We start from the raw sequence: 72,089 nt of genomic DNA, 5'->3' as shown, positions 1-72,089 counted from the left end.
TGACACACTGGGTTTAAGCCTTTGACCTCAAAATTATTTCCTAGTGTATTGTACCTATTGGAAGTAGGTGACATAGCGACAGATGAAAAAGCACCTATTTTCTTAGACCTTTGCCAGCTAGAGGTAATTGCAGGGCATACATATGGTAGCTCTTCTGTACTTGGTATAGCTGGACCAAAGTGTTTACTGTATGCAGTATCTTAGAAAGTATGTGGCCCTTGAGGCAACTGAACTGGTGTTTCTGCCAAAATAAGTTATGTTACAGCTAAATACTGTTACAACTAAAAGAAGATCTTTGTGGTACAGGAAGCGGTGGGAAAAGGTTTAAAGGGAACTTTGCCTTCCCAAAGGCCTCATGTTTCTTCTCCTTCCATCCTTATGATCTAAAAATGTTGTCTCTATTACCTCAACAATCTTTTTTAAGACATTACAGATTATTTCTGTGTGCATGCACTTTTTGTGTCTTTTTCCCTATTTTCTCTCTTTTATGTATACGTGAAAAGTGAATAAAAAGCTACTTGATAAGATAGAAGATATTTCATTAATAAAAGCCTTTCAAATCATTGCTTCATTAACCACCAGTACCACTTGTCAGGAAAAAAAAAAAAATTCTTCGCATTCAAAACCTGCCAAGTAAATTGTTTTAGATAGCAAAAAAGGGGGAAGAAAGCTGTATTAAAAATTGGAAAAGTACCAAAATATTGCCTGCATTGCCTCATGATTATATTGCTTACATTCATCAGATGAAAACAAATACTTACTATAAATGTAAAACAACATAATCTGAGACAGAACTATAGGTCGTCTGGCACACAATTGAACCATTAACATTAAATAGATTACAGTGGTAGCTAATACAACCTGGTTTTCTGTCATATTTTGTGTCTGTGTGACTAACAGTGCACTAAAGAACTGTACACAGATATTTAATTCAGGAACTTTTTGATTTGTCATAAATGTTCTCCAGCTATAAAGTGAATTGCTGAATATTGAAAACTTTTGGTGTTTCATTTGAATATGAGAAAGAATGACATGTTTTGTACAATCCGATAATCATGTCTTTCTCCCTATGTTCCTTTTTTTGGAACCTAAAAAGCCTCTCTCATACTGAGGAATATTCACCTAAGTTTCCTACTCCTGCATTTGTCAGACAAAGTTTTATCATTGTCATCGTTTAGATATGCGGGACATCTTGAACGCACGCACAGGGAGACAAGAACCCACCTTTTGACCCGCAAGCCCTGATCCTGCACTAAACTCTGCTCGGACAGTTTCTGAGCCCACATGAAGCCCCGTTGACTCTGTGTAGGCACAACAGTCTCATGCATAGCTTCTAACGACCGAATTTAGGCAAATTTTATAACCTGTTAAAAGAGAAGGATGGAAACACATGGGAACAGCTAGTAAGTTCAGTAGGAAGAAACTCAGCACTGTGGTCTTCACGAAAGCAAGGAAACTCTTCCTCGTCTCCTCTTCCTCTCGATTAAACATATTTTTAACACAGATAAAGAAAAAAAAAAAACCTCAAATGAACACATGTCCTCCCCCTCCCAATCTGACTATAAAGCTTTTCATTCAGATGTCAGCAATTTGTAGTATTTTACATCTTTGTGAACAAGTGCCCCTTTAGCAGGGTCTTGTTATTCCTCTGCAAAAATCAGCCTTCTCTTCCTCGCATCTGCAAGGGAGCTGTATAAGGGGTGGGAAGAAGACTCCTAAAAATTCATTAAGTGTTCTTAGGAGGAAGAAAGATCCCATAGACTTGATGGTTCTCTGAGCCAAGAGATGTTTGATATGAGATTTCAAATTGGCATGTCTGTAGTCAATGGAATACAAGCTTCAGTGGTCATAAACGTCCTTCTTATTTTGGAGAGACTATTTCTGAAGAATATGAGGCCCAACTTGGATAGAATTCAGCCTTGGACTTGGACTAGGCCTCCATCCTAGGGCATAGGATCAAATTTTAAATGGACTAGAAGTGTAATGATGATAGGTCTCCTTGTGGCAATTGGTAATTTCTATTTCTGAAGTGCAGAACCATGGGAAAAATGTTGTGAGGAAAAGGTTTGGGGGCTCCAAAAGTGAAGATTATGTTGGTGTTCAATAGGGTGAAGGAAAGTTTTTGAACCCAAACTGGTAAGTTTGGTTCAAACACACCTGTGTTATGAATAATGATTAAATTATAGTAATTCAAAACAGCACTATTTGGTTCCTCTTACTAGTTAGTTTTTCTTAATAAAGGACATAAGGCTCAACGTATAAGGATGTTGTTAAATGTCATTCCCTCTGACCCTTTGTACCAAACATGAAGATAAAAAGATGCTGCAAAGTTGTGCTTCAGCAGAGTTATTGAAGTTTAACACGTACATTCTAGAAACTACATTTCTGCAAAAAAAAAGGGAGTTGATTTTCCACTAACTGAGATAATTTTCTAGGTCTCAGTGGAGATACTCCTTATTCTTACAGCTGTGAAAATGGAAAGTCCATAGTGTTTGCAATAAACTTTGCTCCTTGCCTTAAGATAGAGCAGCCAGAATTACATTTGCAGCAGGAATAACCACGGCTTTCATCCTATTGATTTTCTATCCCATCACAGACCTGGAGTATTGTCTGCTTCTGTCCAGCTGGAGGTGTTCTGTGAATTCCTGAGATTTAAATATTTATTGTTCTTTCAGTAATTTCTCCGAGTTCCTCTGAGTTTTTCAAGGTGCCTAAATTTTAGATAGTCTACACTTATGGAAAGAAAAATTTTTAAAGCTGCCAAAAGCCAAAGTATGTTTTAGAGAAGGTTTCACATATTGATTATTGGCAAATCTCAGTGGACTAAGACACTACATTATTGTCAGCATTTTTATTGCTGTCATCCCTTTGCATTGCTTTTTCCCTTAACATTTTTGCTTTTAATAGTAACAAGTGTTTCTAATATATTTTAGACCAAACTGTTCCATCTGCTAGAAGGCATTGAGGACTTTTCATATGAACCATATCTAGCTTAAAAGAGATAAAAATGAAAATGCTTGCTGCCTTTCTGGTTTTATCTCACATCGTCAGTCCATGAGTGAAAAGAGAGAAATGCTATTTCTGTTTGTCTTGAGGAGCAAAGAGGACAATCTTGTTCCTTTCTTGATCTAGCTATCCCTTTGCAGACTATGGATATCTTATATATAATGTAAAAATTTTATAGAAATCAAAATGCGCAAAAGGTAAAATGAAACAAATGTATCTGGATACAGAGAAACGGGAACTCATGAATATCTGGGGAACTGGGCCCAGTATGCACATGTATAATTTGTGAATGATGAAGATTCTGTCCAAAATTTTATGAAAAGTTCAATTTGTGTCCTCCGAGGCAAAATCCTCATTGTTTCTTTTTCCCTCTGTCTGCAGCTTCTTTTTCTGGTAAATATTTACCCTCTTAAAACAACCTTGCACATGGTGCAAAGTCAAGAGGAGAGACTTAGGCTGTCAGCACCAATCTGTCCATGGCCTCGGTGGAGCTGGCGGAGAAGATAAGGCGTTTCTCCCTTCCCTATCCAGGGCTGCGACAACCCCAGCCCGTTCCCGCGGCCCAGCCGCCCCAGCGGTGCCAGGACTGCTCCCTTCGGATGCCCTCCAGACCCCAGCAACTCCTCTGCCGAGCCTTCTCTGCTGCTCATAGACGAGGGAAGGCTGAGTAATATTATTTATTTCTCAAATGAAAAGTCAGACAGTCAAACACCCAAATCAACCCTTGCTGGATTTTGATAAATTATCCTGGGAACCTTGGCAAGAGATGCAAAAGAGATAATTAAATTAAAAATCTACCCGTTCTGCATGTAGTGATTCATTCTAGCGGCTAGAAAAAATTTTCTTGCCGAATTTGTGTTTGAAAAACTGCTTCAGCATGGGATATAGCTTTATTTGAAGTAGAAAATAATATCTAGAGATTTTCTGCTTTTCTGATGACACAGTTTGCAATACACCATGATAATAAGCAAACCTTTTTAAAGATACTAATAGCACATTTCTGTTCCCAAACAGACCAAGACACCCGAGGTCGTTGGCAGTAAGAGGATCATCTGTGGTGTTTCTATCAGAAAATGACTAGTGTAACACTGGACCTCGAGAGAAAGAAAGGGAAAATTAAGAGAAAGGCTTGACTTACATCTTAAACAAAGAACTTGCTCAACTTGCTGTTCTCTCTGATTTTAATATTTCTTAGTAGGCTCTGACTGGCCTGAATTCATTGTATTCAAGTCAGGCAAACTGGATTCCTAGCTATAGGAATACCAAGTAACACCTTTATTTCTTCTGCTTTGAAAATCCTTAGACTCACTGATGTGCAAAGAGAGTGGGCTTCAAAACGTTGGGATCTCCTCCAGCAAGGCTATCTACCTGTTCCAATCTTAAAGAGTTCTTCTTGGGCCAGAGCCGAGAGCGCTCCAGGCATGAGCAGCGGGGCAGAGAAAACCCATCCGAACTTGCAAGGACTTGAGGAGAACCTGCAGCTGCTCGAGTTACCCGCCCTCCCTGGGAACCGCCGTGGGACAGTGAGACACGGCAAGCACTTGGGGTTGGGGGATGTCCACTGCGAGCCCTGGCCCCATGCCGCAGGGGGGCGAAACCGGCTGTGGTCCCGCCTCGGCCACGCCAGCTTGGAGGGCTGGAGGTGCTCCATGGTTCCCTGAAATCAGGTCAAGCCACGCTTAGCACATGGGATCCGACCGGTCTACCTACTTCTGCTTCCAGTGGAGCCGTGCGATTGACGCAAGGAGCTAGTTACTGGGTGAAAAAGTAGTTTCTTGGTATGCACGTTATTAACACCAGGGCTCTTTTCTCAAAAAAGTGTTTTTCCCCCTTTTCCTTGTGCTGTTGTTTAAGCAGGAAGCCACATGGAGTGAGACTCGGAGCTATAGAAACTCCAGGAATGCTGCTGCTCTTCGCAGGCCTGTTTGCTTATCTCAGCTTGTTTAAGAGGGCTCTTCAAACAAGCTCTGCAAAGGCGAAACCTAGCATTGCCATGGCGCTTTCCTTTTAAAATAGTGCAGGGTTTTTAGCGAAGTTCTGAGCAAGGGTTTAAAACATTTCATAAATTCTACATGCCCGGAGAGCAGTCACAGAACAAACAGTATGGATCATATTGTGAGCGTCCTAACTAGGCTCCTTCTAATTTACAGCTTGGGTCAGCAGACAAATTCTGCAGTGAATCTAATTAGCAAATTTTTCCTTTCTACCTTTGTCACACACAAACCTTTCTTTGCACAAATGATATTATTTTCTTCTTTCCTTTTGCTTGTGTAATTCCCAGTGGCTATCTTTATAGTGCAGTTTTGCTATTTCTTACAGGTTCCTCGGTAACATAATTATGCCAGTCTGCTTTCCAAATATACTTTTTGGCACTGAAATACAAAGGTTGGAACTGCACAAAGAAAGGGAGAATAATCTTCACAGAATTATTTCAGTCTCTTCAGAGACCGTGCGTAATTTTTTTACAACTTTCCATAGACTTTCCTTTTCCCTATGCTTGCACATATTTGGTAGTCGGTCGAGTAATAAGGCATCTTGACTATCACAGAGCAAGGGAAGAAACTGCTGAGCCCATAACTATTATGACCACACAGTGCAGCCTGTGTAGATATTTTACATGAGACAAGTGGTTATTGTCAAACAGTCTCGTATCATCTTGCTTGAACATTTTCAAGCTGCCTCTAGGACTGTGTATGCAGCGCTAGCAGTGATGGAGTAGGAAGGATATTACTACAGTAGCATAGTTCCCTGCAGACGTCAGTAGGTTTTATCACGCTCTGAAAGAATGTCTGACTGTTTATTGCAATTTTGGAGAAGTTCTCATGCTTTGAGGAGCTCAGACCAACGTGCTGACACTTTAATTTTGTATTTTAATGCTTTTGGCCAGGAGTGCTGGTGAATATTTTGCATATTTTGTTATCAAACAAACATGCAAAGAATTCCAGAAACTGCTCTGCAGTCCATTATCTTCTATCATCAGATCTGAAATGTTGGAACAACATGATTAGGCAGTGTGACAATTGCTACAGAAGATAAAACCAAAAGAGCTAAATTTTAGTAAAAATTTTTGATGTTTCCAAATGCCTCGGACCGGCAGAGGCTCATTTTGAAATGTCTGAAACGTGCAGCCTTGCCTCCCAGCTAACCCGCCCCTTTCCAAAATACTGAGCAGACTTTGGGACTGGGTGGTGACACAGTAAAGCGAATGAACTCCAGTTCTCTTAAGATAAACGACAGAAATCTTCTGAGGCCTGCTGCATCAAGACACTGCATGGATATTCAGCGGTATCTACTTTAAAATATTTGTTCATCGGTATGGGAGGCCAGCTTCCATGCATTAGCTCGAAACTCTCCCTCCAGCAAGCTTATAAAGTGGCACTATAATTTCATAATAAGATGTAGTGAGGCATAGGACGAGCACGGTATTCCTGATGATATGTATAAGACTGCTCTGAACTGAAGGCGCGAGGAGGTAGCCTCGCGGTACAGGATGGGAAATTGCACAGCCAGGTTAAAATATTGACTCAGAATTTTATGCAGCAAAGTGCTTCAGCTTAAGTCCAGCCTTTTTTCAGCAAAGCACTTATTGCTGTGGGTAGCTTTAAGCACCAGCATAAGTCAGCTGATTTTAATAGCACTTTGCCGAAGAGAAGTAGCTTGTTGAATCTAAGAAACAGGAAAATAGTTCAGCATGAGCCATCCAGTTTTCCTGGCGGAGGCCGGGGACATCAGCTCTTACATTATCTCCCCCCTCTCGAGACCCTGAAGCAGAGCTGAGATTTTGCTTACTGCCAGCAGAGCACCTTTCTCTAAACCCTCAGCTCCGTTTGCGAGGCGAGAGGCAGGTCTGTCGCTGTGCCAGGCTGCGGAGCAGATGCTTCGGCAGCAGTAGCTTCGCTCCGGGACGTGCAACCCTGTGCGACGGCATTTCTGCAATTCCCTTCCGCTTCCCCTTTGCATCAAGGCTGCATCTACCCCGGCATAACTCTTCTCATCAGCTCTCACAGCAAGGCAGAGGCAAAAGTCAGATATCTGACTCCCCGTACTTCCATGCACCTGCTTTCATGAAAACTGTCCAGGACAACAAGAACTGCTATATAATTGCAAGTATAACAAGCTAAAATGTTCCCCTTCCAGAACTGCAAGGTAGTTTATGAGTGAAGTAAGGAGCCTTAAAGTCCAAAAAGTCTGTCCCACATATGACCCAGGACTGCAGTAATTCCTGCTGATGGCAGTTTACTTGCAGGAAAAAAAAATCCATATTCTTAAGTCTACAGTTCAACAACTATGATTTTACCACCTTTAGCAGTCATCAGAAATCACAGTAGAGAAACTGATGAAAAGCAGGTGACTCCCATCAGATTGTCGGCTAATGCACGGGACTGCCTAGTGTCATACCTTGTTATTTCTGAGTCGGGAAGAAGACCTGCACGGTGGTTTGTTATCCCGCGACGAGGCTTAGTACGGCACCGCAGCTCCTTCCACCGGCTCTGCAGCAGGAAGCTGAAGGACTCTCTTGTTTATGAGGCTCTCACGGAGCAGTTAATCTTTTCTTTGAGTACATTATTGATATTTCCCTAAAGGGGGGATTCATCATTTCTGATTATAAGAACCTGCTAGGAAGTAAATGAAACCAATTAGCAGTAAAAGACTAGTCTCAAGAACGTCGGATCAGGACGATCCGTTACAGATGTGAACTGAAGGCCGCTAATGGCAAAAGACTTTGGTCCCTAACTTCTCAATTGAAATACTATTGCTGAGTCTCTGGCTGTATTATAACACTATTTACAGACACTGTGTGAAATTACAGGCATACTAAGTCCAGAAAAAGTGCTAGTGAAATTGAGAGGAAAATTTGCACTTCATTGAATTCAGTGTCAACTTCTATTAAATTCAAAGGGACACAGGAGCCTTCGTGGGGTTATTGAGCATGTGTAAAACCATCCAAGTATGGCCCAAGTTATAGGTTTATCTTTCAATTCACAGAAAGTGGCCAGGCAAAACTATGTTTATTTTTTATTATAGAAATAGAAGAACAAAGAAGAATGAGAACAAAGGCTTGATGAGAGAGCAGAGAGGTTTAAAATATGATCAAAATCTCACAATATTCGTGGTGCTACACAGTTTGGGACCCCAGTCGGGTATGGGGAACCCAGTCTGATATGACTTTGCCTGATTTTTACAGATCTTGGCTACTCATTCACTCTAGTGTGGCCTCAAAGGCATTCAACACCACCGCATTTCATGTCCGATATGCTTCGTGCTGACAATCCTGGACTAATGGGCACGTCTCCTCCTTAGCTGTCTTTGTTAAAATGCAAAATTTCAGCTGATCTCGATGCAGGGTCACCAAGATCACTGGAGCTAAAATTCATGAATAAGAAGATTGAAAAGAGAAAAAAACACAGTGACAGCGCTTCTCTTGTTCTGATGAAGCTTCTTGCTTAAATAGCATGGGAAGAAAAGAGAGGAAGGTTATCTAAACATTTCAGTGATAAACAATACTTAAAGTCTCTGTCGTCATCACCTCCATCAGTAATAGGAGAGGCAATTCTATATGCTACAAAAGCTATGCTGGCATCTCAGTCTTTTCCAAGTCTTCCTGTGGTGAAGGTTATAGTCAACAAAACTGCTACTCTTAGACACGTGTGACATGCTATTACTTGTACATTCATAGTAGTTATAAATACATGCTTACTTATTTGGGGGGTTTTTTTGTGTATCAAAGCACATTTGGGGAGTTTTTTTGTGTGAAACCTGCACATACACCTATTGACTTCTGTTGAAAGAGAGGGGGCTGGCTCATCTGATAAATTAGGGTTCACCTTAAAGCCTACAAACTTCAACTGAAAGACTTCCATTGATTTTAGTAGCCTTTGAATTAGGCTTCTAGTGCAAAATACTGAACCCATTTGCAATAAATAAATCCGAAGATGCTTGAGAAGAAAATCATAAAATTTTCTTGAAATCTGGGGGTTTAATTGCTGCTCAGAGCTAAAAGGGCAAGCACAAGAGCTTGGGCAAGCTCCACTACCCTGAAGCTTTAACAGTTCTAAATGGCTTTGAATGGTAGGAAGGGCAAAATAGCATTTTTTTAAGGAATGGATTGCAGCTGGATTTCTGTGTTTGGGAACACACTGGTTGGCAACCACTATGGAAAAATACCTTGCCTTTTCTTTTTTTTCTTTTTTTAATTTATGTAGTGATAGAGCAAAAGAATTTATAGAAATCCTGCAAATCTCTTAAGGTATCATAACACTGAATAACAGTACAGGCAACACAGAGAGGAAAAGCAAGAAATATATAGGAAGGGGGAAGAAAACAGCTGAATAACTGAAAACTACCTGATGTAGTTTGCTGGAGGGATACACAAGGAGAAGAAAGAGGTTACACAGTTATCAGTGAGAAATGTTAATTAATTGTCAAAGAAAAAAAAGACCTAAGTGTTTTGGTTAAGTGAATTTTGATTGAAATTGGAGATTAAAAAGTATCGCGGTGAGGTGAACTCTGGATTCTGCTGCAGGAAAATTTTAAATGGGTTCACATTATGTCACCTGATGGATTTTAATAGTCAAAATATTGACTGGGATGAGTGTTGCACAAAAACGGAGAGACTATCTGACTAGAGGCAATGTAACTTCTCTTTGAAGAATTTCTTGATTAATCAGTTTGTTCTTTTACTATTTGGGATTTCAGTTTAGGCATAAATCCCAGTACGTTCAGGCCAAAGTGCAGTAGTTGTTTAATGATTGTTGCTCATGTCATCACGCTCTTTGAAATACTGGATGAGACTGAGTTCTAAAAAAGGAAGTAGCAATAAGTTTTTCCTCCTAACACAGACATTGTCAGCAGTTCTGACCACGTTTCTGGTTATGTTTGGGAAATCTGAGATCTACAGTCAATGACCGGTGATTCTCCATATAGTATTGAATTATAGCATGTCTCAGAAGCAGCTAAGAGACCCAGCTGGGGAACTATAAAGTGAAGTCAAGCAGATAAGTCCCGATTCCCAAACAATGAATGAGAAATCCCATAATTCAAACAGAAATACCCTTGGAGCAATGCACGTATTTATTGCAAACCACAATTCATTCCTTTACATTTTATTTTACAAATTCTCCATTACTTGCTTCAGCTACAGTGAAATGGCCTACTGTAATTTAAAGATATTTCAAGCAGATCTTTTACTTCACTTTTCCATGTCAAGGAATATTCAGGCAATTGAACAATTGGATTACTGAAAAGCTGTTAAGTGCCTTGTGAGGCAAGAAAGTGTGAACTATTTAAGAACTGATGTGAAAGACGGCAGTTTGTATGATATCAGGTAGGTCTAAAAGGAAAAAAGGAAGAATAAGTCAATATGATTAGATAGGACTGTATTCAGTAAGCACGCTTTTTGTTTTGAAATTGTAGGAGAAGAAAGTTGTTCCATGGGAGATATTTTTAAAATATACTCCAGAAAAAGATATCTCTACTATGTAACCTGCATTTTGCCCTTGCAGTTTTCATAGTTCATAGGAGTAATCTGATAGTAAATATTTGGATGCACAGAAAATGAGATTTTTTTTTGCACGGGAGAGGCTAAAATGAATTATCCATATTAAAAATTGCAAAGATAATTTAAACAAGAAAATAGGAATTCATTCAATCATTTTTAAAGCAGAAACGAGGTCAAAGAAAAAAATACTGCATCAGTGATAGCTGTTTGCCAACTGTTCGCAGGCTTCTCAGGAATGAGAAGTTGCTGAGTTCATTTGAGTGGACCCATCACAAAGCTGTTGCTTTACATGGCTGGCAGCTTCGGCTGCAGGACTAAGTGAATATTTGCAATTAAGTGCCACATGAAACTTTCATAAAATTTAGAATCACAGAGTCTGTGTTTTGCTGTGTTTTATCAACTGAGATTTCCCAAGCCCTCAGTGCTGAACGAAATCTGCTCTCACTGAGGTTAAAAAGATAGGTAGTTATTAACAGATGAATTCTCGCTGCAGAGACAGGCAAACTAAGACACAGGGAACTTGTATGTTCTTCTTTTGAACGAACGTTGAAAAGACCCAGCCTGTACTAGATTGCCTTTCTCTGGGAAGCAGGTGGGAAGAAGCACAGCCGTCCATCTGAGGTCGCCTGCCTTTATTTGTAAGCTTTGCAAAATTTAAGTAGAAGAAAATGCAACTTCACAGTAAGTTGTAAAATTCTGATTAGTTTTTTTTTCTAAAGCGCAGGGCTTTAGAGTTAGTCTTTGATGCCAGCTCTGGATCCACAAGCTCTCTCCTCTGTGAGGAAGATGACCTGCTACAATTTGGGCAGTTCTGGCGTAAAACACAATTCTCATGTTGGAATGAGGTCTGTAGAATCCAGAGATGGCACACCAACTTCAATGTGACTAAATGAGAAAAGTCTTATAACAGAAAATTATATCTTTTTTTTTTATTTCATGTTACATATCAAAAACACATCAGCAACTGCCTTTTTTTCTAGAGTTTCCAGAATGGAGACACAACCAGCATTTGAAAAAAATCTAAGAGTCTGTGTAACGGAAGATGGAGTGCCAAAGAATTTACTAGAATTGAGTGCCCATTTCCATCAAAATTTATTTAAGTCAATGCTGAACTATTAAGACCTTTTCATGAAGTCCAAAGGATTGTAATGAAAGTGCTTTTAATTATAGCATTTTCCATCACAGATACTTACAGAAGTAGATATACCCTACAGAAAGATGGTATTTGTGTGAAGAAAGGTGAAGAGGGTCAGAAGAAATGTACATTTTACAGAATGTAGAGAATATGGGTGCTGTAATTAATGGATCAAATTGCCAAGGAATTGCGAAGAGGATCAGAGGGTAAAAAGATAATTAGCAGATCAAAGGGTAAAGAGCCAAATATTGAAATAAAATGGCAGTAATACAGACAGCTAAAGAGGAATTATTGACCAATAATTGTATTGCTTTAGGCAACGTATGCTTTGCTAGAACCGTTATAACAAGGTCTTTCATGCAAGATTCTATTTTTATAAATTTGGAGTTATGAATGTCAAATGCCGTGAAGTCATTGCGCAGCCATAGTGCACTAACAGTACCCTAGTTTGAAGAGTTTGTAACTGAAATGCAGAAAGGGAATTTAAAGGAATACAGGCTTCAGTGGCTACTGACAAGGTCAAGGAAGTTTCTCTTAAATACAGAAGTAAAATGGAGTGCATTTTTCAGAGATTTGGCATAAGACTTGTCCTCTTATCAACAAAAATTGCATAGTTTATTCTAGAATTGCTGCCATGCTGGGATAAATCCTTGGTGAATCCTCTCCAGTGTTCTGAGCAACTTTTGGATCTCCCTCTGCGATTCAAAAGGGTTCAAAAGTCAGTCAACAGAAGATCATATATTTTCATGCCACAGCACACCTGCCTCACCAGAAATAAGGGCCAGGTGGAATGACTGAAAAGCTAATAGGAATCCAGGGGTTCCCAATTGTCTTCTGAAGTACTTCTTGCTAAAAGACCTTCCTGCCTAGGAGGAGGTTTTTGCCCTGTTTTCATCAGTCTATGACTATGGCTCTACAGTCCTGCTACAGCAGCCACCATGGGAAGCAGTTAGCCTAGGATTAACTAGGTGGAAAAAGCAGGTAAGACCCTGTTTGTACCTTATACAGACTGATTTCAGTGCAAAACTCTTTAGAACATCTCATGCCATAGCGGTGTTAGTACATTTTGAGGTAGTGAAAGCCTAGTTAATCTGGCATGTTCTGCTCAGGGACAGGGAAGAAAGAACAGTGAGGTTTTCTTCTCTGTTTTTCTTCCTCTGAAGTATTTTCGGAATGCATTGCTCAGACCGCATCACACTGCATCCTGAAGTAAGAGCAGAGGCTTGCAGGCTGAGTTTTGGCCAAAATCTGGTTTTGTGGTTTTGGAGCTGCTGGCAAGAGCGATAGGACTTGGCACAAATCAAACTTGGGAGCTGCTGTAGCACTTGGTTATCAATGCCTCTCTCTAGAAAGGAATTCTTGGCTGTGTTTGATCTTAATATTTTTAATCATCTGCACACTGCATCTGAAAGTGGTTAATATGGGAACTGCTAGAGGGGATCAGATTTCCAGTACAGTTAACCTCATCTCCTGCCTGTTCAGAGCCCTCGCGCAGGAGCAGAGGACGCTCAGGTGAGCTGAAGGCATGCTGACAGCTCTGCCAGGGACCCGCAGAGGATAATTCTGGTTTCCGCTTCCATTTTTCAGAGGCCGTGCATGAGCAAAAGAACAGAAATGTATAAAATGTAAACTAATTGGAGTGTAAATATAAATATTACTACTAAATGTAATGTAATACCATGGCTAAATTACTAAATATAAACTGGATGGAGTTTTTAAGCTTCTCATGGATTTTCCTCTGTAAAGAGTGTATAAATACAGTTTGTCCATATTTTACTCTCGCATTTAGCTTGTCATTAACAGAAATCTGCAAAAAAAAGTATGCTTAGAGGTGTAGAATGTATTCTTAGATATTAAACATCTCCCAGATTACTAAGTGATAGAGAAGATTGAAAATGTCAGTCAAAAGAGCTATTCTTGCTTCTGCTGAAGGGCAATGACAAAACTTTCATCAACTGAGAGTCACCCAGTGATCTAAAATTGAGAGTGCTGAGGTCAAAGAGAGATGTGATGTAAAATATGATATGATATGAATCAAGACAACCATATGTATATAAGTGTATACTTACTGTTTTGGTTTCTAAGAATCATTCCTGAAACCGAAGTCGTAACTTCAATGAGAGCTACAAGATCAATCTCTTCCAGAGAGCGGAGACAAATAGTTCTATCCAAGCCATTGTAGCCATCTAAGATGAAACATGAAATGGGATGAACTCCAAGGCAAAAATATACCGAAAGACAAAAAAGCAATATTTTCCTGCAATTCTAAATCCTAATAAAAAAAAAAATTTAAACAGGCCTAATTTTTCCCCACTTAAAACAAATATATTTAACGGTTACATACCTCAATATTATTTAATGACTGATATAACTTCAGCTAGCACTATCTATAAAATTTGCAGCTCGGTAATTAGTGTGTGTGTGTGGGGAGAAGTTTAATATTTCAGAAGTATCATTTTAGATGTGTAATTCCAGCTGATTCTCACAGTCCTAAATAAAATCCATGTGAATTGCTTTCTAAACAATTCTTGATAAATGGTCAGTCATATCTCTTGCTGCTTATTCTGGGTTAAACCCTAATTGCCTCACATATGAGATAATAAAATAAGATCAATCTTTAAAACTCCACCGAAATATATGTATCTCTTTTGCAAGAAATGGTGCTGCATAGCCCGTAACAGAGAAGATGATGAGGTGCCCTGAAGTGATTAGACATGCTGCAAGAGCGAATTTAATTTGGAAGATTGAGAGGTGTGGAGATAACTGCTTTCTGCCTACACACTTTCACCACTACTCAGTATAACTGAGGACTTATAAATACTTTATAAATTAAAGAAATTAACCACAGCACTCCCAAACCGCAAGAACCACCTACACCATTTGTACATTGTGCTATTAATAGTGGCTAAAACATTAGTTCTTGGAATATATTAAAATGGAAGCGGAATTTTAAAAGCCAAAGCTGGCACCAGATATTTCTGCAGTTTTGGAACACCAAAAACTTCCAGGCGATCTCTAGGACCCTGACCGGAATGGGAGTATTCTTAAAGAGAAGGTGATGCAAGTAATGGCTGGATTCGGTAAAGTTTGGATGTGACCCACAAAGTCTGTAAGTGCCTGCAAGCTGCTGTGATTCGCATCACTCGCTTCTGTGCAACAGGCCCTGTCCTGGGACTAGGCTTCATTTTTCCTCCTAACACTCCCCAAATGAACTGAAATCTTCATGCAACTAACCCACCCTCAGCCCAGCATTTTCGCATGCAGTGTGCCTGGAAGCCTTATTTAAACTCACCTGCAATCCAATTAAAAGCCTCTCAAAAATTCACACCTGCACTAATTGTAGATTCACATGGCTGCATTGTAGTCATTAAGGCTATGAGTTAAAGCTTTTATGAGTGCAACTAATCTAGTTTATCAACAAAATGCTTGAAGGTTTACGTGCGAAAAGAAGATAATCAGTATTCATGCTTCAAGATTTCAGCAGGGGTCAGGACGGAATTATCTTGTCTTATGATGCATTTAAAAATGGCTAATTATGTTTGTTCATAAAATTTGGTCCTAAAACAATTGAAATCAGAGTAAAAGCTTTTGAACTTTTAACTGTGAATGACTAATTTGGCTGAGGTGTTTGTTGGTTTGTATCGGAACGTCCTGTGATCATCTTATTCTTCAGTTAGATGACACATTTTGAAAATATAAAAAAGATTAACATGTACTGCCCTGACATAAGCTTGCATTCCCGAGTCACTGTTGCTTGCAAAGGTTGGAGATAGTGTTGAGAGGCAATTTCTGGTGAATGTGTGCATATATATATATATATATATAAATATAATGTATATGGATGTGTATATGGATGCATAGCCTCTAAAGTCCATAACATAATTTTGGAGTAATGGTTCTCTCTGCTCGAAGAACAGAGTCAAGGTTGTTAGGTATTGACTATGTGCACGCGCTGTTTCCAAACACCTCTTGTAGATCCCTAAGCCATAGTATTCATTTAGTCTAAAACTTATCATTACTAGAGATCTAAAATAAACTTTCTTCACCCACCTAGAGCAGTTATTCACCTGGCAATAGGAAAACCCACCTAGAACCTTACACAGACAAGAAAAGATTAGAAACTCGCAATTCAGCCAGGGACTTCTCCTGACAGATTCTTGCTCCCAGTCCACCCAGAGTGAATCAGGCGGTGTGTGGCACGCGCTCCAGAGGGATCGGCAGTGCTAGACATGTCCAGCTGCACATATCCATTACACAGGTGCATGGCGTTAGAGCTGCTCACCAGCCAAGAGCAGTTGGACTTTTGGGCAAATGCCCGCAGTTCTGCTGGTTGGAAGAGAAAAAGTCAGTGAGAAAGTTGTCAGCTGGCACTCGTGCTTTCCGCAGCAGACCCTGAGCTCGAGCCAGAGCTGCTGGTCTCATTGCTCACCCCATATTCAGAACCGCTGGCAAGCTCCTAAGCCTGTTTTGCAGTTCAGTGGGAGAATATTTTGGCTGGAATTACAGAACAGAGCTACTAGGCTATGTAGGACCTCTATATATGCTATTTAGTCCTTTCATTGTTAATGATTCTGGGGTAGAAAATGCTTGGTTTTTTTGACCGGTGGGGAAGGAAGGGCAAGGGACCTGCCTACTGATTTCAGGCTGGTATTTGGTAGTGGCACCACAGGCTGCTCTTTAATAGCTGGACATATTGCAGGTGTAACCGAAGCATTATGGTGTTTATTATGTCCCTCAAAATAGCTGCCGCTGATGTTGCAGAACTGGTGCTGAGCCAGTAAAAATGCATGAAGTATAATCATGCCTGAGAAGAAGACAATGTTGTGATGTTGACAGAGACAAATACGTGCACACGCCATTAATATGATATTCAGAATAATTTGTATGATATCTGCATACGGCAATGGGCCGAATCCCTTGCTGATGATCCATTGTAACAAGAACATTAGAGAGGCTCAAAGAGGGTCATATTAAGCTTGTACATCGTGCAATATAAATAACACATTCTGGCAGTTCCATCAGTTTCTCCATAATCTATGATAATTTTCTCTACAGCACTCTACCTAAAATAAAAAAAATTATATTCATTATGTTGCAAAGATGCATTTCCATCTATGGGATGACAGGGAGTTGCCTCAGTTCCTTTCTATTCACAGACATATCAGAGCTACCTGTTAACAAAGAGCTAAATTCTGTGCATATATCTATGTATTTATAGAGCAGCAATCTCTGCTCTATAAATAGCCTGAGCCTCCAGTGACCAAAGAGGGGCCGAAAAGCCAGGCTTCCAGTTAAATGGAAATGTGGCTTTTTCAGTGTGATAAACCTTGAGGGATGGATTACAAAGCCTGAAAGTCAGTCCTAAATATCCAAGTTACAGATATAAAAGCTGCGATTGCAAGGAAGCCTGAAAGCCTTGGGGTTTTTAGCTCTGCTAGAGAAGCTGGAGGGTCCCTGTCTGGAGCCAGAAAGCTTTGACCTTGACTTACCCAAAGGATGTCAAACCCTGCAGACCCCCTTGACCCTGATACCCTGAGCACACCGGCTCCTTTGGTATTGGATACTCCAGCAGGATCATAGATAGGATTTCCCTCAAATAACACTTCACTTTACTGAGAGCTTATCCAACCCAAATTCCTTTAGACAAAACATTAAAAACTCAAAAACTGGTATTTTTAATTAAACAGAGTTTTGTCGGGAAACTTCTGACTCCAACCCTCTTATGACTGTCTCTAAAATAAGTGTGAAATGTCTGTAATTTAATCAGTGTGCTGTTAGCTCATAAACCTAATGACAACTGGTTTAATGCCAACATTTTCGTTGGCACTGAAGTTCGTTTTATTATAATCTTCCAGCAGCTCTGGGACTAAATTCAAAATTCTTGCTTCAGATATGAAGTATGAGTTGAAAGTATCAACACATTTTCCCTGGTTTCACAGAGAAACCTTGGTTTCTTGCCTCTTTTGAGCCAAGAGAAATCATTAATTAACAACATTACATCTTCAGTGAAGTCTGGGTGACACATCCCCTCTAATATGCAAGCTCTGGGTTAAGCAATGACACTGAAAGTCTCCTCAAATGATATCAAGTATGTTTGACCTTCAATTTTAAACTCTTCACAATGGGGACTGATCTTTTTTAGCTCTTCATTACCTTAGCAATGTAAGTCCGGATACTTGGGCTTTATTATATTTGGATAAATGTGGGATATGGATATATGACTACATGATATGTTGATTTCATGTGAATGATACAACAGAGATAATTTCTTCCCCTGAATATGAAAAACAAAGCTATCAATTTATTCACACATCAAGAAAATCAATAAAACAGCTCTCCAAAATGTGATTTAAGCTTTATTTTATTCTTTCCTCTTCCCTCCATCTTTATTCCTGTTTAAGATCATGAAATGGACACAGCATATGTACTGTGGAAAGAGTATTAATTATTCTTCAAATAGACCTTATCCAGCCTAGGTAACAGCACATACAGAGACACCTAACCAACAAAATATTTTATAAACTGCTTTACAACCACCCTTCCCAAAGGTTATTTGTGCATTTTAATTAGCTCTTTTTTTTTTAATTGACTGGGCTGATTAGACAGGTATCTAGTGAAATATAGCTGAAGAGAGGATACCAAAGATGACAAGTGCTGTGTGTAAGTGTGCTGGGGGTGGTGTCGCTCCTGCGGAGGTTTGCTGCGGCGGGTCGGTACCCGGCACCTCTGGAGTGCACACGGAGGGACGTGGCGATGGGCAGACCCAGCTGGGGGATGAGCAGAGGCCCGTCCTCGTGGCGCTGCTTCAGTAGCTATCGGCAGTATGAGGGATACTCGGTAAATGTCCAGTGCGCTGCAGACTGATGCAGCTCTCCATGCTGTTCTTAATACCAGTAACTGTGCTGATGTGTGTAATGAGATCATTACACATGGTATAAACATGAAATGCTAAACATGAAAACATGAAATGCTCTAGGAAGAGGGGTTTTTTAACCTCTAGATACTTTCATAGTTATAACCAGCCTGCCCAAAAATGATCAGGTTTTTGATTGTGGAAGTTTGATTGTGGTCTTCAGGTTTTTTTTTCTTTCATAACTTATTCAGGAAATAATTGTATTCTCTTAATAACAACTGAAGGGATGAAAAGCTGAAAGCTATCATGGGTTACAGAGTTTGGCCTTTCTGAAAAATAAACGGTGACCCCTTTTTGTGCAGGGATCCTACATGAACAAATCGGCCACCAAAAAGAGACCGCTCTCTGTTATCTAGATCTTGTCAGTATGACAAATTCAACCAGGAACTTTGCAAGAGCTTGTGACCACTAGAATAGGAAATGGATACAGTGCAAGGCTACTACTTTTACAAAAAGCTTCAGGATAACTTATTTATGAGATGGGTTGTTCCTCTTACATCCTCCTTACGTTTATCAAATTTTTGACATTTATTCTTCCCAGATGGGCTAGTGGAAGGAAGCTCAGTAAGGTGGTATTGAGGCATCTAACTTCCAGCCCCATCCAGAAGCAGAGAAGTAGGAGGAATAGTTGCCCATGTGTGTTGCCATCTGAAAGAGCCTGGTCATCTTGACCACTTCACCTTGCATGATGTCCTTCCACGCTTGCCCTGAAACGCGCAAGCGCCTTGGGGCAAGGTCCCTGCTCTGCCTGGCTGAGCAGGGCTTTCAGGACCAATTTCTGATGAACCATGAAGATCGGTGCTTTTCTGCAGGTTATAAAAACGCATCCTTCAGTGCATGTTCCTGCAAACGCGGGGCTGCCCCTCGCCTGGGAGGCAACTCAGCGGACAAAAATCACCGTAATTGGAGCTTACCTCCATAGCAGAGACTTGTGCAGACTGAAGGTGCGGGGTGCGTGAGCAGGGGAAGGGTGGCCCTGGCTGCGGATTCGTTACTCCGCGAATCCCTCAGTCCTCGCTCTTTGCAAAACAGGGATAGCAGAAGTGGAGGCTATTCTGGCTCACTTCACGATTATACTAGCACAGGGTGCTGATGATTTTAGGCCTTCAGTAGATAGTTTGAATACTCTCCTGCTTTGGCTGTCCTACAGATTTGGCCATAGATGCAATAATTCAGGCTTTAATGACTGCCTTAAAACTTTTTGGTCTAACAAGCAAATATCATTTGGTGTGTCCAGCAAAGTTGTTATCTCTTTATGTTTATGTCAATTAAATTATGTCTAGTGCAAGGTTTAAGTGCTGTAGCATCGTAGTCAAAGATCAAAACCAATTGTGTTTTGCATGACAATACTTTAAAACACAGCTATTTCTATTTAAAAAATCCATTTTTCTATAACAGATTACATTGTTTCTTTGAAGTATGAATTTAAGCAGCTACTGTTTGTAATATGTACATCATTAATCTTCAGACTTTAATATCTATAGTCCTGTTTAGCACACTGAAGCTTCAAAGGGTTTGGATGCCTTGTTGTTTATTGAGATACGAGCTAAAACATAAATGAAAGATCTGGGGAATTAATATTATACCCATATTTTTTTTTTTTAAATCTGCGTAACATTTTATGCTAGATGCATTAGAAATACCTGTATATTTGCCTTGATCAACAGCAATACAGACATAATGGAAAGGGTAAACATATTAATTAGAGATCTGCACATCTCTCCTTCTTGCTAGTGTAATCATTAAATTGATTTTTCCAGTCCGACATGTAATTGTTCCAGCGATGGAATCCTGCTTTCCACTCTTGTTCTGCTTCATCAACACTTCCTGTAAAACATGAAATGGGTTACATTAATCTAAATTTGAATCTCTTTAAATGCTAATTGAAAATATTTTTGATTATCACTGTCATTTGCTCTAGATGCGTTATAGGCTAGTCTTCCTTTTTCTCTTTTCTCCAACCTGGAAAGATTGGAAATTCAGTGATTAACACTTTAGATCAGGAAGGAGGGACTGGAAAGATATCATCCTGACATGCACTTCAGGATAATAAATACACTTATGGGGTAGATTTGTTGCTTTTTAGCTAATATTCGTGTCCATCAGATTAGTAACTGTAAAACCACACCTTTCTGAAATCCTGAAAATATTATTTGGGTTCAATATATTTTAAAGTGAAACCTAGATGCTCCAAAGAATGCTCCCATGCAAACTGAGATAGGTGTGTGCAAAGATGCAGTGAAATCACAGCTCTGCTCAAAGCGACAACAGTGTTGCCATTAGATTTAATAGGGTCATGATTTCACCCTGTTTTGAAATAAATATACATGTTTAATGCAAAAAAGACATAAGTTTGGAGAAAGATGCAGTAAAATGTGCACAATGTCAACACAAAAAATTTGCTTTTTTCTACTCATTCTAGCCTATAAAACATGTGCCAACTAATCCTGTGTCCCAAGACAATATTTATTGCCAAATCTGTAATAGGCCTCATAGCAGAGGGCGAGGTTAAGAAGAGTAATAAAAATAGATCATCTTGGAAAGTTCCCAAAGTATCTTATGGACAGGGATCACTTCTTCCATTCCCAAAAGGAAATTAGCCCCAGGGAGGAACTTGGATGCTGCAGGAATGATTCATACAGCAGCTAAGGGGAAGATAACAGTTTATTGCATACTACAGGTCATTATTTTAGATCTCTTGTAGATTTTTTTTTTCTTAAAGTTTAGAATGCATCTGTGATCTATGAATGCATTCTGGACCTAATTATCTCAGTCTCCCATATTGACATAACTTGCTTCCAAAAAAAAGTTCAGTAATTGAGTTCATGCTATACCATTTCCATGGTTGCTTTATGCTCTTCTGATTTTATGTTCTTCTGCTAGGATAGAATATAGGCCCCTTTCCTCCATAAATACACCCCTTCCCCCTTTTTTATGATCTGACAGCAGTGCAAGTTTAGCTGGTTATGTGAAAATGAAATACTACTTCTGTGTTTTACACATCAGTAGAGAAAATGTTCTGGAAAGAGAGTTAACAGATTCAGAGATTTAGTTTGGAGAAGCATCCAGTAATTTAGTTGCTTATCTGCAGTTCAGCTCAACATTTCCAAACCTTTTTGGTCTGGAAATCCAGATGGCAATTTAATGAGACTTTGAAATGAGATTTTCATTACTTCTTGGTTTCAGTGAGAGCAGAAATACAGCCTTTTCTTGGTGTGGTTCTGTACTTCTGCTTGTAGTCATAAGTAAAACTGCGAAGAGCAAACATAAGAGAAAAAAAAAAATTAACCAAACTCTTCTCCTTCAGTTTAAAGAAGAATATAAGCTTGGTCATATCAGAGTTCAAAGAAAGTTCAGATGATTTAAAAAAAATTTCTGCTGGCCAGAATTGTCATTAACTCTAAGAGTAAAGCTGCAGTGCTGGTAATGGTAAAACCATATTTTGGTTACTAAGCTAGGCAGATATGAATTGCAGGACTATGGGGAGAAGATATACATGACATTTTACTTTCCTGACCCTAAGAACTAGTCTTTGTATATTTCTTAAAGAAGAAGTCAGGCTCTCAGATAACACCAGATTATTTCCACACATCTCAGATGGTCTGATAACTTGGCATTTGGATTGTTCTCATTTTATTTGGAGAAAAATGCTTAAATCTTATTTCTTTTCTTATACTTGATTATTATGGGTATCCAGCTTTATTTATTCAGGCAAATCTTCTAAATATCAGTTCAAGAAATTGCTTTATTTCTTCCTTCGCTATTCAGGTTTAGGTGTGTCTGAAGTCTTAATGTTTGGAAAGTCTTTCTGTCCAAAGACTTGGAATAAAATGGAATAAATCTACCATACACACATCTTCAATTAAGAAGCACTGAAATGTCTCATAATTTATACTCTAGAGCAGTGATTTTTTTTTTCTGAAAAGATCACTGTGAAGAAGTGAGTGAGCTGGGGAAAACAGACAATGAGCAACGCAGACTAGCCATCATTATGAATCTAAAAGACAAGGGAGAAAGGAAAACACTGAAATAAGAACTCAGATTCCCATTTGTTTGCTTTTTGCAGTGATAAGATCCAAATTGAAGTCACAAGTCAATGCATCCCATTATCACCAACATCATCAATCTCTTTGAAGCAACCACCCATGACTTAGACGAGCTGTCAGCTAGAAGGCAAGAAAAGATTAGGGAATTCGGCTTGACCAGTAATTACAGCTTGGAGTACTGGGCAGCTATGATCAGCCGCAATACTACAAAAGTCAGCTAATAATACAGTGAACTTATTTTGCTATATATAGTAATTTAGGTAGTCCCAAACCTTATAGTAATAACAATTAGCCTGATCCAGGGCCCAGTGAAGTTTATGAGGAGAAAAGGGGAGACTTCAGTAGGCAGTGATTCATATCTTAATGTTTCGAAAGGTCTCAGTTTAACAAAGCAAAAAATGAAGTTTTTGCTATTCTTCAGCACAGGGTCAGCACAGACAGCTGGCATTTCTTTTCTTTCCACATAGCCATACAGCCCTCATTTAAATGGCATTATAGCAAAGTCAAATTTTGTCTCCATACTAACATTTGCTGCTGAATGTGCCAATAAAGTGCTAATCTTAAATGTATTTCTGTGCTATTATCATCAGGAGCAGGACAAAGGCAGTGTAGCTGTTCTTTTATAGTATAATTAAAAAGGGATGGCAAGTTAGAATTAATTTTTCTATCCTTCTCAACATCTCATAAATCGTGGTACCGGCAAACGTCTTTTTGATTCATCAGTATGATAAACACTACAACTTGATCTACTGCAGACTGTCATGGTGATAGTTTCTACATAAAATGTTACAAAGGAGAAAAGAAACAGTATCTATACCTCAGTATCTCTCTATTCAATATTCTTTAATCATACATTCTGTGAATATTCATGCTTTATTGAAAACAATAGTATCTGTGTTTCCATATGTATTTTTAAGAATTTTAGATTTTTTTATTTTCTTCTTCCAAAAGACAATAGTGCTGTCTGGAAGGTGAGATATTGTAAGGGCTGTTCCATCTCCTGTGATCTGGGATGCAAGACGCTGGAGCTAGAAAAATTAAGATTAAGGTCTGTAGCTGGCTATTTGTAGGAACACTGAATAGTTGCAATAGTATTGGTGAGGTTACTTTTGAGTAACTCACTTTTCAACAAGCATAATGAGTGCAGAGCTAGCTCTACGGAAACTGAAAACTGATTCTGATTGTGAATTTTCTAATTCACTGTATTTTTTTAATAGTCTGAATGCCCTGAGTATCTATAGTTCTTTCGATATCTCTATAGAATACAGATGTTGTCTGGATGATCATAGCAAATAGAATGATTTTGGTTATTCACTAATCAGGAGGTTGAAATTAACTTTTCTTTGTCTCCCCACTTAAAATCTTTTCAAGGTTTAGTTTTTAAAATACAATGAACTCATATTAGCTACCTTGATATTTGTTTTCTTTTTCGATGATGTATGATACAAACGAAGTAGAAAAGTATGTATTTTACGTATCGGACACAAATAGTAATGGAACGCAAATGGAGAGTTTGGCTGCCTGCAGCTTTCTATAATCAAGCGGAAACAGGTGTGTATAAATAGTCAGGGCTCTGGATACATTAAGATGGTATTAAGGAAGTAGAGTCTTACATAGATGCTTTTATAATTAACGTATGATTGCTCTAAAAGCTACTTAAGAATCACTTACTGCTCTCTGTCCCTCCAGTGTGTTACTTTTAGAAGAGTCATCAGAAGAAAAGTTCTGGTGATTGTCCCAGTGCTCTTGCCCTCAAATGAAATATTAAACGCCGAACGCTCCCAGCTTTTCGTAGGCTCACTGGGAATGGCGAATATCCTCAGCGCGCCCAGCCCTTAGCGCTAGGACTGAAACCTGGGTAGCGGCTCTATTTGGAAATGAAAGGCCCTGTAAGGCAGGTCTAGAACCAATTTACCAGGCTAGCTGTTATTATCAAGCTAGACACAAAACTACACATTTTGGCTCATGTCTTCAATTACACTTCAATTACACATATATTGAAATTGAAGGAGAAGACACTGAGAAACCTTCTGAAACACTACAAACACAAAGTACTCCAGAGGTATAAAGACCTGTATATTATATATGGATGTATCTCTTATGTTAGTATGTAAGGTCTACTTTTTCCTTGCTGGTTTTCTCAGTCCAAAACCATGATGCAATTTTTTTTCCAGCCTATCAAGTTTTGTTGATCAAGGAAAATGGAAAATATCTAACCATAAAGATGGCAGGGGCAAAATATTTTTTTTTCCCTTATACATAACTGCCCTGAGCAACCTGTCTTACCTAGTGTGTCATGGGAACAGACTTGTTCGGATGTTGAACACATTTGGACCTGGCCATCACATGACCAGAAGACCTCAGAGATAGCAAGGCTTGTGTGAGAAATGTCTCAATAACTAAACAAAGGGTTTGCTGCCAAGCAGGACACCATCATCCGTCTGAAATCCTGGCCACCTGGCACTATTAGAAATCCCTTGTAATTTCGGGGGGGGGGGGGGGGAACACTTTGGTTATCCTCTTCAGATCCTAACTGATATAATTCCACTTTGTCTATCAGAATTCCCCTTGAACTATAAATTGCAATAATAAATGTCCTTACTTCATGTTCTCTGTTGTTTTACATCATATTAAAGCAAGCTTTTACTTCTAAGAGTATTTTAATAGAAGAAATAATAGCAAAAATAGGCCTTCATAAGATGAGGAAATACTTCTATTTATGACATGCAGTGTTCTGTGAGTTCCTCTGGGCATAAAAGGAGATAGATATGCAAAATATTTCAGTGAAGAGAATTTTTGCAGCATAAGGGTATTATATCATGTTTGTAAGTAGAAACATAAGGGTTTCTTTGTCAGAATTTTAAAAGATTGTGTACAGAACAAGTATAAAAACATAATATTTTTATTACAATATTTCAAGGACTGATAGATCCAGATATGTGACAAAACAGCACTACTTCTTCACAATATTCTTGGCTCATTTCTAGAGTAGGATCCAGGCATGATGATTCTTTCCTTTTCGTTAAGAATATATTGAATTTCTTTTAATTAATAATGTAAGTATACGTTGCAAGTTACTGAACGTGGTACAGAAAGCGAAGTACTTGTGTCTGGCAGACCCGGAGGGCTGCTTCATCATCCCTCCTGCCGCAGGAACGTGCAAAGCAACGCGGCCGTCCTGCCAAGACGTTCTGAGCTGTGTCTAGCGACGTGCTCTGCTCTGTTCTGCCACCGAGCATTTGGATACGCACGGCTCATTTGGCAGATATACGTTACCCCACACGAGCTCACAGCCAGGTTAGAGAAACGGGTAAAATGGTTCTCCTGGCTCAGCATGAAGGGGTTGCAAAAATTTGAGAAACCGCCCTAAAATCCATCCATATAATTCGATACTGTGTGATTTTAAAATTGTAGACTAGATTTGATAAAGTATTCCTTTTACCTACTGATGTTGCTTCCCTTGATTTAATTGAAAAACTTCCATTGAATTGGGAGGGGACAAAAGTTTAGCCATAACACAAATATAGGCTTAAATTAGGAAGGAATATTATTTCAGGAGAAAAGAAATCTGTGCACTTTTTCATGGAAGTTTACTTATTTTTAAGTCTAAGATTCAAGCTGAGTCTTATAGAAAGCTTTTAAATTACTAACTAATCTTTAAAAATTGCATCTTAGTTCTGAAATGAGACTCTTCCAGCCCAGCTACAGTGTGCAGCTCAGAGCTGCAAAATCTCTTTCACAAGAGCAGTTGCTGGTGCAGCCCGCGAGCACAGACCCTTGATCGGTTTGATGGGCTTCGCAAAAGCAGTCGCTTCGGCCTTTGCACAAAAACCTGTCTCAGTACCAGTGGATTTAAGAGTCCGTTGCGTTCTGCTAAACACAAGACTTCAAACTGCCGCAGTTACGCTTTTCTGAGTAGTGATTAGCTACATCTCACAAACACATTGTATGAACAGCTAGCTACAAATCGGATGTATTTTTCGTAGGCCAATGCCAAGGTCCCTCGGTTGTCTTCAATGACTGAAACTCTAGAAATAAAATACAACTCTGAAGAAGAACCAAATGCCCACTTGGCAGCTGCAAAACACTTGATATCCTCTGTGGATCAATCACATAATAATATAATCCCATATGTTGTATATAATATAATCCCAGTATACCAGCCCACAATATACCTGGGACACATGAAGTTTATACAAAGCTTCTCCAGCCTTCGGAAATCCCAGTGCAAGTTCCCAGCTTAGCAATGTCATTCCTGCTCTTGCTATCACCCCAGGGAAGCCCAAGTTGAAGCAATTCCCAGACCATCACACCGGATACCTTGAACGGGGAGATTTACACCACGCTAAAATGTCTCTGTTGAAGATGCATCTGCTCTGCACAAGTCCAGGGCCTGGGCCTGTCCCTGGTTTTGTCCCAGCATGTAGCTGGGTGCTACAAGGTTATGGACTGATGATCGCAGCTGTAGGACACCTTGCAGGATGGACAGTTCTGCTGAACATGGGAACATCTTGTGGAAATACATTTGCAAACAAACTTCAAGATTTAAACTAAAGTATCACATTAATATGAAGCAAATGAGCTTGCATAAAACAGTTTACATATGAATATCTACCAAAAAGAGCTTTTACCTGTCATCTCCAGGACTTTGGGAAAAAATGTATTCCAGAATCGACACTGCTGAGCACGTAATTTTGTATGTATCTCTGAAGCTTCAGTGTTTAAAGTTAAATATTTTTGTTCAGTACTCGTGAAGACTGGCCATCTTGTTCCATTAACCAGAGTCGCATTTGGTGTTCTGAGTAAGTAAAGAGAAACATTTCATTTCTAATGAGAAATTATCTCAGCATGTCAATTAAGTAATTTTCTACTGTTGAAGAGTTATTTTATTTCAACTTAAGCATGTTAGTTTGGAATTACTGAAGTACACTTTTGTAAGGAACAAATTAAAAAATATATATTTGAACTTCATTTAACAAAAGTAAAGTGATTTGTATCACCCTTTCAGGGTGTTTTACTTTACCTAAGGAAAAAAACATTAATAAACTACCATACACAAATCACATGCTGAATTTGGAGATTGTAAGAGAAGATGTAAAGCATTATGGGTGACTAAAGAGCAAACAAATGAACAAAGAAAACTGGGAGGCTGTGATGTTTATGTTTTAATCTGAATGTTGCTGTCCACTTCCAACAGACAAATATATTGGGCCAAATGTCTCAGATAGAAATGCAAGTGAAGGTTAAATAAAAGTCCAAATGTTGGGTGAGAGCTGTGTTGGAATAGAGGATTATTTCTCATTAAGAAAAAGCAGTTCTTTCTTGAGGTACGCTGGGCACCTTTGCTGGAGCGCCAGACAAGAAAAGCCTCAGCTCTTTTGGAACCCAGGAAGAGGTAGAGTGTGCTTGGCTCTTTATAAAACAGACATTGCGCGTCACAGGATCACAGCTGCTAGTAGTAAAATAGCTGTAATAAGTATTTATAATACGATAGAATTCATGAGGGTTTAGGAACAGGCAGATTAACATTCAAAGGGACAGACAAATTAACATCCATTTGTTTCCCCTCCAAAAAGGACATTTGAATCTGTAGTATCTATAGGATGAATCTACATAACTTGAGGAGAAAAAGAGAATGTTTAAGGGTGTCAAAAAAAAAAAAGAATGGGGAATATTGTGTTAGGGGACACATGAGACAGAATATGATCTTCATAGAAAGTGGATGATGTGCGACTGTTCAAAACAGGAGTCTATGTTAGCTAAGAAGTTAGAAGACCAGTTAAAGAGCTTGCTTCTGTGCAAGCACCGGAACTCATTTTCTCTGCTGGAAGCTGAAATCGAGGAACCTGGATTTTAGGGCAGGGCAACATGGCTTCACAGTTCTTGGCAGGATAAATTAAGGAGCCTTAGCAGCTACATTAATTTGGTTATTGCTACTTTACTTTTCACCAGTGGTTCGAAAGGAGCCCAGTGCACGGGGAGCTGACATGAGCTCTGCTTGTCAGGGAAGGGAACAAGGTACCACGCATGGAAGTTCAGCTGCTAAAATTGCATCAGTACCACTCGGTTTATGCAGAATGAGTCAAGGTTTTGGCCCATGCTTTAGTGCTCTCCTTTACTCTCTGGCCTTTAGCACCAGGTATTGGCCACTCAAAGAAGCGTGATATGAGAGTAAAAGATTCGGTAATGTGATCGAGCGTGCCCATTCCTATGTTTCTAAATTGCTCACTTCTTTACTAATTCTGCTCTGATTAACTTATGGCACCCTTTTTAACTGCGCATTTATTTGTGGCTCATGAGAATGATGACTTAAGCAGAGCTGACTTGCACTTCAGTTCAAGATCAGAGCACTAATGGTGCTGTCAGTATTCATTTAACAGCTTTTGTGCTATGAAATAAATCACGACATTCCACATTATAATTTACAGGTGGTGGGTGGGGGGGGTTATACTATGGCTACAGATGTATCTTACTAAAAGTGATTGAAAGAACTGTCAGATGAACACAGCATTTTAAAATATGTGAACCTGCTGATTAGGACATTTTCTCCACATTCCTATAATGCTTACCATTCAGATAAATGTCCAGTAATCTCCTCCTTTGCTCCACTATTGAAAACTTCCAAAGTTAAAAAGCAGCTCCCAGTGACAGCAAAGCAGAAAGATCACAGGAGTATAATTTTTTTATCTGGTAAGAACACGAAGTTATGGTTATAACCTCGCTGCCCTATCACAATTACTTTTCATTCCTGCTCGCGAAGAACTTCGTGATGAGAATTGTAATGCCTGGAATAAGCTATAAAATTCCATAGTCTTTGGACCAAACACAAAGTTTAATACTATATACAAAACAAACTATTGGGAGAATATCCTTACTGAACAGAAGAAATCCAACACAACCCTAACTCTATACATTTCTACTCACAAATAGTTATTGTAAGTGAAGACCATCTTTGCAGATAGACTATAGGAGGCTCAGAATTTCCATGGAAACCTCCATCCTATCGACTTTATCAATTCCTCAAACCTTTGTTCATTCAGATGCTCTTTCAGCTCCTGGCAGCGCTCAATTATCTCCTTTTTCTTTTTAGTACATGCCACTTTTGCCCCCTCTGTGCTCTTAATAGGGCCTGAAGATGGGTTTGGTGCCTTCAGCAGAGCCGGGCCAGCTTTGCCACACACATGCAGGAGGTCCCTCCATCCCCTGCATCTGCCTCATCAAACATTGATCACCTTTCTATATCTCTGTCCCTGTCTATAAGCTCTAGTCAGGCAAAACCTTCATTTTGTATGGAGAAAATAAGAGCTACTTCATTAAATATTTTAGGAAGCGCCTAGTTTCTACAGGGTTTTTAACATTTGCATGAGCAAGTCTTAGGGCAATTAAGGAGAGCAATTATTCGAATTGCTCCCGAGAAGAAATGCGAGAGAAAACAAAACAAAATTTCTGTGTTTAAACTTTGATATAAACAGAATTTGTTTCAGTATTTCAGCTATTTTTTCCTTTGCGTATGCCCTGAAGTTATAGGCTGGACTCTCTCTACTCTTTCACAGTGGTACAGCAGCTCATTTACAGGTACTCAATTATTTCATTAAGATATGTCTTTAAGGCAGCCAAACKTATTTTCTCATTAACTTGAAAAACAGAGAGTTTCTTTTTGGACTCAATCTCCATTAAAGCTGCTCTCATGTTCTACCTTTATGCATATACATGTTTCCACTGAAGTTCATGAGCCTTATTTTAATCCTGTGCTCAGTGGAATTTGCTTGGCATTATTCATTGTTACTAAGCTCAGACTCTCCCTCTTTGGGTATTGTATTCCCGTAACTGGCAATAACACTTAATTCTCAAGATTCATTCATAGTAAATATGCTAGGTTTTACATAGTAGAAGTGAAGATTTTAGAAGAGCTTATTCACTGATCAATTCTGTGTATTTAATGTTCTTCTTCAGCAACTTTAGGAAGAAAAAGTTAATTTGGTTCAGATGAAAAATGAGACAGCCTGGACATAGAGAGTTCTGTTGATCATTATGAACGTATTTTGGTTACCCTTCTTATTCACATGATCAGTACAACTTGAAATACAATACTACCTCACTACATATTTGTTAATATTCACATAGCATTACTTTTACAGATGGCTTATCAAACACATACACAAAAATTTAATTCATCATCTAAATTGTAACTCTTTTGTTCACAAGCACTCATGATATGAAGTACCTGTGAAATATGCACTTTATTTTCACAAATGAACGTGGAATAGTGTTCACTTTGCAGGGGTATCACCATTTAACATATAGGTTCTTTTGTACCGTCACATTATACTTTCATGTAGTCTAGAAAGCAGAATTTTCTGTGATAATTCTCATGAAAAGTGTTTTAGGCATCCTGTGCCTTTCTAACGCGTGTTGTAAGCATTGACTGTAGCACCATGCTAGTGTGGATTCTCTCAAGCTTTTGCTATATTGCGATTTTGCTGCTTTATTTGTTAAGGGATCTGATTAACATGTTGTGTTTCTCCATTTCACTAAAGAAAAAAAAAAGAAACCACCATCCTTTAGCTGTCTAACATAGCTGGACTACACCAGCCCAAAGTCATCAGCAGAACTAGAGCTGGCTTCCACCAGGCCATCTCCAAGAGGAGCAGGGCAAGCTCATTTGCCTACGGTTTATCCTGTAGGCAATATCCGATTCTTCCCTGTTCTGGGAAAGAGCAGGAAAGGTGGTGTCGCAGTGCCCAGCTGAGCGCTCGGTGCTGCTCTAACCGCAGCGACGGCAGCCATACTAGTCAAAGACGCTCCGTCCACAGCGAGGCAATTTCTTCCTCAACGCCTTCTGCCCGTTACCCTCACGCTAGCATTCGGGCCCGCGGGTGTCTCGTTAGCGGAACAGGTTGCCCGCTGAGAGGTTATGATAATGCCACTGCAACCTCTGCTTTCCCCGCGCAGTAAGAGTTGAAATCAAATTTAGAGCTTTTCCCACTAGGTGCCACTTTATTGACTTCACTGGGCTTGTATCTGCTGACGCTCATTTTCAGTTTGGCCCCCTTTTCATTTAAACAGCTGGTTTAATGGGAGGAGAGAGTGAGCGTGAATCATTTTTATTAGCTTTCATGATTCCTTCCAGCTATCAAACAGTACGGACAATAAGCTGTTTTTCAATGGATGGCATTTTATGGTGTGTTACCATGGGCACAGGATAACAGGCGGGGGGAACAGCCTTCGAGTTAATATAACAGCAGTAATAAGCCTGTGTCTATTTTCTATAGTTGCATTACAAAGGCTGCAAGAATTATGGAAATAGCGGGTTCAGAGTCAAATAAGGAACATAATGGGAGTGTTTCGCCCAAGGGGTAGCTTGGGGAATGAATGATCTCTTGCGTATGTCTATACTGCAAACAAAAGGAGTTATTGAAGCTCACACATATACCCGAGCTAGCTTTAAGATAGTCACTCGAATGCTAACAGCGGTACAAGTGCGGCAGAACAATTTAACATATAGGTTCTTCTGTACCTACTACAAATACTTGTACAGTGGCCCAGTGCAGGTATAAAACCTCCTATTAATGAATATGATTAATAATGTGCTTTGAGTTTATACTCGTGTAAATAAGAGAAGTCCAGAAATCCTTCCTACTGAAGTCTTAATCAACGAGTGATCCCATCAACTTCAGTGGGATTAGGAATGGGGGAATCCTACGCTTTGAGGAAAGGCCAAAAGATTTGTAACCTAAAAATGTATCTCAACTTTACAACTGATTTATTAATGGTTATATCATGTAGAACACTTTAATCATGTTGGCACTGCACAACATATCCAAACAAAACATCTTTAAGTGCTTGACTAAGCGTTTGAGCCAAATGGATGATCTTTTCTTTTTTTTCCCTGGCCTGGAAGAGAACATGTTGTTTTTCCTCTTTTGCTTGTGGGCAGAAGGGCCCTCGTAATCAGCTGCGGAGCTGAAGGGGAGAGATGCTTGTGCTCTTCCAGTCCTTCAAAACGCAACGAGCTGCGTTAGGCACTGGATCGTTTTGGAGCAGGGCAGGACGAGTTTGCTGCCTTCGCCAGGCAAACGCAGCCAGATGTCTCACATCATTTCTAAAGGCCACGGCGCGTGATATTTATACCTATGTTCATTTTCTAGTCACAGCGCAACGAGTGCCAGGATCGTAGCAATTCTGGGCCATGCTGCAGTCCCCGGAGGGACCATAGCGTCATGATAACGCACATTTGCCTCGTGTACGCAGGGTAATGTTTTGCTCAGAAGGTACGACTGGGAGTTTAACTGATACTTTCCAGCCCAGTCCTATTAAAAGAAGATCAGATTTTACTGTTAAGTACTGGTTAAATCTTCCCAAACCCTCAAACAATTTGGCTTAATGCCGGTTTCTTCATACCAGGCTATTAGTTTCATATGAGTCACTGCTAAGTAGACACCAGAGAGGAGCATGAGGTTGAAGACTCAAAATCCTTAACCTGAGGAGCAACCCTAGCTATTGCAACAAAGAAAATAAATCCGCTCTGGAAACTTTCCTTAGAAAAGTTAGCAAGGGAAAGGATGAAAAAAAATATATCTGTAACACCTCTAAGAAAATTGTTAACTGCAAAAATATCCCTGGAAGCTCTAATTATTGTATACTCTTTCCACTCAGAGACCTGTATAGATCTGAGAGGCTCTCACTGTATGAAGACGTAGTTTGCATCTGCTGCCCATATTACCACCAGTCGGGGCCACCTACGTATGATTCAAGGTAATGAATTTACTCTCAGATTTTTTAAATTCAGTCAGTTATTCAGAACATTTTCCCAAGTCAACTAACCATTTACTATCTACTGAAATGTTTTGATGGACTCTCTGGACAAAAGCTTTACATCATGCCAAAATAGTTTACATTAAATGTACTCTTTGAGGCTTTCTGTTATTAGAAACCGCAAAAGCAAAGACAAGATGACAGAGGCACTTTTCTTCCCTGTCCGTTATCCAAAGTCTGGGAATTGGCCCATTTAGAGTAAGTGGGCAGGGAAAGTGCCACTCCTACAGAAGTGAGCTGGAAAGCTGACACGCTGTCACTTAACAAATACGTATGTTATTTTTGTTGTCCATGCCACTAGCAATAGGTGCACTTGATACATAATACTGCATAACAAGTTACTTCACTGKTTTTTTTTTAATGTAGACTGCTCTTCAGAGTATTCCTTAATATCAGCTAATCGCTAACCATCTAATCTATTGAACTGATGGACCCTCTGCGCAAATGCACTGCCACAATTAATATTTTATTTTAAAACATTCTCTTGTCTTTATCCCCTCACATTTGTGGGAAAGACATCTAATCTATCAGCTGAAAAGTGTGAATGGTGCCATTTATAAAAACCGAGCTCTGAAAACTACCACGTTTAAAAGTGACAGCACGGACAGGGGTAATGTTGGTCTGTGGAATAGTGGGGGATTGGGAAGCATTCGTGATTTTCTGTTTTATACCCTAAGCTTCTTTGTCCTTGTTCACAACACAAGCCCATGCTCCTGTGGCACTGGGGAATTTAGAAAAAAAACTGAATAACATCGGTCCTGTTTAAAAGCATTGATCTATTTGTTAGAATTTGATTCTTGCCAGAAAATAGTTACCAGTTTCTGCAAATCAGTAGTAATCAAACCTTTCTCATTTCCTTGCTCCTTAAATACAACAGAAAACTTAGGTCCTGATTCTGTGATCTTTGAGCCTTACTCAAACTGTAGCGAATAGAAAGATTCATATGATTAACTACTCGCCATTTTGAGCAAGGCTGTAGAATTAGATCCTTCAAAATATTTTTCTTAAGAGTTGTTTATGGAAAATTTGTTATAGCCGCTAGATTATGAACTCGTTTCTGTGATCGGTGAGCGAGAACTGAGCACAAGGACAAAAAATAAAGTGCCCCTGAGTCGCAGCCCAAGGAAACTGCTTTGCAAGTTATATTGAAGATAAACATTATTTCTTCTGCTGATCCTTGGAGGAAGCTGTATGATCCGGCTGGCTTACTTTTTAACCGACAGAAATTGGAGCCGGACCTTTGCAGCTAGGCTTTCTTGCACCTTCACACGCTAAATAAAGCTCAGGATGTTCCTTCCAGATTCCTATTTGGTGACAACAGAGGCATGTTTAAATGTCTTAAACTATAAATTCTCACGGTATGCACTATTACAGATGATATCAGTATCAGGAAACGAAGCAACAGGCTGCTGCTTCTTTTTTGGTCTTACGGTGCTCTCCTCGAAACGGGCTCCTCAGGCAGCCAGCTGCAGAGTCCAAAATGACTCTCGCTTGTGAAAGTCTTGGCACTTTTTTTGTGAATTCCTGCAGTACGTAAGGGATTGACGAGGTGAGTCTTAAGGTCTTGGCCGTAAATAGTATAGCGTTTGAGAAACTTAGACCCAGGATATTCTGCCTTAGCTCCTGGGGCACGTTTGCACTGAGTTTAGGAGGTCAGTGCGTCGAATCCCTGGCTCCTGGAGCGGAGCCTGCTCTCGGATCAGAAGCAATAAYGGCACAGGTCGGCTGGGCCGGAGCTAAGGAGCCCTGCAAACCCTGCCGAGGGGCGTCTCGCCTTCTGCGCCCACGCTCGTGCTCCTGCACGTGCTCTCCCGTGTTGTGTGCGCGTCCCAGCAAAACCTGGGGCTGTTTCAAAAAAAAACCAAAAAAACAAACCTCAAACCAGACAATAACCTGCAACCTAATAGTAAGAGTTTCTTCAGGAAGAGGAAAAATTCAAGTTAAGTTGACTCCAGGGAAATGGGTGAAATTTTGGCGTTAATATGGAGATAATTTCAAACTATCAAAAGTATGATTTATCCTTTCTCTTTTTTTAAAGAAATACTATCACTTACTCTGTAGCTTGCAGGCACACTACGCTGAATATGACAAGTACCTAAAGCGCCATACCTACAACATGTAACTGTAGACATTTACATCACTTAGGCTATATGTTGGGATAAAGCAAGCAAGAATTTTTCAGCAGTGTTTTATTCCTTCCTCTTAACATACATGCATCTGATTTGTTATTTTGGCCAGTTTTTGGAAGACCGGTCCAGAGCTTTTTGAGGTGAATCAGTATATATGGGTTTGATCCAAATCCAGCCAAACTGAATAGAAAGATTTATGGACTTGGATGAGGTCCTAGGTGGAGAAGTACCTGTAGCTGTTTACAGAAGAAGCTTCTCCACTCCTAGACCGAATTTACAATGATGATATAACACCTTTTCCTGGACCCCAGGTTCTTGTGTGAATAGTCTATGTTCATATTTACGTCACTTATGAATAGATATAATGGAGGTAACACTATGGCTTAGAATGGAAAAGGTTCCATTCTATAGGAAATCTTCTGCAATTTTTTTTTGGAGGAAAAAAAAAAAGTGTCTGCCAAGTAGTTTGTAAGACCCTTCCGCCCTTTCACATGATAGCAATTTCAGCTTTCAGGGACCACTTTTCAAAGCTGCTATTTTTTTACACTCTTGGCTGCAGCAGGAAATCAGATGAAACTATAGTTTTTAGTCTCACTTTTGGGGTTGAGGAGGGCTATTTGGGAATGGAAGAAGGTGCTGAACCCTATTGAGACTTTGAAGGGACGAATCATTTCCGTAGAAGCTAAGTAAAAGAATAAGTAGCCAGAAAGGGACATGACACCTGACCTTTTACTTCTCCTCTGAAACTGGCTGATCTCCTGTACAACCTCACTCCTCCTTCCCATGACCTGGAAAAGCATAAAACTTGCACACTATTTTAACCAGTATTGCTCCCTGGGACAAATCTAAAGAGCATCTGTAAGGGAGAGGAAAAATGTTTTTATTGCCTCAGAACTATTAATTCTATATTTTAAATTCCCAGTGACTTGTTAAAATTTCTCAGTCCTGTTGGTTGTGAGAAAGAGTAAATACTCCACTCATATGTATATGATTGCTGTTTCCATCTCTTGCTTTCTCTGCCATTAATAGAGTTCATTCGCAGACACTCAGAAATTGTTAGATAAATGGCTTCAATGCTTTTCTTATCTCAAAGGACCAACTTTTCAATACAGCCTGTGTGGTAGACACTATGCTAGGGTATCATATTTGAGATTTGTTTTCAATTGTAATTGCCCTAATCATTATTTCTTCCCAGGATGGATACTCCACATAGCCCTGCACTGAATAAAATCATCTAGATGCATGGTGTCCTGATGGACTTGATCGTAGTAACATTTTTCTTGATATTTCCCACTAATGGCGTTGTCAAACCTCTGCTTGTGGTAGGAAGAGCCTGAGTCACAAATTTCTACTGCCATGCAATCCAGGCCTAACTGACAGCCCTATATGTGTAACCATTAGGTGACTTTCAGTAGTGTGTATATGTGTTATTGCTTCATCAGAAACTGAACCACTTATATTACACCACTTCATTAATTTAGATAAAAATCACAGTATTTGACCAGCAGCTCTGGTAGAGAAAGGATGTCTCTGCTATAAGCTTGAGGCAACACTCAAGAACAACACTTAGAATATGTTTTATATGAAATTAGGTAGTTGTCTTATGTTCCCTAAAGGAAAGGTAGAGAAAACAGATGGAAGCCAGGGATGTCTGGGAAAGATGATGATGGCAGCTTTTAATTTTACATCTGCACTAGCATATGATTGTGTAAGATAATTAACTGAAAGCATGAAATGACTGATTTCCTCTTGTGCAGCTTCTAGATTTGTGGGGACAGAATCTCACAAATCCTGTGACTAAATTGCTAACTACGTTTATCCACAGCTGACTTCTCTTGCAGCTGATTGAAAGAAAATTAAACACTATATTGAGCTACCTTTGAAAATGTGGTGTTAGCTAACCTCTGCTGTTCCTCATTTCCTCCTTTCTTCCCCTTTGCCACTTCCCTGAAACAAGCCAATCTCTCGTGTTGGGGAGTAAATTAAAACGTGTACCAAAAGGTTTCCATTCCTCCTGTGAAATTTCTCAGCAGGACTTCAGCTCAGTGTGCCAGAATCACCTGGAAAAATGGGGTCTGCAGACCTTTGAAACTCCAATTTCTGCCTTTTGAAGACAGAACAAGGAGTAAGCTGCAGAAAAGCAGCACTGTATCTATGGAAGARGAACGCCCCTAGAAAGAGGATTAACTGTGCATGAGCACTAATTAGACCTTCACAGGGCCTTTTGCAACCATGCGTTTACATGCCTGCAAATGTTATGATTTAGTGAGCGTAATTCCTAATACTGGATTATCTCTGAAGTGTATTGAGCCCACCCCACACATAACTTGCAATATGTTCATCCATGCATTTCCTTCATTTCACTGTTCACAGCTCCTTTCATCCAAAAACTGCTAGCACGTCTCTCAGACATTTTCTTCTCATATCTTTCCATCTGCTTTTGTTTGTCCTTTCTTCCTTCTGTCTTTTCTTGTTCATCTAGCTTCCTGCATCGGTTAGCATTTCCCTCTCTTGTTTCCCATCTTCTTCATTCATATGGTTTCCATCAAGCACTAAATAATTTCAATGCAGGCCTCATATTTCCATCCCTGCGTTTGAGGTAGAAATCAGACGATGCATACGCCAGCGTTTTTGTGCGTCTCTGCCTACAGGTCTTCAAACGTAGCGAGTTTCCCTTATTCGGTCCCATGATTGTGGATCCTTACTGGCGGTTTTGATCCTGCAGGCTTTGACAGTATTTTTGAAGTATTCGCTGGCTTTTCTACCTGTGGTTGTCACTGTGGTAACGGAACATATGCCAAAACCGATGAACTGTCCTTGCAATACAGCTCTGACTCAGAGAGCTACGTCGGTGATCATTTTAGGAACAGAGACTCAGCGAGACAAAGGTATTCAGGTGCTTAAGTCCCAGTGAGGTAATCTTAAAAAATCTGGACTAAAATAGCTTTCTAGAGGAAGCACAAAAGCTTATAGGAGATCTAAATCTTTTTTTCTTTTTTCTTTTTTTCTTTTTTTGTAATTGAAATCCACTGATTTTAATCACAGGGCTTTTTTCTTCTCCCCTCATCAGGAAGAGGTTTTTTACCTGCTGCTCTGTTCCTGACAATTGTATTAGATCTTAACCTTTTCTATAATGTGTTACCAGTATTATGTTCAAGGCAAACCTTAACATTATAGTTATACTTTTTAGTTTGATGTCTCATTCAATTATTCCTACAATATTTGGACATTTCCTTAATAGAAGCTCTCATCTGATCTTTAAAATATGTGGTTTGACTCATCTTCTGTAGAGAACAAAACCTGTATGGACTGAATTGGATTTGCTGCACATATGGAAAGCAACTAGACATTTTCTTGTGTTTTTGCAAGAGTTGCAATAATTTTAAGCCAATCTAAGCAATTTGTATCCTAGGCATATCTCAGAAAAATGACTGAATCAAATATTCTTGGTTTCAGTTTTGAAATTCTGTGACAGCTTGTCAGCCTGCAAGCCAGAAACTGAGATGACTGCCAAATGCGAGTCTCTAGTTACTGATTTTTCCATGATGCACTATTTCCAAATGTATTAGATAGCTAAAAAGAGGTTTCCATTACTGTTTCTTAGTATAACAATATGTACAGACACCGAAAACATAAGTCACTTATAAGAATCCAAAGTTAAGTGCAGATGGAGAAACAGGTATAGAAAACAATGTTTCCTAAAACGTGACCATTTTTTGTTCGTGAACAAAAGGACCCGTGAGGATCAGCACCAGGTCTCAGGGTTGTAGCCCCTGCCTGTGTCGTGGGCTAACCTCAGAAGCAGGGACCCCCCACAGCACATTTCTTATCACAGAGTGGCTCAGTGGTACGTAGACCTTCCTAGTTTCTGAAGCATTAGAAAGTTAAAAAGGAAGTTGGAGGTTTTTTCGCTTTTGCTTTCTTTAGTATGTGCTTTCCTTTCCATGCATACAAGATATGGGTCCCCAGTTCAGCCTGTCGTCTGGACGCTATATGAGCCTGTTGGCTTTGTTCTCGCTGTTCTGAAACTCTCTATAAACATGTGCTGACAAGTTGGTAACAAAAGCACTGAAGTTTATTATACGTCTACTCGTGGAACATCAGGGAAAGGCAATAATAACCAGGCAAAGTGCTTCCGAGCTTTAGTGGGACAATCAAAGCCTCTCGAATTCCCTTAAAACAGAGGAGGAAATATTTCAAGGGCTTTGCTTTATAGAAAAAGCTGCAAAGATTTGTTTCATCTGTTGTAAAACTGGCAGTGAGACAAGTTTTGCCAGTTTCCTTTTATAGGAAACATTTTTCACAAAGCCTTAAAAATATTATCTTTGTATGTTCCACTGCGTTCTTGCCTGAGTTTTCATCTCATCTGATTTGTCTGTCTCCTTGTCAGTTTACTTCACTCGTGTCTAAAAAATACAGTTACTAAACCTAATGAATAAAGTAATGCAAAAGGCATAACCTAGCAACCGCTGATTTGGGATGCCGTATATTTTTTCATGATAAATAAAACTCTGTCTTACCAGAGTTAGCAGAGCGTTCTGCTGTTTGTGATTGATAGTACCTGTTAGTGTCACTTGCTTACTTTCAAAAGCTTTCTGAAGAACATCAAAAGTGAAGCAGAGAAATGAGTTTCAGAAGTGTTTTAAAAGAGAAATCTTCTCTCGCCGTGGACCTTATTTAAAGTAAGATGCACAGAAAGGCATTCAGGAGAAAGCCAATGAACACTAACTCAATATTGCTAAAATGAACTTAATCTGTATTCACACATCAGCATACTGAGCCTCATCCCCGCCCTTCCATATGATATTGATATCACACTCTGGTTTCCTGCTGAATACAATTTGGCTGAATCTATTTGCCTGTCCAATTTTGATGTTTCTAGAATCTGCTCAAATGATTTTTAGACTGCTCTTGAATTGATGTTCAAGGGACCATAGTCTCAAACACAAGAATCAGCTGAGGAGACCCTGGGTCAGGGTAAATGGAAGACTTTTAAATCAAAATTTAAATCACTATGATCAATTTTTGGAATCTGTTCTTTCTCATAATCCAAATATTTTATTATACTTGATCTGTCCTGAAAGCACCAGTAATAACCCTCTTTCTTGCCTCGCTAACAGCACAGAGATTTTTGAGGGAACAATGACAATGTTCTCTCAAGGCTCAAATATATGCAAAGGAGACATCTTATAAAATTATGCTAATAACACTAGAAAGGGCTAGGTTATTTGGTCAGCCTTACTTGATACCAAAAGTTTAATCTTTAAAAGCTGTAGCGCTCGTGAAACAGCAGACATGTTCAGGTGGGGGGAAGGAATTGCCACGCATGCAAGTTTTTGCCTTCCACACCCCAGAACTTGCTGGCAGTTTAGCAGAAGTTACCTTTCTCTGCACATTAGCAGACACCAGTGTCTCCCCCAAGGCCGATGACACATTCGTCAGCCAGGACCAGTCTTAGGTATCTGCCCTCTCTCCCTCAATACACTGAAGCCAATTTAAAACTATAAGGACACCAGAAAACACAACAGTTGAGCTGCCGGCAAACTTCAGATAACACAACATCAGAGACACCGTGAACTGCCTGGTTTTGGAAGGCAAAAGCACTTCGGCCGCACTGTGAAGGGTCGCAACTGGCTGCACTTTCCTAAGGTATAAAAGACTATCGCTGCTAGTGATGCTCTCCTACACACTGTGTAAATCACAGCACAGTATTTTGCTCCACAGGTAGTGCGTTCTTGCAGAGTCCAACCTGGTTTCTCTTGCCAGGCAGCTCCTTGTGCCAGGATATAATTGTACAATGGAGGATTAGGAATAACGTGCGGCATCTCCCACATCTCAAATGCCTAAAAAAAATTTGAAATGGCATTAGCACCAGATAAGGATGCTCTAAATGATGTTCTTCGTTCAGAACAGAAGAACTGAAATAGTTTGCTTAATAATAAATAATAATAATTTGTGCCATTCATTACTTAGATCTGCTCTTGAGATAGATCATACACATATTTCTGAGGGGAACCATTGCTGTAAGTGAATAAATGGCAGATGAGTTACCTATGCTGCCAGGTCAGTTAGCTGCAGCTCCATGGCGGGTGCCCACCTATGCTCTGTTCATCAGGATCAAGGTTAGTATTAGTTAGTAATAATCCAACAGAGTGATGGTAAACATCACAACTAGAAATCTTATGGGCCTGCCAGTCCGTCCTTTTTTCAAGTTATTTCATGTCAGCTGCTTGAGCAGCCACAACACAAGAGGAGTTTTACTCTCTTCCATTCATCTCGGACTCTGTGCTGTGAAGTAACAGCATGGATATGGGTTGCTATCACCAGTGGTGACAGGTAGCCTGTTCCTCTGTGCAGGAGCACAGGTAGCTACCACATCCATGTCTCCATGCAGCCCCTGTGTCAAGATCTGCTCTTAAACCCGTGCCCCATCTGTGCACGGCTTAAGTGGCAGTTTGGGCTGTGGCACCATTTCCAAAAGAAGTGACCTTCTGAACAGGACTTCAGCATCCTTCCACATCCCGTCATAGTTACCAGGGGTTCCCAAGCCACTGAATCCTACTTTGGGTAAGTGAATCTGCAGGGAATCTCATGAACAAAAGCCAGTGGCCTATTGTCAGAGAAGCAGCAGGGTCTATACGAATGTTAGAGACTATGTAAATATATGGCAGATTCCTAAAATAAATAAATAAAATCACACTATGCCCTTGGGTATAGAAAATGAATAACAGAAAATCTTTACCCTGATAATTTTCCAGAAAAAAAAAGGTCACTTATCACGGCTTTTTATGTTGAGCAAGGATGTGAAAGAAAAACTGCTCCTATAGGGTACTTAAACCTTTGACTTTCGCTATCATCATTTTTAACCCCAGTGCTCATGTAAGAAGGAAAAATAGAGAGCATTAGGGTCAAAGCGTGGGCTCGAAGCCCCCTTGCGAGGAACGCGGAGTCAGGGGCTGCAGCACCAAAGGTGGCACGAAGCACGCTGCTCCGTGCCAGGGAAGCTGCGCCGTCTCACCGGTCCTTCGGGGAGAAAGTCCCAAGACAAAACTAAGTTATTTCAGCATGTGTTGACTCTACCTTACCTCTTTTTTCCTTTTTTCCTGCAGGCTTCTCTTTCCTCCCTTACGCTTTTGTACTAACGCACATTAGAATATTAGGTCAAATGCCCGCACTAAAAATTGTGCTGTACAATATTTCTGATTTTCATCTTTTTGCCTAATTTTCTCCTCATGCATTGCAAACATCAATGGCAAGCAATTTTTTCCCCAGATGTTCGTCCTTTGATCATGCCAGTTTACTACAAACAGATGTCAAACACAAGAGGGCTTCCCCAGTTCTTTATAAATGTTTACTGTGTGCACAAAAGTGCCAGGAAAAAAAAATCAGCTATTTCTTTTGGAATTATTAACAATGTCTATTATTTCTCCACTCATTCTACACTGTGGATAATTTATTACAGAACTTAATGGGGTTCCGTGTTCTGGATTATGAGGAAAATGGTACACAATGGGTTAACACTGATCTGCACTTTTAGTGGTACTCAAATTGTATGATTGTATTATCTCCCATAATAGTCACGGTTTTGATATTTGTGGTAGAAGCAGAGGGAGGGATTATTTGCTGTTTGCTGTGGAAACCGCTTGAAATTCTATCTGTAGGCTAATCTAATTATAGTGCAAATGATAATCAGACTAGATGACAAGACTGGTGGCTAAAGTCTGTTATAAACTTAAACCTGAAGGTACCTTCTGTTGTCTAATTTTAGCCAGATACCGGGACAGCGTACTCTATTTCGTGCAGCAGGTAATTGGGACACAAGAATGAGTGTGTATATATATTTATATTATAATATAGTGGAAACCAACAGTTCGTAAAAATGTAAGTATTTTTCTGCAAAACCTACTTTGGGCCTAAATTTCTCTTTTCCTACTAATAAATAGTTTTGCATAATGGAAAGCTCTCCAATTTTGGGGTGGTTGTTACACGATCCTGACTGCCAATTCCCGCAGGGCAGGTCTGTAAAGCTGCGGTACGTAATAAGGAGCCTTTGCTCGGTTCACTCTCACCAAGGGCCTGGTGACACTAGCTTCAGAGCAATGTTGTCCTATCATATCTTCCCAGTGCAGGAACGGTTACCACGTTTTAAGTGACCTCATTGCGCAGCCTTCGCCTTGGGATTCCTTCACGTGCATTTTTGGCATTGAGAAATCAACTGCACAGCCCATTCCCAAAGCGCACATCGCTGCTGAATGCTGCTTTCTGTGTCTTTCCCACAGAACTCAAACAGAGCGAAAAGGGAAGCAGAAGAGCTCTTAGATTAAATTTTAGATTACACTTTTGCAAGTATAAAACCTGTATTAAAATGTTATGCATTTGAAGAGTATAATTATCTGTATAGTCATTCTCTGAGATTTAAAATGCTCATCATTTACAATAAACAAAATCCATTATAGGCTCTAAGCCGTAAAAAGAATAGAACTTGTTAAATCAATTAACATTTCTACGTATCATTTTTGATAAGAAAATCTGTTAAAAGAAGGATGCTTGTAAAAATTAACTGTTAGTTCACCTCGGAACGTAACGTAAAGTGAATACAAAAGGAGGTCTATGAAACGCATCTTCCCAATCAATGGTTATCATTTCCTTTGCTCATTAAATAACACAGCCATCTTACACACCTGTTGGAGGAATAAGCCAGTTAGAAGAACATTTTGGTGGGGAAAAGGGGATGCAGTACGGCAGGCTGATTAAATAAGTGCTATGACAAATCGCGCGCGAGGAGCGGTAACACCAGGAGCCGGTAACGCTAAGATTAGCGGTGGCAACGAGGTCCGGGAGACGCCGCGGGTGCGCGGGAACTGGACTGCCCGCGGCGCGTGGCCAAAGCCGAGCCACCGCCCAACGCTGCGCCCGATTCAAACAGTTTTTTCCTTGGGGGGAATATCAGGTTGAAATAGAGAAGATATATGACACCTGTCATTAGGTCTCATTTCGGGCGATCGTGGTTCTTCCTAGCAAGGAAAGTTGCCAAAAGGCGTTGGTGAGTCACAGAAGTTTCACAGAAGAGCCCGAGTTACTATTAAAGCACTTGAAAAAAATGCCTCATAGTGCAAGGCTGAAGAGCACAACCTGTTTTGTTTAACAAACAAAAGGTTTAAGCGTTATTCGACTAGAGTCTAGAACTAGCTCTACAGGGAGCACCAATTTAATAATATTATAAAGCTTAAGAAATTGTCAAAGATTAACAACTTATAGCAGCTGGAAAACTAGAATAGACAAATTCAGGCCAGAAAGAAAACTTCTCTTTTTAACTCGGAGTGTAATAAATCTTCAGAACAACCTGCCAACATTTGGGCTGGATTTTCCAGCCCTGGAAATGTTTAAGTCCTATGTTTTGTGTTATGTATAAGGTTATATGGACTAAATGAGCACAACAGTCTCTTCTGATTTCTGATCTATTAATCTACTAAGAAGAAATTATTAGGTCCTGTTTCAAAGCTGACTTCAGTCTCTACAAACCATTACATAACCTTCAATGGATTTGGTAGCAGGACATTCATAAATCAAAATAAAAGTCCACCATGGAAAACAAATTAATGCAGAATTTTAAAATGTCAATTAGAAAAATTTAAAGTGTGAACTGAGTATTTAACTGCATGTTTTCATAGATACAGTTTTCTACGTTCAATATATACAGTTTTCTTAGAGGAGAGAGAGAGAGAAAACTGAGCTTCTGACAAGAAAAGACGGCTCCCCCTTCCTTCGGGCTCCCAGCCTTGAGACTAATTGTACATGATGGTGATAACGACTGTTTTTCTTAGGGCGATGTAAAACATTTCAATCTGAATATTTCATAGAGAGAGAAGCACATGGATGCAGCAGCGCAGAGCTTCGTGCACCGCAAAGCTAAGGGTTTTCTCACTGCTCTCTTGGACGCTACCTAAATACACTGGTGCATTCAATCCATCTCATACATCCAGATGAAATATGCTTATTTGGTTCTTATAAAGACTGGGCCATATTTCACTTAAAGATGAGTCAAATGGACAGAGCAAGTGATTTGTCACTGACTTCAGTGCAACCCTGGATCATACTTACAGCACACTTGGAAACATAAGGTTGAAAAGCGCAGCCTGCAATCAGTTACTTCATAGCATGAAGATAATATACCTTCATATCACATACCTGCATGTTCTGAGCACATTACATCTTAAAGCAAGTTGGTTTTCCTCTCTTACTTCTAATGTTGGAAACCTTTTCCAGAATTTGATATATTTTGTTTCTAAAACTCAAAACACTTACCTTCCTTTGTAACAGCGCTGCCATGGCAAAAAATGTTTAGTATTTGCTTTTATAGATGGGTACACAGTATTTTCTTAAGCTCATCCAATACAGTGGACTCCACGCCAGCAGTTTATTTTACTAAGACATTGCTTTTATCAGAGCTAAAACAGGAATTCTGGCTAGTTGGACAATTAATTAATCCTTCCTCATAGTTCTCATCAGACTTGAAACCACAACCAGCATGGGTAAGGTTTCTGTGCTAGCAACTGACCAATCAAACAAACCTCTACAGGAAACTTACCCCGTTTTTGCAAAACTTGCCCAGTATCTCAACATGGACCTACTTAAGATTTCTTCAGCCTTGGTGTAATTAACTCTTCTTTCCAAGGGTAATCCAAACACAAACTCAATCTCATAACCGTGCATCACTCCCATCCACTCTGGCCAAGGGAGCTTTGAGGATCGATGTTCGAAGAAGTAGAAGAACGCGTTGTGTCCCAGCTGCGCAAATTTTTTTGTGAATTCCACAACAGGACATATTATATTGTAATCACCAACCACGTCGTCCATGGCATCACGGTAATGTTCTGGTTTCTGCTCGTTTTCCCAGTCTGTGTACTGAAAAATGATCGATTCCACTGCAAGTTGACTTGCTTCTGGGAAGGCATATGTTAAAGCTACTTGAAATTCTGTTTTATTGATCAAGCTATCATTATCTTTGCTGAAGCCAGGTGTTCCATATACTAGAAAACTTGATCCTTCGTCTTTGTTAACGCCGACTAAGATCTGTGTTTGTTTAAAAAGGCCATTTTCAACCAATGTTTTTGGCATGTCCAAAAGAAAATCACCATCCACAGTTGGACAAAAATATATTTTTAAAAGAGAGTCATGTGCTACAGCAAAAATTTCACTCTCCAGTATATCCTGGGGGTCCTTGTCTTGGAGGCAGAGGATTAGCTCTGTGTCATTGCTGGTAGGACAGTGGAGATGCTTAGCTAAAGCCACAGTTCTGTTCCTGGCTTCCGATGGTGTTATTGCAGCCCAAGGGGCATTTGCAGATCCACTTTGCATGATGGCTCTCGTGAAAAAAGGATGGCTTTCAGGAGAAAGGACATGGTAGCTGACAGAAGCCGAGCCAGCACTCTCTCCAAATATAGTCACACTTCTTGGATTGCCTCCAAAAGCTGCTATGTTCTCCTGGACCCACTGAAGTGCTAATCTTTGGTCGAATAAACCTGCATTTCCAGGAGCTTTCTGGTTTCCTGGTAAAGCCAAAAATCCTAATGCACCAGTCCTGTAGTTCATGGAAACAACAATGACTCTTTCAACCCTAGCCAGAAACTTGCCATCATAGACAGGCAGGGAAGACGACCCACTCTCAAAGCTACCCCCATATATCCACACCATGACAGTTGCATTCTTGGTTTTGGGAGAGGGAATCCATACATTAAGGTACAAGCAGTCTTCGCTAATGTTAGTTTTTGGGTTCCACATCTCTGATCCAGGAAATCCAGGGAAAGTTGTATCTATAAGTTGGTAACAAGAGTTTGCCTGTTTTGTGGCATCCCAGATATCTGACCACTTCTCACGAGGTTCTGGTTTTTGAAATCTCAGTCTGCCAATGGGTGGCTGTCCGTAAGGAATTCCAAGGAAGGCTGTCACAGTTCCCCCTAGCACCTGCAAGTTCACCCCCCTTACTCTGCCTTTCTTAGTTGTAATGACGTTCTCTTCAGGCAGTACCTTCCTGATGAACAAATACAGGAGAAGAAACCACATAAGAAATCTGGTATAGCCACTTGTACCATTTTTCCAAATCATGGTGTCTGAAAGAAAGGAAAAAAGAAATTCAGAATTTGTATGTTAATGTATCAATACTAGAGCCAAAAGCATTTATTTAGAAAGCATGTAGATCCCTCCAAAGGCACTGGAAACAAGATGGTGCTGTGCACAAAGCATCCCAGGCTCAGGAGTCTTTAACCATAACTTCTTGCTAATTCGTCTTCTTGCAAAACCATGTTTAGTATTTAGCACAGGTCCATAGACTCACAGCTTAGGTGGGAAAGGACCACTGGAGGTCAAATCCCACTTAAAGCTGGACAGACTTCTAAGTTAGATGATATTGCTCATGGCCTTGTCCAGTTTTGAGTGTCTCCAAGGATGGAGATTCCACAGTCTCCCTGGAAAACTTCAGCTATAACTGAGTTTTACTGACAGCTGTTTCCAGTTTTTGAAGGCAATTTCTGTAGGAACAGAGGACTGAAAAAGGCTCTTCAGATTATAGTCTAAGCCTTGAAATTCTCAAGAGAGGACCAACAGCTATTTATTTAGAGGATCAGAAGACTAGTTACTCCAAATGTTCCCATAATCTTTGGATAAAATCATGCTCTTTTCTTCATGCAGGCAAGACTGGCCCTAAATATAAAAGGGGCTATTTGGGGAAAGTGTTACAAAAACTGCAGTTTCCCTGACTCGCAATACAGGGCTTCAAAACAACTCTGTCCCTAAAAAACGTAGAAGTGAGGAAACTAGGTCAAAGAGGGAAAGGTCATACAAGTAGTGTCTGACTATGCGGCCCGTGGGTCATGTATCCGTGGTCTGATTCTTTTCATGCCACTGCAGTTGTAAGTCCACACTGGATTTATAACACAGCAGAGGTTTTGCTGAGCCTCGGAGGCCTGCTTTTTTTCTGTTCCCAAATACCAGCAATCTCTCCCTCCATCAGCAATATTTGGCCATCATGTTTTCATCATGTTTTCTTTAGTTAACAGATGACTTCACCGCTCGATGAATAGAACATTTTATGATCTGTGATTGAAAATGCCATGCCTGATTAGCCACTGTTCTGTTCAAGGTTTATTTGGCAATCTGTATTCTCAAGTCAATAAAGGGGAATAATAAACATCACTATGCACAGATTTTTCCACATATTAACATGCATCCCATGAACTCTGGAAAGGAGCTTGGACCCATGTTTTAATCCAAGGATTTCTAGGCCCAAGTAAGTTTTGAGCTACATACTTGTGTCACAGCACATGCCTGGGCCGAAGAAGACAAGTAAGATAGCATTGCTATAAACTCAAAAAAGCACTAGATGGTTATGGTGTCCTACTCATATGTCTTAAGATCTGAAGGTGTTTCTAACAAGTGAAGGGCATAAAGTACCTCAGCTGACTGTCAGGTCATTAGGTCTTGTGGGTGACTGTACCCAGAGGTACGCCAAGACCTACATGCAGCATTTCTATCAAGGTCTTATTTCTATAAGGTAACTTAACCCGGTTTGTAACCACCATATTCACGAGAAGTTGCCATATTTCTGCTACTTAAAATGAACATTAAAATGCTAAAAATACGTATGCATTTTTTTATCTGTGTAGGCAGTGCCTAACAATTTATGGCCTGGCCCTTGCTTCAAAGAGATAATTAATATTATTTTAAAGTTAAGGGTATAGATTCTGATTATGTACACCATTTAAGCATACTAATAGTCATATTTACCCTAATCTTTCAAAATGTTATAAAAATGCATTTTCCCCTTGAAAATGAAATGTCAGAAGAAGAACATTTGCAAAACCCCATTTTTACGGCTTACATATTTGAAAATGCTCAACAAAGCTTCCTTCTATTTTTTGCTTGCTGTCCTGTTGTACGTAGTGTACTCAGTCCTGCCACTTTAAACAGTCCATTCTTTGTTAATAAGAAGCACTTGTGTCCTTAAAAGGAATGAGGCTAATTTCTGTGGAAAGTACAGCTGTGCACCCAATCTGAGCTGCTCGTGCTTGTTTGCATATTGTTGGAAATAAGCTGAGAAAACACTGCGGAAAAAAAAAAAGGAACATTTTGCTCAAAGATGGCCCTGAATTTGAGATAGAATCAAAGGAACAGAGAAGAATTTTCAGAGAATTTATCAAAACCGATAAACGATAGATAAACTTTGGAAAAATAAATATTTATCCTCAAAGTGTCTTTTTATTTTAAAAAAACGACCAGGCAGGGAACAAGGACAATAGACTTCACCGTTTCTCTGAAGGTTCACGTGAAGATTTCCTTATCAGAAACCTGCGAACGCTCGTGCGCGCGCTGCGCTTCGCGGATGGGAGCAGCCAGTCTGGACGACTCACGTGGTCCAGCAAGCACAGAGGCGCCTGTGTGCCCGGAGCCTCGCTTCGCCAGCCCGCAGGGGAGCTCCCAGCTGCAGGGCTCGCCCAGTTAGTCCTCACTACACGCCCGCCAGTTTTTTCCATTCTTTCCTGTAATAAAAATCTTTGGAGAGCTAGGTGAGAAAAGGCACGTCAGGATCAGGTTAGGGCTGAATTCTTTCACCCTCCCTCACGGTCAACCCAGACAACTGTGGTGGCCGTGAGAACCATCAGTGTTTACAGTAGGAATCTCGCTGCATACATGTGCATCCCATGCACCGCTCCTTGAGCTGGGAAAAGTAATTTTTACAACTAAGTCTGTTATTTCACCAGCTCTTTCTTTTTTTCACATATTCACTTTTAACATACCACCCGGCACTGAACAAAAGCAACAAAAGCAACAAAAAGATGCAATTAAGGATTTTTAATATCATCATTACAAAGAAAAGAAAATGACACTAGGAAAAGCAGAAGAGGTTAAAGTTCTTAAAGCTTTTAATGTCTAAAAATTAATTTTAAAAATAGCAGGATAAGAGGACAACACTCCAGCATTTCAAAACACAGAGGCATAAATGTTGATCCTAAAATGTTTTAGATGAGAATTCTAAGGAAACAAAAAACCTAATAAAAAATTCAATTCTGTACCTTTCTGATTAGCTCTACAATAAAATAGCTGGTATTTTAAAGAAAAGGTTTGAAATAGATCAAGCTTGAAAAATCCAGAAGTTTTATACTACAGAATGAGAGGATATGTCTAGTTTCAAGTTACTCTGCTAATATCGACAAAAGTAGCAAGTGACAGAGGATTACTATTACACCTTGAATGTATGGCAAATACTACATTCAATAATGATTTTAATGCTGCATTAAAACAAACTCAGCAATATAAAACGCACTGAGCAAAACAAACACTACTTGATTATTACTATGAGAGTAAAAGAGTCGGAAGATTGTTTTGGTTCATCAACCTTAACCAAGTGGAGATACATCATATAATGTATTTGCATACTTTAAAAGGCTGCTTCTGCATTAGTTTCACCCAGTAAAAGTTAAACAGAACGTACTTTCGTATTCTCATTCAGCGAGGGAATACAATTTATTTCAATGACTGTTTCCTCTCCTTGCAAATCTTTTCCAAGCCAAGAAATCTATACACAAGACTATGCAATCGCTATCTAAATAGAAAAGATGGTTGAATTAATAAGTGATTTCTAGCTCAGTTTAATTTACTTAGCCCAGAATGTCCTGAATGATAGCAAGGGCTGATACACATGCCTGCCTACTGGTTCCCTTCGCAGGGCAGAGTGAGTTTTCCCAAGAGAGCAACAAATGGGCAGAGCATAACATTTTAAAAGATCACAATCCCCATGCAAATCAAGCTGAACTGTAAATCACCCTGGCAGACGGAGACGTTAAATAGAGAATCACTTACCCCACTTCTGTTACAAGAACTACAAAGTTTCTAAGAGTCAGGAGCTTTGAACACTTCAGTGAAAATGCAGTATGCAGCTGCTGCTTTAAGCCTGTAAATTGGACAGTACTGACATTATAATCAACTGTTTCTGACACAAAGCTCGCGAGAGTTGGCAGCCGCAACTTGATCTGTAGGCAGCCGTGCTTTAGTGTCTGACATCTGTTCAGAGGCTCATGGTATAGCTGTAGAAATGCTACAGAGAGAGCCCCGTTTTGGAGAAAAACAGGCATCAGCTTCTACTGGAAAGGGAAGATAAATTGATTTTTTTTAGCACAGGGCAACAATTTCATAATTGAAAAAGATAAACAGAGTTATAAATATGATATAATCCTGCCGTTGTTTCCTTTGTCTTGCACGGAGAGCTAATCCTACCTGTATTTTTTGCTGTTGTACAGCTCAAGATTAGTACAATTTTAAAGTACCTCAGACTTTTCTTTTCACTGTGTTTAGTTATTCCTCATTAGAAGCAACTGAGGCAGAGAAAAAGGAGAGTACTCTGCGCAGACATAACAACCAGCAAGCATCAGTACTATTACTTGACTTATGACATCTGAAGGCTGCTGTAGAAATGTGTTGTCCTCTTCTGATGTTAGGGTTAAAAGTGGTACCCAGAAGGTATCGCATAATGTTTTCTCACTGTTCTAAGGCATAAAATAAGAATTCACCCGTGCTGGTTAGTGTCTATGATATCCTTCTTGTGGCTAGGGTCTTTTGGCTCTAAACCGAGGGTCGGAGGTACCAGGGCTGCTGCCCAGCCAGGGACGTTCCCACGGCCCTGCCATAATTCAGCGCCTCTTCGGTCACCCAGCCGAGCGCGGGACCCTCCTGCGCCCTGTGCTATAGACACCTTTATCGAGAGATTGTTTAAATCGAGAATGTTTTGAGATACAAACGAACGTAAAATAGGAAGAGGAGGGGAGAAGATAAATAAATTATACACACGCACACACTCCCCCCTTAGGAAACGGCTTGTCAAAGCTCTGCTGGAGATCCGTAGCCGATGCAAGCCTCACACCCCCGTCTCCAGACCACGCGGCCGGCCGTCGCTGCCGCGGGCCCCTGCCGTTCGCTAGCACTTCTCTGAAAGAAGCACCTTCTCCGCACTTTAAGCAGCCTTTGCTTCCCCTTTTAGAGCTCGAGACAGCTACTTTCCCTTAATTTAGCAGTCAAACCACAGCTCTGTTTCAATTATACAAAGGCAATATTTGGCAATGTACAGAAGAGAAACAAAGCAGAAATAAGAACTATGAAGTTCATAGACCTTAACATGTGGACTTCAAACTATTTTTAGAAGCTAGCATGTGAAATAGTGTTTTAATAGAGAAAAGTTCAAGAAAGCGTGGTCATTTGGTTTCTCCTAGTAACTTTAAAATGTACCTTTAGGACCAGACATTAGATAGGTTTGCTGCAGCGACATGTTCATTTGAGAGAATATGGCCTAGGCTAAACCTGAGCCAGATTATAAATCCCTAAGATTTTAGCACGAAAGTGATGATAGTTTGTAATTTTCTTAGCCAAGATTGTGATCTTAGTTACATAAGCATAAATCTTTAATAACAAAATATAAATAGCTTGGAGTCAATTCTAGGGACAACTCTAGCCACTTGCTTTTCAAAAATTTGGAGCTGCAGTTTCCTACAGGAGCAGGAGACGAGCAGGAGAATCAAACACAAAAGACGCCGTTTCTGGCCTCCTCCGCTTCCAGCCCCGGCAGCGGCGTCCTACCTGTGCTCTCCCAGCTCCGCTCTCCCGCCGGCCCTTCCCCACCCCGGCCCCCTTTGCGGTGCCCAGGGCGCTCGAGACAAGCACCAGCTCTGGGGCAGGCAGACAGGTTAAATGCAAAATGTTAGCATTTCTGTGGCCTGGGACAAGGTGACCCTGCGATAAGTGAATACGCCGTCCCAGGCTGTTTCTCGGGGCATAGGAAATGCTCCGAGTCAGCGTTAGGGTTACCTGGCTGTCTTTAGGGAACTGGGACATTAAGACAGACTGTTATACTTCTAAACTATTATCCTTGAGTCTAATGTTAGACTATTACGGCCTTTTTCTATGATTTTTCCTTTAATTAAAAAATTAACATATAAATTAAAGTTTCACAACTGTGTGCTGTGAGAAGAAACACTTATTTTAGTTATTACTTAGTTTACTAAGAATACCTGCATGAAAATTACAGATTAAACACACTTAATGCCTTTAGTAATTTTGTGTAGACTGGTCATTTTCTCAATATTCCTCTGGGAGCTCAAAAGGAAAGGAGGGAGGTATCAAACAGCAGAATATATAGAACAGCTTATGGATAGATAGATAGATACTGATACTTTTAAATATATATATATTTATCTATTTATTTATACTGTTTTTACAGGTCAAGCAAAACTTTATTTAAGGCAAGGTTGTTAAAAATCACCACCAAATATAATCGTGTATTTTATCATTGAATATGTGCATGTGAAATATATCTCACACAGGTATATGAATTTCGACAAAAGAGATGCTCAAGTCTCTTGGGAAATGAAAGCAAAGGCCGGCTGTAGGATGCATGTGTGCATGTGTGAAGAAATACTGTCTTTTATCTGGCTTTTTACCAGTTTCCTCAAAAAGAGGTCCCTGTTACTCATTTCATTTGCAACTGGCTGGAAAGAGTTTGATAAAGCCCATGGGCTAGACACCTTGTGCATATCTTAGAAAGGTCTCTGAATGAGTGGTGAACAGACCTACTTCACGGTCAGGCCAACATTTCCACCTTTCTCTAAGGTTTTAGGATCCTTTAAAACCAAGGAAAAGTGCTACAGTTGGAAGGACCCTGCTAACCAAGGAGATGCTGATCGTTTGTAAAAGTAGGAAACCTTTTTTTTTCTAATGAAGTAAATTATTGCTAAACCATCTGAAATGTCATTTGTGTGAATAAAAGATTTTGTTTAAGCTCTCTAGCCCTGGTAAGACCCCTCCTCGGCATAGCAGCCGTGACCGCAGGCCTGGCTTTCCCAGGGAGCAGCAGCGTGACCTTGGCTCAAACCTTTGAGAAAGCTGCTGCGTTGCGAGAAAGAGCTGCGAGAAAAAAGAGTAAACTCAAGCAGTACAAGATAAGAAGATGGTAAGATGATTGCTGAGATGGGGACAGCTCAGGGTCTTCAGAGGAAAAACACTGATGGCAAAAGTTGTGAAATCCCAAGATAAAAAGCGAGAAGGTGGCAGCTGGGTGAACTTAGCCCAGGTCCTCTTTGACCAGTCAACGTTGCTTGTTATTTTAGACTAATAGAAATTCCCAACAAAAATCCCCTTAACAAATAATTAGAAAAGTCATGGAAAACCATCTTATCCAAAGAGAAATTTGCTATATTTGAAAAGATACCTTAGATGCATACCATGAAAATGGATACCAATTTATTAAGTACACAGAATAAGCTATTAGACACGATTATATTTTCCTCTTATTGGCTCAGTTATGATCTGCAATAACTTTCTCCTTATTACTCTAATTATAGGTTGGTATAATTTCTTCTTTATTAGCACAATTATGGTCTTCACTTTTATTAAACTCTTGGCAAAATCCGAGCTGATGAAAAAATATATCCAAATGAAGGATACATGCATTATTATTATTTCTTTTGAATGTTTATTTAATCTTAGTTCCTTACGGTATTCTTAAATAATTCATCATTTTCTCTCATATAGGGATCTGATTCACTAAACAAAATAAAAAATGATTCATGTATACACAATACAGCTTGCACGACATTATTATAGCCCTGGTGTTTAGCTTGTAAGAAAACAGGCAAAACCCTTGTCAGCAAAGAGCTGAAACATTGTATGAACATGATAAGGCGAATTATATGATGAGTTAGGTTTCACAGATTTTAGGTTTCACCTTCACAGAAGATTAATTAATTGACCATATAACTGTGTTTTCCATTTCTATACTTCCTTTTCTTTCCCATGGGCAGTGAAGCTGTAATTGTTTAAAATTCTGCGTTGTACACCGCCAAAGCTGGCGTAGGTACTTCGGAAGGAGAGCGTGCAGACCGCCAGCCTGCCGTTGCTCTCGTGGCTCGAGTCACGTACAAACTCCTCCAGTTCGCAGGCAGGAGAAGAAAGGACCCACAGACTGAAGGGGCCCAGCTGGGGGCGAACGCTAGGTCCTTCTTCCAGGTAAAGATTGCTTTGTTTTGCAGAGTGTTACATGGTTTTACGTGTGATCCTTCAATGACAAAAAATAGTTTTTTGTGTTTTTCTAAGTTAGCTTGTGATAATAACTCACATTCGTCAGCTGAAAGTTTTGCTTTTGGTGGCTTATAAATGCATAAACAAATAGTTGTATCTCCTCAGTTTAGTCTGGAAAGCGTAAACGACCAAGCGATCCCTGACCAGCTTTGAATAATCCAGCTTGGTGGCTGGTCATAGTCTACCGCTAGCAGTAGGAAGCTCCCTCTATCATAATCCATCCTCTCGTACACAGGCTCTGTGAATAATAGCAACGCCTGAGGGATAAAAGAGCTTATTTGAATCTGTAAAGAAAAACATGTATCTGGAAGGTAGGAACTCTTCCCAATTCCTGATTCTCCCGATTCATGCAGCACTTGGAAACCATGAATAAAAGACTTAGGTCTTACAGCAGGACCCTGTGGGATCTGTCAGCGGGAGGTTACACGGGAAACAAGCTGAGAGTGATTTTGTTCACTCTTCAATAGATGGGTCACAGCTTGTGAATATGACACAGCCATTAATTTTAGTATAAATAACTCAGGTGTTTGTTATGAGCTAAAACTTCAGATCCACTGGTGCCATCTTGTTGCCACGTGTAGGACTGAAGCGCATGAAGAGGAGGTTTCAGAGGCTAATGTTCAGAGGCGAGAGCTGTTGAAGCCAGCAGCCTGCACCCTTTCAGCAACTTCGCTCAAGCAGCAGGGAGATAGTGTCAACATCAGTTCACGTTTGTCCCCATCAGGACAAAACTCAAATACATGAGAGTCATTTTCCCACTAATTCCTGTAATTCATAGCTGATTTGGTTGCTTAGCCTACGTGTTTCATGAAATAAATCTAACTTTGGAAAAACAGACGACCCTGGAAGAGGTTGTGCTTGTTTTGTTACGACCTTGGGACAACACAGATGTTAGGCGCACACAGAGACCTCAACCATAAGGGCTGTGCCTAGAGGCTATTACTCTTAGGAAGGCGCAGGCCCTGCTGAGCACTACCGTAGTGCAAACGTCCCAGGCTGAGAGACTTTTTAACAGAAGGCCCCTTCGTTCTGTGGCTGCGCAAATGTTGTGTAATCATGGCACTCTCATTATAAACATCTGTGCAAATTTTTCAGAAAGATGTCCTGATTCCCGAATATTGGATAATTCATCACAGTACCATCTGCTTGAAAAACAGTTGTCAGTGCAGGTGGCTTATTGGTAAAGTACAGTAAACTCCCTCAGGTTTTGCTGTATGTCTATGTATAAAGTACATAGTGTTAAATAAAAAGTAATATGATTTAGTGACAAAAATTAAAATACTAAGGGCATTTTGAGTCCCACAGTGTCCTTGAAACACTAACCATGCATAACTCTTCCGAAACATTATTTTTTATGAGAGTTAGAAGTATTCATCAGTACTCTTCATTAATTTATTAATTATATTCTGCTCACGGTTATTCTGCCCTATACAGATTCCTGATAGATTAATCCACCCCACAAAATTCTCTTTGCTTCTTCTCACCTTGTTTGCACCAGTGAAATCACACCGGCCTGAAACAACATTGGCTTTTCCCAATCCCTTTACCCCTATCAGGTAGTCGCATTTTATTAGAGAAAGTCACCTGTCAGTGTATTTTCCCCTAGCACAGGTTGCAGCGGGCTGAAAGAGGAAAGGAAAAGCTCCCTGTCTTCAGTGAGGAAGCGGTGCTATGAGCAGACCGTGGGAAACGCGGGGAGAAGAGAGGCGTTTTTAGCAGGGATAGAAGTGTTATGATTCCCTGTTCATTCTTGCACTTTTGCCTGAAGATAGGTTCAGTAGGAAATGCACAGAGACAGAGCACAACCTGAAGGAATTTCTGTTTAAATGATCAAAATGGAGATGATACTGAGAAATTAAGAGATTTGCCCAAGATCCTAAGGAAGACTGAATTGTGTTCAGGTACAGGGAACATTAAAAGACATTCTTATGGGTTTATTTTAACTCCCTCAGTTTTATAGCTGTACTGCGGTATGTTTTCTCTCACTGTATTACTAAAAATTAAAGACTTCTTTGATGGTAATCTTGAATAAAAGCAGTATTTCCATCCGTTTCCCACAGTAAATAAAAGTCAGCCCCTGGAATTTAGAGTTTGCATTTTTTAAAAGCCACCAAAGGCAACGATCAAAAGAGCATGAAATATGCTGGGTTCCTGAAACAGGGTACGTGTATCACGGGCGGCGAGAAAGCTGTGTCAGGGCAGTGTGACTGCGAACTGCCGGGGCCTATTTTTGTAGCCACCACCACAGCTGTGAATCTTTTGTGCACAATAATTAATCATAATAAAGGTTGTACCGAGGATTTGGTCTGGAAATGTATTCACAAGGCACAGATGGAGTATTATGGCACAAAAACATTTGCCTGCGTTTTTGCCAAAGCAGCAACTAACTTGCATTGAGGGTAGAGGAAAAAAAAAGGTAGCTAGGTAGTCGCTGCTAAGTGAGTTTTACATGGTTTGCCTGTCAGGGCCTCCAGCATTACCTATCCTGCAGGGACACCACTTCAATAAAATGTCAGTGTATTTCCCATACATTCCCATAAAAGGAATAAAGTGCAGTGGCTAAGACTTGCACAGAGAAAACATTCAAGTGATTTTAATTTTCATGTTCATGCAAAAAATCCTGTCACCAGCTGATGAAAACTATCTAAGATTTTGAATGTTGCAGAAAGAAATGCAAATGCCTGTGGTGTTTCATTTCTGATTAAGCACACTTGTACTTACACCCAGCATGAACCGCCCTCCCCAGTGAAAAGACCAGTGTTTGGGATTTAACCATGTGAAAAGTGAAGTGCAATTTCCTATCTCTCATAAGCTGCCTTTTCTCTCCTCCTCCTTTTATGTTTCCCCTAATTTTCAGTCAGCTATTCTCAGCGTTGCCAAAAAATGTGCAGTGAAGTTCTTTTAAACACAGAGTATGAAAAAATAGTTTTTCTAATAAACCTTAACAATAGCAGTAAAACAGCAAAATAAAACGATAACAGTAAGAAAAACAATCAATAAAAATCGGTAGAAAATTTAAGTAATGGGCGCATGAAATAGGAAGAGGAGCAGAACTGGAGAGTTCCCTTGCTCTACAGAGAAAGCAGCAGCTCTCCCAGGATAAGATGGGCAAGGAGTGAAATTTAGGAAGTGTTTGTGAAATACCTGAGCAAAGAGGAAACGAGATGATTGCCCAAAGGCAAGGGAAGTGGACTCCTCAAGCCCTTTTCTGTTCTTCTGAAATCATTGTCTTTTGGGGTTCAAGGGATCCCAGTTGTATCACTATGCAAACAATTCAGAGCTAATGCTGAGAGGGAGGTTTCAGTGATGGGTAGTGATTTAGTTCATGCTAAGCACCTAGGGCTCAGGAAATGGGCATTCAGCCCATGGGATCAAACTAAACCAAAATAAAATAAAAATCCCCACATACAATGCAGATATCAGGTCTTCAGAACTGGCTCTTTGGTTGCTCCTAGCGGGATGCACTACCTGCTCCTATCGCTGCAATATGTCTGTGGGTAGCTCCTTATCCCGTACCCATGCCCAGACACGTCCATCACATCCCTGCAAACAAACACGGAAAGACGATCTGCTTGGTGAGCAGAAAAGGGGCTTGGGTACAGCCAACACCTATCAGTCTTCATGGTTGAGCCAGGCTCAGCGTACACATTTAGCTTGGATCACCAAACGACCAGTCAGTAGGATCGGTATATGAGCAGCTCCGAGCTTTGGTTACGTGGGCTTTGATATCTGCTCTGCGGACTAAGACCTGTTTACTCCTTGGCAATCTGGGTTTAGCAGGTGAAGACAGCCACTGCCTGAAGCAGTTGGAGGGATTTCGGAGATCTGCCATCTGCATCTCCAGCGGTCAGGCTACGGGATTGCAGAGTTAGCAAAGAGCTGTTCAACAGGCAGAGGGAAAGGGGGGACGTTACTGTCCATGTAGCATCCTACGCTTGAGCCAAAACTTGAGCCAGGAGCCCAAGGGTTTTATGGATACCTAAGCGGAGATTTTTCCAGCACAGCCATTTCCGTTACAGGCACGGATTCAATACAAAGACTACATTAGTGCTTCAGGACCAAGACAGACATGTCCCCCCTCACCCAAAGACCCTGAGGAGGGAAAGTACACTCAGGTAAAGCCTGTTCAGTGACAGGACCCCTACACACATATCCATCCCCAGCATTCAAAAACCCCAGATACCTGGCAGAGACCTTAGGGAGACAGAAGTGATCTAATCCAGGGATGATAACCAGCATTTAACATAAGACTTGCAAAAAACAACTTCCGTTTACAGCTTTGTGGTGCTTTAGAAACTCGCCTTCCCATTGACTCACTACTAGGACAAAAACTCTTTACCAAGGCCTTGTTGAATTTACCATAGCGGAGTTTTCTTGTACTTTCAACCAGAACAAACTTTTCCCTCAAAAAGCTGTATTGAGCCCTCACTCCATGAATTTCAGTCATGAATCAGGACTCTTCACGTCGTGGCTGTGCAAATGCATCAGTTAAGAACAGTCCTAGAGAATAAATCTTGCAATTTAAGACAAGCCGCATCTGGTGGAAGCAGAAAGACGGGGCACACATTGAAAACCGCGGAGCGGCGTTCGTCAGCCGGTTCAGCAACGCACCCGCCCGACAGTATGGCAATAGGAGGTGACAAAATCACCTTGGAAATCTGTATGGGATGCTCCTTCCCATGCGCTGAGGGACACAGAAGCGTTTGCCTGAGATCGGATCAGCGAGGGGGGAAGTGTGGAGTTTTCGGCAGAGTGTGGCATCTCACCAGCGCAGGAAAAGGAAGCGGTAGGTCGAGGGCAGGCAGCGAAGACAAGCCATTCGTATCTGGAGTTCAAGCATCTGCCTGCTAGCTCCGGTTGCTCCCTCAGCGTAGGATGAAATAAGCCGTGTCTTAGCTCGTTTAGTAGAACGCTTCAGCAGGGCATGCAGGAGAACGTCAGCAACTCGGCGCTGTTAACGCATGGATTTTGAGCGCTGTATACAATATGCCTGGCATCACAGCAGCGCTGTTAGCAAGCAGGGCTCTGCCTTGATGCAATATGCCAGTGTGCACTAAGGAGTTATTAGCACGGCTAACTTTGACAGGCTGCCTTAAAGAGTTTCTCTACAGGACAGCTGTTAGAGCACATCGTGTCCCTGCACAGCATAGAGCTATTAATGAGCAGGCTTTTAATGCAATCCACTGTATCCCGACCATGCGTGCAGTTAGGCAGTCCTTCATCACCGGGTCACAGATGCCGATACACCAACCCTAACAGCTCTAAAGATGGATGGTGCCAAAGTGTGCTAACCACATCAGCAACACTGTGTTGTAAAACCATTAGGCAAGCACTCAAAATGTTATTTAGCTCAAAGGAAAATGATGACATTTCATAACTGAGTCTCTATGCATCCAGTGTAAACTAAAAGTGATGTGGTTTTTGTTTTTGTTTTTTTTTTTAATTTCCAAGTATCCACCTATTCTAGGGTTAGAAAGTGAGTGTTAAAACCTTTTTTTTCAAAAACATAACAAACAAAATATTGCAGCTCACTTTCCTGGCAGACTGCTTGCATCACTTTAATTTAGGAAGCAAACCCTTTTACTATAATCACAGACATGCAAATGAGCCAAAAAAATGGTGTTTAATTTGTTGTCCTCCAAATATAAGCTGACCTAAATAATTCAATACAAAACTGGTTGCAATAAGAACACAGTTTGGTGGACACATATGGTAACACATTGAATTTGTGCTACAGAATTGTTACTCCCATGAGTAAAAGATGATTCATCCTCTAAATGTACTGCAAATGCTGATACAGCATTCACTTTTGTGGCACGCCTGGCATTATTAAAATAGTACAAATCCTCTCTATGTTCCCTTAATTTAACATGAAAAAAAAAAAGAGGGCTTGCTCTTATCAGAGCAGGAAAATCAGCACACGCTGATTCTCTGAGTGGGTGTTCAATGCTCCATTGTCAAGACTGGCAGATCTCCCCAAATGGTGTATTAAGTTATTGCTGACAAATTCTCTTTGACAGCACGACAATTTTGAATAGCATTAGCAAATACCAGGGGAATCAGAGCAGAGGATTGATCCCGTCAGTGCCGGTGTCCTGCTCCTCCAGGCACCGCGAGGCCTTTACAGCACCAAGGGCCACTGGACTCACCAGCTCCAGCCCAGCTGCTTGTCGCTCCAATAACCAACGCTGTCACCTTCGGCGTGAGGGAAGCAAAAACCAGAGTGTTCGGCACTATCTGAGCTCATGGGTTATAATTAGGGTGTGCTGAAAAGAAACAACCTTAAGCAATGACTTGGTAGACCCAACATCACCGTGCTCACCAGTAAGAGTTTTTGCAAGCTGATGCTGAGAACTTCCCTGGTGCTTCCACTCTGTTGAGGGGGATGTGTGGGATGCCAGCACACGGGACAGGTTGCTTCACCTGTGTTAGTTTTCCTCTCATGGCCATGACGAGCAGTGGCAGAACTTAACCTGCTTCTGGAATCGGCTCCAAACGATCGTCGGAGTCGCACAGCAACTGCATCGCCTCCCTGCTCCCCGGGGGACTTCTCGCCAACCACTAGATTTGGTCTTGGACCACTTTTGTCCTCCAATTCACCACTCAAGGAAAATAAAACTATAATTTCATCTGTATTCCCCTCCCCCCCTTTTTTCCTCTTTCAATTTTACACTTTATCAAAGTTCTTTATACACTTTCTTGAACATGCATTCACTGGTGTTCTATTTTGTCCTATTTATGCAAAATATTTCCTCTATAATTAACTAAAGAAGAATAATAAGCATATCTATGAACTTCAGCACACTTTCCATTCCATAGATATTTGATCCTATTAAATTAAATGGGACTTAAGTGTGAGCCTAAATGTAAGTTTAAATGCATTAATCTTACTTCCATGTGGTCTACAGTGTTTTCTTGGACCAACACTATAAGTCATACTTCAGCCATGTTCAGGACTAAAGTACAAAGGTCAAACAATGAGAAATAACCCTCAGCGCAGGTGTCTGTGCTCAGGACCAGTCCCATCACTGCACCAGCTCTGCCTAGCTAGGTAGAGCTAGTAGGTTTTGTCCCACTCTGTGAGATCAGTGAATACTGTACTGAGATGATCTGTAGCTGGCAAGAATTTTGTTCAACTACCGCACCAGTGCCAGCTGCATTCCTAGTTATAAAAGAGCTCGCTTTTCAGCATGGAGCAAAAGAGAAAATGTAATTAATTTTATTTGAAAATTCTGTCCGAGCACATTTGGCACCCACTTCATTTCACTGTCACATCAGAAGACATACTCTGAACAACGTCATATACCCTGAAGACACAGAAGAAAGAGAATCAATATTATTATTGGTGTCTGAATATTCGGTTTATGTAAATGTATTATATACTTTGCTTGGCTTCATCATAATAGAAAAAGCAAGCAAGACAAACGTCTTTTTTCCTGTACGCACATTCTTTTTGTCTTTTTTCTTTTAATTTTACATTGTGTAAATTGTAAGCTTTTCTTTTTAGTTATCTGCCTCTAGCTACTATTTTGGAACAAAACTCCAGGCATATCCAGCACAAAACCCATGAAATAGCTGGCCACAACTACACCTTGAGGTTTCAGAATCACAGATGTTGGAAGGGAAGAGACCTATTAATTCAGCTTCTTGCATATGCCCTTGCAGGCTAGTCTTTTCTATTTATTCAGAAAACCTCAAGTACGACGGTACCTTACCTGTGAACTAATGAAAAATAGCTTCAATTCCATGCAAGCAATCAGGTGGCTTCTGGGGAAGGGAAAGTCCCGAGTTTCCTTGTGCAGATACCTGATCTGACACATCAGAATAACCATAAACCACCAGGTTGTGCTGTTGCCCTTAAGCAATCTGCACTACCACAGAGCTATGCTACTGTGTTCATCCGGTGACTGTTATTCATCTGGGAAGACCCTCAAATCCTAGAAAGCCAGAAGGAAAACAAGTCTCTCAGACTCATTTTCCTCCTGGTTTTACAGCTCAGTATTTTTCACCGGACTTTGGCTTGCTTTGTAAACCGGTGGCAGTGTTTGCTGGCCATGACATTCAGGTACGAAAATAAATAACCCATCTGCACAGGCTTAGGATGCAAACATTGCAAAGCTGATCTGTGAATTGATGTTAGACTCTGTGCAATTTCCAGAAAAACATACAATAATGTTCATAGCTACAGCTGACTTTTACTACTGCATTTTCCCCCTCTAAACAGACTATTGTATTTCAGTTTTTCAAAACCATACACTATTTTTGCAAATCAGGAGTGCAGTGAGGACAAGGTCCAGGTGACGCATCAAATAGGTGTCCAGGAATAATTTTTTATTTTTACGACTGGCAAGGACGATGGACACCATATGTCCACTTGCAGTGGGGACCACATTGCTGTTTACACTAGACTAATCCTTTGAATCTTATGAGAGTGCTTCTGGCATGTTAGACTAGCCATTATTTTTCCAGACGATCTTCCAGATTGCCCCTTTTTATGTTTTCTTCCTGTGCTATTTCTTCTCTTCTTAATCTCTAAATAGATGTAATTCTTTCAGTCTCTTACAGCCATTATTCACAGAACTTTCTCCCAGATTCCCTACCACATGGTTTCCAAGATAAAGTAAATCACCAGTAAACTGACAGCAGGATTTTTTCCTATAGGCGCTGGTCACTTCAGCCAGTGGTGGAATTCAAAATTGTTTTCCCACTACGTATGACTAAAGAAATATGGTAACTGGAGAGAAGCAGTAACATCTTCCACTAAATAACAAAAAAATTTACAGGTGAAAGATGTGTAAGAACGGCCAGGCTGAGTCAGAGCGCAGGTGCATCACCACGTGCCAGGGGCGGCTGCATAAGAAAAGTGGAAGAATGGGGCAAACATGCACTGATACTTGTAAAACCTCCCAGGCTCTAAAAAAACCTGATTCTCAAACAGAGGTGGCGTTTTTGTATCTACTTGTCAGCAAGAGGCTTTTTTTCCCACGAGTTTGCCCAAGCACTTTTTGAAGCCTTGTAAACCTTTGGCCTCCAGAACATCCCGTGAGCAGGTCTGCAGCTGACGCACGAGAGCCGTTTCCATTCGCCTGTGAACCCGCCGCCTGCTAGTTTGACACGAGGCAACGCAAGGGAAACTTGGCTAATATTCAAGGCTGAATCCTGATGCTTTCCCTCATAAAATTAAACAGATAAGAGCTGTTTTAAGTTTGTCACGCAAGAGGCTCACAAATGCAATAATTTTTTTTTTCCTGTAGAAATATAGTTAAAGTATTTCATACTTCTCAAACACATACAAATATTAAAAAGCTGAGATGTAAACTTTGATCATCATCAGGAGTTAATACAAATATGCATAAATAAAATAAATATATATACAATATATGTATTTATATATTTTTAAATATATATATATTTGTATAAATATATAAATAAAAATAACTCAGACCCATGTTTGGAGACCATTTAGTCTAGTTTTAATGTCCATCTCCTGTCTAATAAGTGTTTAGCTGTATGTTACCTTTGAAATATTCCCAAACCTTTTAGGATAATTTCCCAGTTACTCGACAACTTTTTGGCCGATGCTGGAGTAGCTTTCCCACACTGCCCACTTTTCTCCTCAATTAATGCAACAGACATTCCCCTCTAGCTTTCCTCAAAGCCTCCAGGAAAAATAGCTTTTTTGGCTTGATTAGAAAGAAAAGGGAAAAAGGCATATCTACTTTCAGGCACAACAGTGGGAATACGCATGAGCAGGCATCATTCTAACACAAGACACGAGAAATGTAACTTGGTTATTTGCTGGTACCTATCATCTTTGCTTGTGGATCATACTTCAGTTGTGGATGACATGCGGTACAGTTGCTTTCTCCCCCAAAACAGTCTCCTAAAAACTACAGCCAGATTTTTAGCTACTGAAAAAAAAATCACAATAACATGCTACAGCCAGTTTGTACACATCTATTTATCTTAGATGTCAATCTGTCCACTCAAAAAGGAGGTAATTATATGTTGAAGGTCTTCAGATTCCCAATTGTTTAAATTAATATCTGAATGGCAACTATTACTATGTGAAGTCCAGTGTTTTAGAGGAAGTGATAAATGTGAATAAAAGATTTATAGCCAGAGAACACTTAGAAAAATCATGAAATAGGAAAAAGTCACCCATGTTTTGAAAGGTTAAAAATCTTGCTCCACAGTTCTGTTTAATGCCAGCAAAAAAGTTAGTAGAGAATAAAAGAAAACTGAAAGAAATCATTCATCATTTGGAGTTTTAGAAGGCTTATGACAAAATCCATCATCAAAGTCTATTATGGAAATTTGATATCTACAGGGTAAAAGGTAAATTTGTGCCAGGGCTTAAAAAACGATTCATGAGATAGAGAAAACAAAGGAAAAAAAAAAAAAAAACGCTAATTCTTGACATACGGAAAGGTTAATATGGAGTGCCCCAAGACTTGCTGCAGGGACTGATCTTTGTCACTTTAAGTCATAGGCATAACGCAAAAAGTGGTGCCAGCTTATTCAGCAAATTTTCTGCACTTCTCTACTGCAGTAAGTACTTGCTCGTACTTGCTTGCTTTACATCATGCTCCTGAAGCTTTATGCCTTAACTTGTAATAGCACCCACAAGACTCTCAGGGCATGCAAAGAAGAAGCTTAATCTCGATGTGGTTACACTTCAGTAGGATTGTCCCAGGGGTACAATCTGTATTTCTTGTGATTACCCATAAATCAGAACAAAGGCAGTTTCCTTTCAAATCATTCAGTGAGCCTGAAGCTCTGCAAGGCAGATAAAACATAAATTTTTCCCTTGTAAATTGAAAAAGGGTAGGGCCCATGCTGCTGCTGTGGAAAACCGCTCTAGTGCCTCTGAATGAACGGCGTTAAGCGCCAAAGGATTCTTTGAATCCCAAGTAAACTCTGTTTGAAAGGTTCAGTTCGTGCCCTGGGTTTATGCAGACTTCAGCATGGGAGTAAATGTTATACAGGTCAGATTTCCAACAAATGTAGGCAATTAGGAAAAAAATGGTAGAAGAAGCATCACGCAGATGAAGATTCATGAATGCAATAATACAGAAACTAATGGACTCAGAAATGGTTGTTTAACTCTCAAAGCAAAAGTCTAAACAACAACTCAATAAAAATGTCTGCTCATTCTTCAAAAGCAGCCAAAAATGAGCAAGATGTTGCAAATAGCTTTGTTAGCAAATGGATGAAGTCTAATACCAAAGCTTGCTGGTGTTTCACATCCCCTTAATTTTGAATTCAGCTTCAATCACATCATAGAAAATATGGCAAACATCTCGGGGAAGCACAAGAGAAACTTCTAGGCAACAAGAACTTTAAAAAGCATAAAAGCTGTTTTACACCAGATTCTGCTTCCTATATGACCAGCAAAATCAGCCAATTGTGCAGCTTCTCACAGGCTGAAAACCTGCTATGGTCACCCTGACTAGAGCAATCTGACTCAACTATGCACTGCACATATATCAAGATAAAAATAATAAGTACCATGAATACTCATGATTCAGATTTATATAAATTGATTAACTGCTGGTTCCGCCAAAAAGTTGTCTTCATGATATATTTCATAGTTAGGTCTAATGGCAGGAGGAATTGGCAGAATAAGAGGTTGAACATTACAGTTCCATTGTCAGCTGATGAAGCAATGATCTCAGAAGATCAGTTCCCTTACGCCAGATCATACTGATATATGTGAATATGTAATATTTTCATTTGCATTATGAATAACACTGCCTAGTGTAGGCCACCTAAGATATCTCATTTTTCTAAAAATATGATTGGAAGTCTTCCCAGCTCACACAGTACATTTGCCCTTTTGAGAATAATGTAAAACTGAAGTCAATAATTGTATTTCATTTCTGGTGGTGTGTAGCAAATGCAAAGCATTCACCTTCTACTCGCAAGCCAAGATTAGCAGCCATGAAGGCTTGAGGCTCCCTGGAGAGTGACTGATACTGGAAATCAACAGTTGATTTTCACACAGAAGGGAATTCAGAAGGCAACTCTGATCTTTACTGGTATCAGTAGCAGCATCTATGAAACCAAATAATTTATGTTCACAATTCTTTCAAATCTATGCTTTTCAGTATTGCCTTTTCCTATTTTTCTGTTCTCAAATACATCGATTTAGACAATGCCGAGGTTACTGGTTTATTTTGTTAGAAATTTATCCCGGCATCTCAGTTTCCTTAGATTCCTCTGTTTACTTAGCTGATGAGAACACAGTTTAATTAAATTACAAGGCCTACTAACTGTAATAATCCCCAAAGCACATTCGCTGGATCAGGTTGATATCTTTTGCCTGCTTTTTTCCTCCTGAACACATTGTTCAATAAAAATCAAATTTTTTTTCAAAGAAAGATTCCTTAATAGGTCTCCTGCTTATTATGTCTAGACCTCCACTGTTAGAAAACATCATTATGCATTATTTCATTCACTGTCTGATTAAGCATAATCCTGTAGTTTCTTGTCCATATAATAGGAGAGCATTTGAGAACTTCAGACACATATGAGAAATCTTATTTCAATTTCTGCACTAAATGTATACATACATAGTTTAATTATGAGTCCTACCTTTTCCTCTTATGTTAATATTATTCCTTCTCCTCCCTGCTCTTTATTTCTTGTAAAATTTATAAGAAGGATACATCTGCATCAGCTATCATTTTTCTAGGCTAAGCCAAGTTGTTTCAGTTTGTTGGGTATTTTGGGGGGTAAGAAAGAGTTCACTTTTCCCTCAGCATCCAGTAAGCCTTATCCACCCTGTTCCTATTCAAAATCATCATTCTTGACAAGGAAGGATCAGAATTATGTATATGTGTTATTGTTGAAAGTACATCAATGTCATATACCTGCTGTCTTATTTCTATAGAACTATTTCAGTGAATCTATTCTCAATTAACTAGAGCTGTTAAATTCTTATTTTTTGTCCCTGAGTGCATGACTTTGATTTGACATTGCAAGCCAAAATAAGCTTATAGTATAGTTTGAGATGGACAGAAATGCAGAAATACCAGAATGTCTACTGAGATGTACATTCTGCTTTTTGACCTGTCTACTGTTTTCCTTCCGCCTTCCCCGCTTGGCTTATGGGACCCCGGCGCCCGTGCTCCCCTCTGGGCCCAGCAGCTCTATCTAATTGCAGATCAGCTTTGGGGCTCTGGTGAGAGAGGTGAAGGAAGAGCATTTCTTGCTCATGGGGAAAAGCCTCGGAGGCGTATGGTGTCCTCCAGACTCTCATCTCTCCTCTGGGGCAGGTGGGTAGCATGGGAGAAACTCTGGGGACGGGACTAAGGAAGCGTAGGAAATAAAATCAGGATACGTGGTGCAAAGTAGGGCTGGGGTGACCTGGAGTTGGCCAAGAGCATCAAGACCTTGTTTGTGTGTTATTTCTAAGGAAGGCGGTATTGCAGCACCATCACTAGAGAGTCTGCTACCGCAGCCTCGCTGCATGGAGCTGGGGCAGTTTCTGGATTAACTGCGTACCCAGACTCTTCACTTTCTGTCCTCACTTGAGCCCGATTTCCTTCTCACTGCAGCTTTGCACCACTATTCCCCCTCTGCTAGGTACAAAATAAACTGCTTTGGCTGGAGGCAGGAGGCGGCTCTGTTCCCCTCCTGCAGCGCACACACACAAATACACACACATCTCTCAGTGGAAACTCCTTCAGGTGATTTTTCTGTTGAAAAAGCTACTTTGTGTAATTCCGCAATGGCTGAAAGTATCTGCAGCAGAAAATACAGCCAAATTAAATCAGGGGCTCAAAAAAAGTTACTATATCACTATCATATTTCTCCCAGAGAAAAACAAGCATAGAAGGGGAATAGAAAAGTTTTTTTCTAAGAGTTTTACAGCTAGGAAAAGCTGGGAACTTTATTTTTCAGAATTCACAGAAATGCAATGATTTGCTGTGATAACTCACTAAAACAGCAACTATCCTAGTTTTTTTTTTTTTTAATACTGCTATAGCAGAAGTGCAGAGATGTTTATGCATGCACATATGAGACGAGGAGCCCTGGGAACCCAGAGCTGACAGACCAGTCCGACTTATCCATGATCTAAAGAACTGAACATGCTGCCTGACCAGATGAAATCATGTAAAACGAGATGAACCCCAGGAAGAAGAACCCAAAGATTTAGCTAACCGCCACTGCAAGAGCACACGTGTTAACAAGCCTAGTTGCCCATAGCATTAACCTCACCACCATGCTTACTGATGCTAAACATCTCCCGTGCCGCAGCCACGTCTGAGCCTGCCTTTGGTTTTTTCGGCATGCTGGAAATAGCTGCAAACCAGCCTGGGTTAACTGGGAGAAAAGGGAGAAGGGAAACGGCAAGAGGGAACAAGCTGAAAACATAGCAGTTTGGTAAGGTACTAACAAGTGAAGTGACGGTGAACTTCAGTGCCGGAGATTTGCTAATCCGATGGCACGACTACAGCGCAAAGAAGATGTTTAAAGCATCAGCTGTATTGCCAGGAGCTGTACGCCGATGGAAGAGCAGGAAATATCCTGAAAGTGCTTGTTCCATTTCTGCTGTTTATAACATGCTTTGCATAAAAGGATATTTGATAGCATTATCAGCTAGAGAGAAATAGCTACAAACCACATTGCAAGTTTAAGTGCATTTATTATAGCTGGGCTTTTGATGATTGGAAAACTCCCAGCGGGACCTAAGAGATGCAAGCATCTGATGGTTAAAACATTTTAATTCCACCCTGATGTCCCACTAATGCTTTAAAGGGGCAAGAATACATGCAGTTCTTTTTTCACACTGACACACAGTTTTATCTCTTTCAGTTCACTTGAGCTAATGCTAATCCTCCCTCCAACATTACTGTGCCATTTGAGGCTGACTTTTATTCCTTTGACCATGACATATTTGGGTGCCAAGCACCTCTTAGGGCAGCATCGCTCCACTACACCCCAGTGTGACACAGAGGTGTCTGCACACCCTTTTTTTTTTTTTGATTTTTCCAAAAATAGCCGCATTTAAAACTATACCAGGGCCGCTCTGACAAGGTAGCGGTTTCACTGCTGCGCTTTTGCTGTACTCTGTTATCCTAGAGCACGTTTCGCACGTCCGGCACCAAGGAGTACAGAAAGGACCAGCCATATGCGGTTTTTAAGCCGCCTGCCATGGCTTAAGCCTGCTGCGGGGTCGCCACGGAGGAGGGCGCCCAGTTTCCCACGTGACATCTTTCGCCTATCCTCTTTGCCCAGCTCAGGACAGGACGTGTCCAGCAGGCTCCTTCAAGCCTTGGGAGTAATTTAGCTCGTGCCCAGGCAACCGCGCTTCAGATTTGCATGACTGACGGCGGTTTTGAGCACCGGCCGCTGCTCTGAACCGCCGCCAGCGGCAATCTCTGCGCTGCCGGCAGCCGGCGCCAAGGCCACAGCGGCGGCGGGAAGAGTCCGGAGTTTAGCGCTGAAGGTGCAGCAAATTGCCCCGAGCCCCAGCCGCCGCGTGGACGGGTCCCGCTCGCCACGCTGGCACGCCAAGATCTGAGGTTGACCAAGTCTGCACCTAAGAAACCGGGACATGGTGGGGGGGAGCAGGGCGAACCTGCGGCTTTTCTCCGAGCCTCCCGTCAGAGCAAGCAAACGCGTCTTCCTCACCCACTTTCAACGCTGTCCGACCTCCTCACCCACTTTCAACACTGTCCGACCTCCTCACCCACCTTCAATGCTGTCCTACCTGACAGCGAAACAAAAAGGACCAACCTCAGGAGCTGATTTTTCCCGTCTTGCTGCTTCTTTCTTGGAAATAAAGAGCTTTCACAGAGCAGGAGCTGGCTCCTACGTAGCTGAGCTGCTTCCGTCCACGCCGGCTGCTTCACGCGGCTCCAGGTCGGACCAGCAGCCGCCAACGAAGCAGGGGTGACTTGCCCGATGGGGCGAGCGTTTGCGTTTGAGCCCAGGACTCAGGTCAGGACAGGTCGGGAGGCAGCCGAAGGGGATGACCACGCTGGCGCCCAGCTCTGCCCGCACACCGGCGCGTCTCCCTCTCCGCCGAGGCCGGCCGCACTCGGTAGCGGCTCGGCTGCTATTCCCGGCGGCCAGCGCGTCCCTCCGGGTGGAGGAGCCACGTGGGCTTCAAGGGCTCCTGCTCACGCCAGCTGCTGCGGCGCTCAGCTGCTTTCTCCTCCGTGCCCTGGTTTGCGGTGAAACCACTAATCCGTTTTCCAAACTAAGTGTTTCCTCTAGTTTCGCTTAGTCACAAAGCAAGTCTTGCTTCAGCACTAAAACGTCTGAAAAACCACCGAAGCAGAAGGCTTGAGGGATGAGGGCCGGCGCCCGGCCGTATCGGCAGTCCCGCGCGCGCCGGCCGCCTCCGGGACGGACCCTCAGCCCTGGGACGGACCAGCTCAAACAGCGCGAGGTGCTTGAGCTGGGACCATCCCGA

General features: G+C 40.6%; 1 protein-coding gene across 2 annotated transcripts; it reads right to left on the bottom strand.

Annotated features, from left to right (window-relative positions):
* Positions 1-20,236: 20,236 nt before the first annotated feature.
* BCHE (butyrylcholinesterase) lies at positions 20,237-51,533 on the bottom strand. Of its 2 annotated transcripts, none has more exons than XM_026061833.1 (4): positions 51,398-51,533; positions 46,131-47,652; positions 27,230-27,396; positions 20,237-20,379 (listed from the first exon to the last, which is right to left on the bottom strand). In XM_026061833.1, the coding sequence occupies exons 2-4, from the start codon at positions 47,645-47,647 to the stop codon at positions 20,255-20,257; spliced, it is 1,809 nt and encodes a 602-aa protein (XP_025917618.1). In that variant the 5' UTR covers positions 47,648-47,652; positions 51,398-51,533; the 3' UTR covers positions 20,237-20,254. The 2 variants fall into 2 exon arrangements, with proteins under 2 accessions (XP_025917618.1, XP_025917608.1); XM_026061823.1 differs by lacking the exon at positions 51,398-51,533 and adding an exon at positions 51,249-51,312 and having other exon boundaries at positions 20,255-20,379.
* Positions 51,534-72,089: the final 20,556 nt, after the last annotated feature.

This window comes from Apteryx rowi, unplaced genomic scaffold (assembly GCF_003343035.1).
Source record: "Apteryx rowi isolate R43461 unplaced genomic scaffold, aptRow1 scaffold_10, whole genome shotgun sequence".
NCBI lineage: Eukaryota > Metazoa > Chordata > Aves > Apterygiformes > Apterygidae > Apteryx > Apteryx rowi.
The sequence above is the reverse complement of the archived record's forward strand: the minus strand, read 5'-3'. Positions and strand labels throughout refer to the sequence as shown.

Excerpts from the sequence above, each read along its gene's own strand:
- BCHE (XM_026061823.1), bottom strand. The coding sequence starts at position 51,312 with ATGTTATGCTCTGCCCATTTGTTGCTCTCTTGGGAAAACTCACTCTGC. Across the intron at positions 47,653-51,248 it reads CTGCCCTGCGAAGGGAACCA|ACACCATGATTTGGAAAAAT; the intron begins GTAGGCAGGCAT and ends CCTTTCTTTCAG. Across the intron at positions 20,380-27,229 it reads CAAAGTCCTGGAGATGACAG|GAAGTGTTGATGAAGCAGAA; the intron begins GTAAAAGCTCTT and ends CATGTTTTACAG.